The following is a 72089-nucleotide window of genomic DNA, read 5'->3' as shown; positions in this document are numbered from 1 at the left end:
TAGACAGAGGAAAGGGGTGGGCTACAGTCCATGGGGTTGCAAAGAGTCAGACACGACTGAGTGACTAGCACATATGACATACACAGACTAACAGTCTGGCTCATTGAAGGCACTCAAGAAATGATATAAATAGCAGTTAATATTTATTAAACTTACCAGGTACAGAAATCATGCTAATCTCTTCTGAACAGTCTCATTTCATCTCCCTGGAGACAAATGGGATGAGAGTGCTGTCATTCATGTACATCAGAGACAACTGAACGTGGCTGTGTGTGCTCGCCGACATGCACAAGTTAATGAAGAGTGTGGCCCCTCTGATGTGCAAGTTACAGTAAGGTGAGCAGGAGGAGACTGGGCATGGGTAAAATGTTAGGGGGCGACCAGTGTAGCCCAAGAGAAAACTAGGAGAGAGATGGTTCCTGATGAGTTAGGAGAGGGTTGTAGAATAATGTGGGAATGAGCAGAAGGCAAGGGAGATGAGGAGAGAGAAGAGGCTGTAATTAAACTTGGGGATTGCTTCTTGGTTAGCACTTGAACATTTCTGAATCATTTTTAATCTATAGATTTGCCCAATTTTCTTGCTCCTGACAGTGCTCCTGGGGAAATTCCTCTCTTCTATTTCCTGAGGATGCTGTGTGTTATTTCCAATCTGATGGACTCATCCCAGGAAAGTGAATCATGTAGCGAGCAGTCGTGCCTCTAACATGAGCGAGATGGCGCCAGGCACCTGGAGAAGGGAATGGCAACCCCCTCCAGTATTCTTGCCTGGAGAATCCCACGGACAGAGGAGCCTGATGGGCTACAGTCCATGGGGTCACAAAGCGTCGAACACGACTGAGCAACTAACAGCACGTGGATCTCTGGGCCAGGGTGATGTTTTAGGAAGCATGAGAGAATGTCTTTTTTCCCTCATATTTGTGAACTGAAGGTGAGGGGCAAAGTTTATTGAGCTCCAGAAGCTGAATTCTCAAAGCTTCTCATTAAAATTTTTTATTTTTGTAAGCTTGGGGCAATATAACTGCAGGAATATGGGGACTATACTCAAAATGGAAAAAATTGCAGTTATGTCCTCAGGGGTAGATGTTGGAAGAATGTGTCTTCTCCCACTGGGACCATTAAAACCTTTTTTATTATGGAAAATTCACACATAAACAGAAGTGAAGAGTAGTGAAGAGTATAATGAACACTCATCAACTCATCGAAGGGTTTCACAAGTTACTGGCCTGTAACTTGGCCACACTACTCCTGGTCACACGAGATGATTATTTTTAAGCAATTCCCACATATAATATCATTTTACCTATTAATATTTAAGCAACTTCAGCATGTGTCTCTAAAAGAAAAGGACAATTAAAAAACCAGATAACCCCATCACTATTAAAATCTAGTTAGTTCTTGAATTATGAAAAGCAAGAAAAAAATTGATCCCAGATCATAAGATGTATATGTAAATATTTTATTATTCTTTTTTAAAATTAATTTTTATTGGAGTCACTTTACAGTGTGGTGTTAAGTACTGCTGTACAACAAAATGAATTAGCTATGTATATACATATATCCCCTATTTTTTAGATTTCTGTCTCATTTAGGTCCCACAGAGCATCAAGTAGAGTTCCCTATGCTATACAGTAGGTTCTCATTCGTTATCTATTTTATACATAGTGTAGATATGTCTGTCTCAATCTCCCAATTTATCCTCCTTCCTCTGCGCTCTCTCCCCAGTATCCCTATATGTCGGTTCTCTATGTCTGTGTGTCTGTTTCTACTTTCCAAACAAATTCATCTATATCATTTTTCTAGATTCCACATAACAACAATATTATATTTGTTTTTCTCTTTCTGACTTATCTCTCTCTATACGACAGTCTTTAGGTCCATCCACGCCTCTGCAAATGGCACTATTTCATTCCTTTTAATGGCTGAGTTGTATTCCACTATGTGTGTGTGTGTGTGTGTGTGTATACACCACATTTTATTTATCCCTTCTTCTGCTATTTGTATGTAATTTTGAAAGAAAAGCATTTCACTTATTATGAAGACTGTGATGCATTCAGTAGTTGATCCTTTTACCTGAAGTTTCATCAGTGTCATCAAATAACATACACCTGAAAACGACTTTGTTTCATAGTAAGATAAAAAGATTAGCCTGGGTTATCCAGGTTAGTGAAATGTAATAACAAGGTCCTCCAACTACTGAATGAGAATAAGAAAATTGAGGTCAAGGAACATTTAATATGTTATGCTGCTGGTTTTGAAGACTGAGAAAGGACCACGAACCAAGGAAAGTAGGTGGCTACCAGAAGGTCATTTAGGAGGGAAATGCATTCTCTTCTGGAGCATTGAGATGGATCCCAGCACTGCAAGCATGTGGACTTTAGCCCCCTGAGACCCATTCTGGTTTGAGCTTTGGATGCATAGAATTTCAAGTTATTATCTGTCTATCTATTTATATCTATCTATCTATGGATAGAGGTTCATAACATTATATATGAGGTGGTGATCAAAACCATCCCCAAAAAAAGAAATGTAAAAAGGCAAAATGGATATCTGAGGAGGCCTTAAAAATAGCTGAGAATAGAAGAGAAGCTAAAGCAAAAGAGGAAAGGAAAGAAAGATATACCCATCTGAATGCAGAGTTCCAAAGAACAGCAAGGAGAGATAAGAAAGCCTTCCTAAGTGATCAATGAAAAGAAATAGAGGAAAACAATAGAATGGGAAAGACTAGGGATCTCTTTAAGAAAATTAGAGATACTAAGGGAACATTTCATGCAAAAATGGACACAATAAAAGAAACGGTATGGACCTAAAAGAAACAGAAGATGTTAAGAAGAGGTGGCAAGAATACACAGTAGAACTATACAAAAAAGATCTTAATGACCCAGATAACCACGTTGGTGTGATCACTCACCTAGAGCCAGGCATCCTGGAGTGTGAAGTCAAGTGGCCCTTAGGAAGCATCACTACGAACAAAGCTAGTGGAGGTGATGGAATTCCAGTTGAGCTATTTCAAATCCTGAAAGATGATGCTGTGAAAGTGCTGCACTCAGTAAGCCAGCAAATTTGGAAAACTCAGCAGTAGCCACAGGACTGGAAAAGGTCAGTTTTCATTCCAATCCCAAAGAATGTTCAAACTACAGCACAACTGCACTCATCTCGCATGCTAGCAAAGTAATGCTCAAAGTTCTCTAAGCTATGCTTCAACCGTATGTGAACTGAGAACTTCCAGGTGTTCAAGTTGGATTTAGAAAAGGCAGAGGAAGAACCAGAGATCAAATTACCAACATCTGTTGGATCATCGAAAAAGCAAGAGAGTTCCAGAAAAACATCCATTTCTGCTTCATTAACTACACTAAAGCCTTTGATTGTGTGGATCAAAACAAACTGTGTTTCTTAAAGAGATGGGAATACCAGACCACCTTACCTGCCTCTTGAGAAATCTGTATGCAGGTCAGGAAGCGACAGTTAGAGCTGGACCTGGAACAATGGACTGGTTCTAGATTGGGAAAGGAGTACATCAAGGCAGTACACTGTCATCCTGCTTATTTAACTTATATGCAGAGTACATCATGTGAAATGCCGGACTGGATGCGGCACAAACTGGAATCAAGATTGCTGGGAGACATATCAATAACTTCAGATATGCAGATGACACCACCCTTATGGCAGAAAGCAAAGAGGAACTAAAGAGCTTCTTGATGAAAGTGAAAAAGGAGAGTGAAAAAGTTGACTTAAAACTCAACATTCAAAAAACAAAGATCATGGCATCTGATCACATCACTTCAGGGCAAATAGATGGGAAAACAACAGAAACAATGAGAGACTTTATTTTCTTGGGCTCCAAAATACTGGGGATGATGACTGTAGCCATGAAATTAAAAGATGCTTGCTCACTGGAGGGAAAGGTATGACTAATCTAGACAGCATATTAAAAAGCCAAGACATTACCTTGCTGATGAAGGTCTGTCTAGTCAAAGATATGGTTTTTCCAGTAGTTGTGTAGGGATGTGTTGGTTGGACTATAAAGGAAGCTGAGCACTGAAGAATTGATCCTTTTGGAATTATGTGTTGGAGAAGACTCTTGAGAATTCTTTAGACTGCAAGGAGATCCAGCCAGTCAATCCTGAGGTAAATCAATCCTGAATACTCATTGGAAGGACTGATGCTGAAGCTGAAACTCCAATACTTTGGCCACCTGATGTGAAGAACTGACTCATTAGAAAAGACCCTGCTGTTGGAAAAGATTGAAGGCAAGAGGAGAAGGGGATGACAGAGGATGAGATGGTTGGATGGTATCATCACTCAGTGAATATGAGCTTGAGCAAGCTCTGGGAGTTGGAGATGGACAGGGAAGCCTGGCATGCTGCAGTCCATGGGATCACAAAAAGTCAGACATGACTGAGCAACTGAACTGATCTATCCATCTATCTATCTACCTATCCGTCTATTTATCTATCTTTGTATATACACAGCCATATATAACATTTATACGTTGTTATAATGGTATAATTTGTTACAGCAGCATGCACACATGCTTAGTTGTGTCCCATTCTTTGGGACCTCATGGACTGTAGCCTGCTAGGCTTCAGTGTACATGGATTTTCCAGGCAAGAGCACTGGAGTGCATTGCCATTTCCTACTCCAGGGCACCTTCCTGACCCAGCGACTGAACTTGCTCCTCTTGCATCTCTTGCACTGTCAGATGGATTCTTTACCACTCTGACACCTGGGAAGCCCCAGCAAAATACAAATCATATATTCTTATCCAATAAGGTTTTGTTCAAAAACCTGAGTTTAAGCCTCTCAATTTATTCACTTAGGTTCCTACAGGTAGTATTTTCCATCCAAGTAAATCCCAGCTTAATAGAAGAAAATTAGAATCAATTTGGAGATAGTTGGTTCCGTTAACTGACAGAGTGAATCCCACACTGCATGAGTGTAAATATGGTTTTGATTTTGAGACCTTTGAGGTGTTAAGATATAAAAAGTAATTAAAATTATTAAATTAGATCACCCATTCTACCTTAAATCTTTGCGTTTAAATTTCTACTTTCCTTGGACTTCATGTTAACTGTGCAATGTTCATTTTTAAAATTTGTTTACCTTCCAACAGTCTTGTAAGGTTTCTTTTAATAGAATAAATTGGATTATAAATGATTCTGTGTGCATGTACATATGTGTGTGTGTAAGCATGGTTATTTGAAAGAGAAATGTCTACAAATAGAGACACATATGTATTGGGCTTCTCAGGCTGCACCAGCGATAAAGATTCTGCCTGCCAATGCAGGAGACTTGGGTTCTATCATGAGTTGGGAAGATTCCCTGGAGGAGGGCATGCAACCCAGTCCAGTATTCTTGCCTGGAGAATCCCACAGACAGAGGAGCCTAGTGGCTACAGTCCATGAGGTGGCAAAGAGTTGGACACCAATGAGCGACAAACACTTACTTACACATATACACAACTATCTTTTGTGTAGTAATAAATGTTTGATTAATATTTTCCTCATCATATTTAAAGTCAAGTGTTACTCTAAGGCCATGTTATGTAAATCTATTTATTCATTTTTGTCTTTTTGTGTAACTTCCACTTGGAGACATCTATTTTATTATCAATTCTTGCCAGTGTCAGTTGTAAATAGGGAGGACATCAATCTGAATAACAACAGAAATCAAAAGAGTAGAAAATTACCCATGAACAACTATAACAAGGAGTATGCTAAGGTCTGGAGTATTAGGAAAAGCAGTTAACGAAGTGATATATAGAGGAATAACATTCACAAAAGGAAAACAGTTGTCTCAGATTTTTTTTTCTGTTATAAGCTTATGTAAGTAGCTGTGATTGCCAAGAGTATTCCCCCCCCCACCCCCACTGGGGCCTTCCCCCATGGCTCAGCAGTAAAAAAATCCACGTGTGATGCAGGAGACATGGATTCAAGCCCTGGGTTGGGAAGATCCCCTGGAGGTGGTCATGGCAACCCACCCCAGTATTCTTGCTTGGAGAATCCCATGGACAGGGGAACCCGGTGGGCTATAGTCCATAGGGTCCCACAGAGTCGTGCACAACTGAAGCAACTTAGCAGGCACACATATCACCTTATGATAATGGGAAAATTCAAATATCTTAGATCCATGGTTGAAGATAACCTTGGGATAGTAGGATAATGACAAAGGAAAAAAAAACTTTATTAGAATATAGTTGCTTTATGACGTTAATTTATGCTATACTGTAAAGTGAATCAGCTGTATGTATACACATATCCCCTCTTTTGTGGATTTCCTTCCTATTAGGTCACCACAGAGCACTGAGTAGAATTCCCCGTGTTACACAGTAGTTCTCGTTAGTTATTTGTCACTCATGTAGAGATAATAATGGTAAAATCTTCCTAAAACGCAGCTCTTCTTGTGACATAATTTAGCTTAAAAATTTATGATGATTTCCTATGATCAACCTCCTTTGTGTAATATCAAATTTCACGATCCATTCAATTCCCAAACAGTTACTGAGTGCCTATGACATGCTAAGCATTGTGTTGAACTTTGGGGGTATAGTCTCTACCTGAGAAAGTCAGTGATTAATATGTAGTGTTATAAATACTAGTACAGGACACTGTAAGAACATAGAAGAGGAACATTAAAAATCAAATAGTATACCTCCCAATCTTCCACCCAGTGGCAGAAGGCAACCCAAGCCCAGGCTTTCCAAGCCCTCTACGCAGTAGCAGGAGACTGCTGGAGTCTTCAGACCCTCCACCCACTGGCAAAGAGCAACTCTGATGTGATGTATCCTGACCTCTTACCAGTATAAGAGGCACTTTCTTCATGAAAAAGCAAAGACTGAGCAGGAACCACACTAGAATGTTTGACAAAAGAATAGGCCAGGTGAAATGCTCTCCATCCTATGGGTCCACCCTCCTCCATTCACCACCTACCTTGGTCCAGTCAACCTGCAGTCCTGTGAGAAATAATAAACAAATGCTTAACAAAACAAAAAAAAAAAGTAAAAAATAAACGTAGTATCAACAGTGTATATTGTTGGTCCCAATCTTCCAAGAGAATTCTTGAATATAAGAGAGATCGCAAAGTTTCACAAAATGAGTTGCATAAATTGTATAGAGAAGTTGAGATAAAAGAAATGGAAATTCCAAAAAGGAACTGATGAGGCATGTTTTGCTTACTTCCATATCTGATATAAACTGCAATTTCTGGCTCTGAGGCTTTCCTCACGGGCGCTTCTTAAGCCTTAGGACCACATGTCCTTTTAGAGTTGCCCTCCCCAAGAACATTTTCAGAGCCCTCTTGCTGTCTTTGTTCCTCAGACTGTAGATGAAGGGGTTCAGCATGGGTGTGACCACAGTGTACATCACTGAGGCTTTTGCATTTGAATGGGAACTGTGTGTAGCAGCAGAGCTCATATACACTCCTAAGCTCGTACAATAAAATAAGGAGACTACTGAGAGGTGAGATGCACAGGTGGGAAGGGCCTTATACCTTCCCTGAGCTGATGAGATTCCATATATGGAGGACACTCTCTGAGAATATGAGTAAAGGATACTAGTAAGAGAACCAGCACCCAGCAGGACAGCTGCAAAACACATCACCATGTTATTGGGAAAGGTGTCAGAACAAGCAAGTTGTACCATTTGATTGAAAAAGTGAGGGATATGCAAGTCTGTACAGAAGGATAGTTGCAACACCATTAAGCTTTCTAACAAGGAATGCAGAAGAAGACTTATAATCCAGGACACCAGCACTCGCAGTCCCCAGAGCTGGGGGTTCATGATGACTGTGTAGTGCAGAGGGTGACAGACGGCCCCGTACTGATCATAGGCCATCACAGTCAAGAGCAAGATGTCCCATCCTGCAAAGATTACAAAAAAATACATCTGGGTGATGCATCCTTCATAGGTGATGACTTTGCTCTCTGTCCTTATGTTCTGTAGCATCTTTGGGATGGTGGTAGGGATGAAACAGATGTCTACAAAGGACAGGTCGGAGAGGAAGAAGTACATGGGGGTGTGGAAGTGGGAGTCTGAGCACATGGCCGGGATGATGAGCAGGTTTCCAAGCACAGTGATAAGGTACACGGAGAGGAAAAGTCCAAATATGTGGGGCTGCAGTGCTCATTCCTCTGAAAATCCTAGAAGAGGAAGTTCTGAAATTTCTGTATCATTCTGTGGGTTCATGTGGTAGAGGTGACTGTAAGGAAGGGGAAAATAACATGACTAATTTTCACAGAGAAAGGCATTACTCAGATCGTTGAAATAATACAATTCATATTTGGTCATCAAGAAATCAATATTTTATGTATGGTTCTTATCCCCTTCAGAGAATTCCCCATGCCTTCTCTAATAGGTGGCTCAGACAGTAAAGTGTCTGCCTACAATGTGGGAGACCTGGGTTCAATCCCTGAGTTGGGAAGATCCTCTGGAGAAGGAAATGGAAACCCACTCCAGTACTCTTGCCTGGAAAATTCCATGGATGGAGGAGCCTGGTAGGCTACAGTCTATGGCGTTGCAAAGAGTCAGACACGACTTCACTTTCGCCTTCTCCAATAAGCAAACTTGTCCAATTTTTAACTTTTCCCTCATGATGTCATGTATTCACAGTTTTAATGAGAAATTCCTGCACTTGAAAATTGAATTGCAACAATGTTCCCCATATAGTCTATGCAGGGATTGTGATGTGCTGAAAAACAAAAGCTTCTAAAATCCAGATTGGAGAAAGAACATAAGCAAGTTAAAAACTTGTATATCACGTTTAGGGGTCTTTCCTGGTGGCTCAGATGGTAAAGAATCTGCCAGCAGTGCAGGAGAACCATGTTCACTCCCTGGGTTGGGAAGATATCCTGGAGAAGGGAATGGCAACCCACTCCACTATTCTTGCCTGGGAAATCCCATGGACAGAGGAGCCTGGTGGGCTACAGTCCATGGGGTTGCAAAGAGTCAGACACAACTGAGCAACTAAGCACACACACACACACACACACACACACACATGTTAGATGATTACAGGTATTATAACAAGCATGCTAGATGATTACAGGTATTATAAAGAAAAAGGAAGTAGGTGGAAGGAAGAAAGAGAAGGAGATGTGTGTGTGCTAATTTTTATGCATGTTCAGGCCAGACCTGCCAAAAAGGTGATTCTTGAATAGAGAGCCAGTAGTTGAGCATTTGTGGGGAAGTGTGTGGCTGACAAGGGAACAGCCAGTTCACAGGCCTGCACAGCACAAAAGTGTTGGTTTAAGATGTTCAAGTTCAAAAAAAGGAAACCAGTCTGGTGAGGGAAATCAGCAGGATGGAGAAGGAAGAGAGATGATGTCAGAGGATGCTGAGGAACAAGGAAGCTTCCCTGAAGCTGGTGAAACTTCAAGTGACAAGGAGTCCCTTGTCCACCTCTCCAGCACTTTATGAAATTCAATATAAAAAACCCCACAGTCATATGAAACAAAATTTAAGGAAAATCCAAAACCAACTTCTAGAAGAAAAACTATAGACATTATATTTTCATCAAAAATATACAATAGTTATACTTTAATTAAAATTACCATGGTGTGATCACTCAGCTAGAGCCAGACATCCTGGAATGTGAAGTCAAGTGGGCCTTAGAAAGCATCACTATGAACAAAGCTAGTGGAGGTGATGGAATTCCAGTTGAGCTATTTCAAATCCTGAAAGATGATGCTGTGGAAGTGCTGCACTCAATATGCCAGCAAATTTGGAAAACTCAGCAGTGGCCACAGGACTGGAAAAGGTCAGTATTCATTCCAATCCCAAAGAAAGGCAATGCCAAAGAATGCTCAAACTACCGCACAATTGCACTCATCTCACACGCTAGTAAAATAATGTTCAAAATTCTCCAAGCCAGGCTTCAGCAATACGTGAACTATGAACTTCCAGATGTTCAAGCTGGTTTTAGAAAAGGCAGAGGAACCAGAGATCAAATGCCAACATCTGCTGTATCAACAAAAAAGCAAGAGAGTTCCAGAAAAATATCTATTTCTGCTTTATTGATTATGCCAAAGCCTTTGACTGTGTGGATCAAAATAAACTGTGGAAAATTCTGAAAGAGATGGGAATATCAGACCACCTGACCTGCCTCTTGAGAAACCTATATGGAGGTCAGGAAGCAACAGTTAGAAGTAGACATGGAACAACAGACTGGTTCCAAATAGGAAAAGGAGTACATCAAGACTGTATATTGTCACCCTGCTTATTTAACTTCTATGCAGAGTACATCATGAGAAATGCTGGACTGGAAGAAGCACAAGCTGGATTTAAGATTGCTGGGAGAAATATCAATAACCTCAGATATGCAGATGACACCACCCTTATGGCAGAAAGTGAAGAGGAACTAAAAAGCCTCTTGATGTATGGAAATACAAAAAATCTCGAATAGCCAAAGCAATCTTGAGAAAGAAGAATGGAACTGGAGGAATCAACTTGCCTGACTTCAGGCTCTACTACAAAGCCACAGTCATCAAGACAGTATGGTACTGGCACAAAGACAGAAATATAGATCAATGGAACAAAATAGAAAGCCCAGAGATAAATCCACACACCTATGGACACCTTATCTTTGACAAAGGAGGCAAGAATATACAATGGAGTAAAGACAATCTCTTTAACAAGTGGTGCTCGGAAAACTGGTCAACCACTTGTAAAACAATGAAAGTAGATCACTTTCTAACACCGCACACGAAAATAAACTCAAAATGGATTAAACATCTAAATGTAAGACCAGAAACTGTAAAACTCCTAGAGGAGAACATAGGCAAAACACACTCCGACATAAATCACAGCAGGATCCTCTATGATCCACCTCCCAGAATTCTGGAAATAAAAGCAAAAATAAACAAATGGGATCTAATTAAAATTAAAAGCTTCTGCACAACAAAGGAAACTATAAGCAAGGTGAAAAGACAGCCTTCCGAATGGGAGAAAATAATAGCAAATGAAGCAACTGACAAACAACTAATCTCAAAAATATACAAGCAACTTATGCAACTCAATTCCAGAAAAATAAACGACCCAATCAAAATATGGGCCAAAGAACTAAATAGACATTTTTCCAAAGAAGACATACGGATGGCTAACAAACACATGAAAAGATGCTCAACATCACTCATTATTAGAGAAATGCAAATCAAAACCACAATGAGGTACCACTTCACACCAGTCAGAATGGCTGCGATCCAAAAATCTGCAAGCAATAAATGCTGGAGAGGGTGTGGAGAAAAGAGAACCCTCCTACACTGTTGGTGGGAATGCAAACTAGAACAGCCACTATGGAAAACAGTGTGGAAATTCCTTAAAAAATTGCAAATAGAACTGCCATATGACTCAGCAATCCCACTGCTAGGCATACACACTGAGGAAACCAGAATTGAAAGAGACACATGTATCCCAATGTTCATTGCAGCACTGTTTATAATAGCCAGGACATGGAAACAACCTAGATGTCCATCAGCAGATGAATGGATAAGAAAGCTGTGGTACATATACACAATGGAGTATTACTCAGCCGCTAAAAAGAATACATTTTAATCAGTTCTGATGAGATGGATGAAACTGGAGCCGATTATACAGAGTGAAGTAAGCCAGAAAGAAAAACACCAATACAGTATACTAACGCATATATATGGAATTTAGAAAGATGGTAATGATGACCCTGTATGTAAGACAGCAAAAAAGACACAGATGTGTATAGTGGACTTTTGGACTCTGTGCGAGAGGGAGAGGGTGGGATGATTTGGGAGAATGGCATTGAAACATGTATACTATCATGTAAGAATCGAATCACCAGTCTATGTTCAATGCAGGATACAGCATGCTTGGGGCTGGTGCATGGGGATGACCCAGAGGGATGTTGTGGGGAGGGAGATGGGAGGGGGGTTCATGTTTGGGATCGCATGTACACCCATGGTGGATTCATGTCAATGTATGGCAAAACCAATACAGTATTGTAAAGTAAAGTAAAAATAAAAATTTAAAAAATAAATAAATAAAATAAAAAAATAATGAAAAAAAAAGCCTCTTGATGAAAGTGAAAGTGGAGAGTGACAGAGTTGGCTTAAAGCTCAACATTTAGAAAATGAAGATCATGGCATCTGGTCCCATCACTTCATGGGAAATAGATGGGGAAACAGTGGAAACAGTGTCAGACTTTATTTTTTGGGGCTCCAAAATCACTGCAGATGGTGATTGCAGTCATGAAATTAAAAGACACTTACTCCTTGGAAGGAAAGTTATGACCAACCTAGAGAGCATATTAAAAAGCAGAGACATTACTTTGCCAACAAAGGTCCATCTAGTCAAGACTATGGTTTTTCCAGTAGTCATGTATGGATGTGAGAGTTGGACTGTGAAGAAAGCTGAGTGCAGAAGAATTGATGCTTTAGAACTGTGGTGTTGAAGAAGACTCTTGAGAGTCCCTTGGACTGCAAGGAGATCCAACCAGTCCATTCTAAAGGAGATCAGTCCCGGGTGTTCCTTAGAAGGAATGATGCTAAAGCTGAAACTCCAGTACTTTGGCCACCTCATGCGAAGAGTTGATTCATTGGAAAACACTCTGATGCTGGGAGGGATTAGGGGCAGGAGGAGGAGGGGATGACAGAGGAAGAGATGGCTGGATGGCATCACCGACTCAATGGATGTGATTCTGAGTGAACTCTGGGAGTTGGTGATGGACAGGGAGGCCTGGTGTGCTGTGGTTCATGGGGTCGCAAAGAGTCGAACACGACTGAGCAACTGAACTTAAATGAACTGAGTTAAATTTATGAAAAGACACTTTCTCCTTGGAAGGAAAGCTATGGGAAACTAGACAGCATATTAAAAAGCAGAGACATCATTTTATGACAAATGTCTGTCCAGTCAATTCGTACATTACATGTACGAATGTAAGAGTTGGTCCATAAAGAAGGTTGAGTGCTGGAAAATTGATGTTTTCAAATTATGGTACTAGCGAAACTCTTGAGAGTCCCTTGGAATGCAAGGAGATCAAACCACCAATCCATAGGGAAATCAAACATGAATATTCATTGGAAGGACTGATTCTGAAGCTGAAGGTCCAATACTTTGGCCACCTGATGCAAAGAGGTGACTCTCTGGAAAAGTCTCTGAAACTGGGAAGCACTGAAGACAAAAGGAGAAGGGGATGGCAGAGGATGAGATGGTTAGATAGCATCACCAACTCAATAGACTTGAGTTTGAGCAAATTCTGGGAGACACTGATAGTGAAGCCTGACATTCTGCAGTCCATGTGGTCACAGAGTCAGACATGACTTAGCCACTGAACAGCAACATGTTTTAATTATATAAGCTTGGGTTACTGGCTCAATTTTAGGTTACCAAAAACTTGGAAATAAAAGAATACAACAGAAGGTCTTTTAAAATGTAGGGAGGAAGCATTATCTAAATTACAATTTCCTCTTACATAGAAACGTATGGATTCAAATGTGCATATGGAAGATAGAGGTGATTTTAGTCAACTGTAAAGAGAAATGCCTTCCAAATGGTGGCTGAATATGATGTACATTTTAGAAATATGGTGCAACTTTAAGAAATAAAAATGCAATGTCTAATCACAAAGAACAAAAGCAAGTAATAAGGGATGTGAAAAGTAGTTGCAAATATGTATAAAGTGTGATTTATTAGCATCAACCCCTCCCTGGTGACTCAGATGGTGAAGAATCTGTCTGCATTACATGTGACCTGGGTTCAATCTCTGGCTGGGAAGATCCTCTGGAGAAGGGAATGGCAACCCACTCCAGTATTCTTGCCTGGAGAATTCCATGGACAAAGGAATCTGACAGGCTGCAGTCCATGGGATTGTAAAAAGTTGGACACATCTGAGCAACTAATGCAACCACAACAATACAATGCATAAGAGCACTCATTTTCATTTTTGGTGAAAGCAGTGAAGAATGTGTAAGTGACTGCTCTATTCTTTCAGTTAAAAAAATTAAAAAGCAATGAAAAGAACAGAATATAAGTGACTTGTTGAGTTTACTACACAAAATTTATAAACTCTCACACATTCTGCACAAAACTTGTGTACATACATAAAACAACTAAGTGGCAAAGAGCAAAAATGATGAAAAAAAATTTAGTCTTTGAAAGAATATGATCAAAAGCAAAAATCCTGCCAAACTCATGATGCAAAAGCAAAGGAAGTGAACAGACAATTTTCAACTAACTTTCTTATTAATATATAAATATATTCAGCCTCACTGCTAATGAAATAATTGCAAAGTAAGCTCATTAGCATGTCCATTTTTACATATAAATACTCTTTAATTTGAATATTAGCAGGGAGGAGATACTGTGAAATGTATGTCTCATGAACTACTTTTGTAGGGAAATGTTTGCCAGTATTCCTTTGTCTGGATCCCTCTCATTGTAGTCACTTAGGCTCCATCTTATAAAATAAAAGTCCTTACATGTCTGTACAACCCTCCACAGCTAATACTCAGTATCTTTACTTCAATTAATAGCAAAAATCCTTGGACTTCGCTTCTACTTTTACTGGAAGCTTTACACCTCCAACTCATTCTCTTAATTGAGCCTTTATGTCCATCATTTAATGGCCAACACTGACCCTTGCACTTCTCAGTCGCTCATTCATGTCTGACTCTGAGAGACTAAATATGCCTTCACACATGACATAATAATATATTTGTATCAATATATCTAATCACATGATAATGGAAATTCCCTAAATTGTTTAGACCCAATGTTGAGAATAAATTTGAGAGAGTGAGAAAACCATAACGTGGAAAAACTCTTGAAAATGAGAAAGATCACAAATCTTAATCAAGTGAGTGAAATTAAGTTATATGGAGGAATTCAAAGAAATTTAACTTCTAGGAAATAAATAAAAGGAGCATGTCATACTTCTTCAATCTATTGAAAGAATCTGAAAAAAGATCTGCAATTTCTGGCTTTGGGTTTTGAACCCTTCAATCAGATGGCCTTCTTCAGCTGAAGACAAATGGCCTATTTATAGCTGCCTTTCTGAAGAATGCTTGCAGAACCCTCTTTATGTCTTTGTTCCTCAGACTGTAGATGAAAGGGTTCAGCATTGGTGTGACCACAGTGTACATCACCGAGGCAATTTCACTTGAGTGTGAGCTCTGGGTAGCCGAAGAGCTAAGGTACACTCCTAAGCTCGTACAATAAAACAAGAAGACAACTGAGAGATGAGACACACAGGTGGAAAAGCCTTTAAGCTTTCCCTGAGCTGATGAGATTTCACATATGGAGGAAACTATCTTAGAGTAAGAGTAAAGTATCCCAGACAGGGGTGCACCAGCCAGCAGCCCAGCTGCCAAATATATCACTATGTCATTAAGAAAGTTGTCAGAACAGGCAAGTTGGACCATCTGGTTGAGTTCACAGAAATAGTGAGGGATTTCCAGCTCTCCACAGAAGCAGTCTCAACACCATTAAGGTTTGTAACAAGGAATGAAGGACACTGATGGTCCAGCTAACCAGAACCAGAATCCCACAGATTTGGGGGTTCATGATGACTGTGTAGTGCAGGGGGTGGCAGATGGCCACAAAGCGGTCATAGGCCATCACAGTCAGGAGGAAGTCATCCAACCCTGCAAACAGTGTAAAAAAAAACACCTGGGTGATGCAGCCTTCATAGGTGATAACTTGGCTCTGTGTCTGGGTGTTCAACAGCATCTTTGGGATGGTGGTGGAGGTGAAGCAGACGTCTACAAAGGACAGGTTGGAGAGGAAGAAGTACATGGGGGTGTGGAGGTGGGGGTCTGAGCTGACGGCCAGGATGATGAGCAAGTTTCCAAACACAGTGATCAGGTACATGGAGAGGAAAAGTCCAAATATGAAGGGCTGTAATTCTTGTTCCTCTGAGAATCCCAGAAGAAGAAATTCTGAAACTCCTGTGATATTCTTTGGTGCCATGTAGTGGAAGTGACTACAAGTAAAGGGAAAAAAATGTTAGCCATCTGAATGTCTTCTTTGGAGAAATGTCTATTTAGTTCTTTGGCCCATTTTTTGATTGGGTCGTTTATTTTTCTGGAATTGAGCTGCATAAGTTGCTTGTATATTTTTGAGATTAGTTGTTTGTCAGTTGCTTCATTTGCTATTATTTTCTCCCATTCGGAAGGCTGTCTTTTCACCTTGCTTATAGTTTCCTTTGTTGTGCAGAAGCTTTTAATTTTAATTAGATCCCATTTGTTTATTTTTGCTTTTATTTCCAGAATTCTGGGAGGTGGATCATAGAGGATCCTGCTGTGATTTATGTCGGAGAGTGTTTTGCTTATGTTCCCCTCTAGGAGTTTTATAGTTTCTGGTCTTACGTTTAGATCTTTAATCCATTTTGAGTTTATTTTTGTGTGTGGTGTTAGAAAGTGATCTAGTTTCATTCTTTTACAAGTGGTTGACCAGTTTTCCGAGCATCACTTGTTAAAGAGATTGTCTTTACTCCATTGTATATTCTTGCCTCCTTTGTCAAAGATAAGGTGTCCATAGGTGTGTGGATTTATCTCCGGGCTTTCTATTTTGTTCCATTGATCTATATTTCTGTCTTTGTGCCAGTACCACACTGTCTTAATGACTGTGGCTTTGTAGTAGAGCCTGAAGTGTGGGAACCCTCTTACACTGTTGGTGGGAATGCAAACTAGTACAGCCACTATGGAGAACAGTGCGGAGATTCCTTAAAAAACTGGAGGTAGAACTGCCTTATGACCCAGCAATCCCACTTCTGGGCATACACACCAAGGAAACCAGAATAGAAAGAGACACATGTACCCCAATGTTCATCGCAGCACTGTTTATAATAGCCAGGACATGGAAACAACCTAGATGTCCATCAGTAGATGAATGGATAAGAATGCTGTGGTACATAAACACAATGGAGTATTATTCAGCCATTAAAAAGAATACATTTTAATCAGTTCTAATGAGGTGGATGAAACTGGAGCTGATTATACAGAGTGAAGTAAGCCAGAAAGAAAAACACCAATACAGTATACTAACGCATATATATGGAATTTAGAAAGATGGTAATGATGACCCTGTATGCGAGATAGCAAAAGAGACACAGATGTGTAGAGCAGACTTTTGGACTCTGAGGGAGAGGGAGAGGGTGGGGTGATCTGGGAGAATGGCACTGAAGCACGTATACTATCATGTAAGAAATGAATCACCAGTCTATGTTCAATGCAGGATACAGGATGCTTGGGGCTGGTGCACGGGGATGACCCAGAGAGATGTTATGGGGAGGGAGGTGGGAGGGGGGTTCATGTTTGGGAACGCATGTACACCCGTGGTGGATTCATGTCAATGTATGGCAAAACCAATACAGTATTGTAAAGTAAAACAAAGTAAAAAAAAAAGGTGACTAATTTTCATGCAAGTGGACATTACTACCTTATGCATTTTGCAATTAGGAAATTAATGTCAATATTTTGTTCATGCAGTGAGTACAGTGTTTTGGTAATCAAAAGCTCCTGAAATCCAGTCATGGAGAATCAATGTAGCAAATAAAAATATAGTATTTCATATGGTGACACATACTATGAATAAAATGAAAGCAAGTGTAAAGGAAAGAGTAAAGAAGGGATGCTATTTTTATGGGTGTTCAGGTAAGACCACAAATAAGGTGACATTTGAACAGAGACCTCATGGAAGAGAGAACAGGAGCCATGAACTTATCAGGAGAAGTGTGTACCTGGCAGGGAGAACAGCCAGTACAAATGCCCTGGCGAAGGTGCTCGTTTAAGATGTTCTAGTTGAAAAAAGGAAACCGGCGTGGTGAAGGAAAGGAGTAGGAGGGAGGGTGAGGAGAGATGGTGTCAGAGGATGTTGAGGAGCCAGGTGGTTTCCTTGCTGCTGTTGAGACTGCAAGTTACAAGGAGTCCCTCCTCCATATTATATTTCTCTAGCACTTTATGAAATTGCTGCAAAGGGGGCCTGTATTTTTTTTGGGGGGTGGGGAGGGGAGCTCTGTTGAGTCTTCATTGCAGTGTGCAGGCTTCTGTAGTTGTAGGTTCTCTAGTTGTGGTGAATTGGTTTATTTGTCCCGTGGCATGTGGGAACTTAGTTCCCAGACCAGAGATTGAACCTGCATCCCCTGCACTGGGAGGTGGATTCTTAACCCCTGAAACACCAGGGAAGTCCTAGCCTATATGCTTAATTGAATCTCTTCTTCAGTACCTTTTGCTGATTGAGTTCTGGCCTCAGTGTATGAGAATCACTTTGGAATATGCGAGCTCAGTACCCCTGCTCTGAAGACTTCTCATCCTTCACAAGGCAAGAAAACAAAAGACACACAACAAGACCCTGGCTTCCTAGGCTGTGTTATTTCCATGAATTTTTCACCCTTTACAACCACAAATGATTTAGAGTTAGATACAACTCAAGTTGATCAGATAAGATTATGTACAAATGGTATTCAGAAATTCCAGTTTGTAATTTTCCTAGATATCAGTGTAACTTGGTGTTTAATTTTGGTATGACCATTTTATGCCATGTATTGAAGACATATAAATTTTTTTCAGTGTTCAACTATATTATATATTAGTACTGTATCTTTAAATCTGGATGTATATATATATATGGGGCTGCCCTGATAACTCAGTTGGTAAAGAATCTGTTTGTGATGTGGGAGATCTGGGTTTGATTCCTGGGTTGGGAAGATCCCCTGGAGAACAGAAAGGCTACCCACTATTCTGGCCTGGAGAATTCCATGGACTGTATAGAGTTGGACATGACTGAAGATATATATATGTGCCTGCAAGGAGATCAAACCAGCCAATCCTAAAGGAAATCAACCCTGAATATTCATTGGAAGGACTGATACTGAAGCTGATGCTCCAACAATTTGGCCACTTGACGCGAAGAGCTGACTCATTGGGAAAGACCCTGAAGCTGGGAAAGACTGAAAGAAAAGGAGATGGGGGTAGCAAAGAATAATGTGATTATATCACATCACCGATTCAATGGACATGGATTTGAGCAAACTCCGAGAGATAGTGAAGGACAGGGGAGCCTGGTGTGCTGCAGTCCATGGGGTCACAAGGTTTCAGACACGACTTAGCGACTGAACAATAGCCACAACAATATATATTTCTACACATGAGAGAAAGAGAGAAATAGAGAATGGACATGAAAGAGAATACAGGTCTAATAAACTCAAATGGTCCCTGAGAGACTGTGGTAAGAAAATTTCTTTGGTTCTTATAACATGTCACATGCTATTATATTCTCTTGATGCCCAGCAGAAATTATTAAAAAGAAAAAATAAATTTATTCAGAGTACCAGTAACTTGTGGTCTAAAACACTTATGGGTTGTATGACCCAAGAGAAAAATGAGTGAAGGGAACAAAATAGCACTTCATAAAAGGATGCTTACAAAGCACAATGGATAGGAATTGAGCACTGGCCATTTTTAATATCAGGCAGCAGAACTTGTTTTTCCTGTTCTTATTTCATTTCATTTGACTAAGTGTTTTTATATGAAAGCAGAGAAGCAAGCCTCTTTCTTCCCTTTTATATGTGACATCTTGTTTCTTGTTGTTATTCTTGGATTTTAATCTTTTTTTAAATTTTTACATGAGTCCTAAGGGCGCACTCTAGCCCTGGTTCTGATCTTTGCCCAAAAGATCAAAGGTCCATACACAGGTGCTTGGGGCTGGTGCACGGGGATGATCCAGAGAGATAATATGGGGTGGGAGGTGGGAGGGGGGTTCAGGATTGGGAACTCATGTACACCCGTGGCTGATTCATGTCAGTGTATGGCAAAACCAATACAGTATTGTAAAGCAAAATAAATAAAAAATAAAAAATAATAAAAAAAAGAAAACCTGGATACACCATGACAGTTTCAACCTTTTCACCAACATTCTTCATGTTAGTCATCTGGGGACATTGTATTATACACTTATTTCCTTTATTGCACTCTGTCTTCCCAATTAAAATGCTTGATCCATACATGTAGGGACGTCAGCTGTTTTGTTCATCTTTGTATTTTAATTGAGTATGTAAATATATGTGCACTTGTATAAAAATGAATTTCGTTAAATGACAAGTTAGGAAATAAAAAGAATAACAAAGAGAATGAAACCAAGTTAAATAGCATGGTTTCAAAACTGTGGTAAACAGAATTGAATGGAGCACTGAAAACTAATTGAAGAAGAAATGTAATAGCAAACAGTTACGTTACCAATATGGATTAATAAAATTGGCAATGATCGAAATGTAAAATAATATGATATATAATGTTCCTAGAGTAATCTGGCATGTAGCATATGCTCAGTCACTATTTGTTGAATAAATCGGGACTTAGGTCTCCTTATATATGGGCATTTAATATATGTCAAGGTTGCATTTCAGTTTATTTGAAAAGACCGAAATGTTCCTAAAGCTGGCATAAATATCTATCTTGTAAAAAATGATTTCTCGCCTACCTCAAACATTTTACAAATATTAGAGAGATTACATCCTTAGTGTAAGAATAGCCAGCACATTTTAGATGAACACTTTGACATGTAAATATATAATATCAATGAGGGGGTGGAGAATCACCTTAAATAATGCAAAAGACTCAGAAACAAGACAATAGACCTATATAACTAAATAAAATTAAAAAAAATTTAAGGCCAAATATATGCCTCACAAATCAACTGAAAAACAATCTTTTAAAATAATTATTTGAAAGGCTTGTATCTGTAGAAAAATGGGCATATAATATGTGTTGTTGTTCAGTTGCTAATATGTGTACATAATAATAATAATAATTATTGCTTTTGTTGTTTAGTCACTAAGTCATGTCCAATTCTTTTGTGACCCCATGGACTGTAGCCCATCAAGCTCCTCTGTCCATGGGATTTTTCAGGCAAGCATACTGGAGTGGGTTGCCATTTCCTTCCTCAGGGAATTTATCTTCCCGACCCAGGGATGGACCCACGTCACCTGCACTCTGCCAGACAAATTCTAACTTACCACTGAGCCACCACAGAAGCCCACACATAATAATAATAAGCAAATCAAAAAGGTGACCAAGTATGTAAATCTTTGCTCTAGCTTAGTATGTAGTTTAGGAAAGCAACAAGAAATCTCTTTCCTACCATGGCCCTGGGAAAAATCTTGAAGACCGGTCAAATCTGGGCTGAAAACTTCTGGACTAGTAGCAAAGGAGACTCTGATTTCTTTCTGGCAGAAATGTGAAGTGTTATAATGTCTTAGGGAAAAAACTGAAGACAGATATAAACATTCAAAATACAGATATTCTGCATGATACAGGATGCTCGGGGCTGGTGCACTGGGATGACCCAGAGGGATGGTATTGGTAGCGAGGTGGGAGGGGGGTTCAGGATGGGGAAACACGTGCACATCATGGCAGATTCATGTTGATGTATGGCAAAACCAATACAATATTGTAAAGTAGCCTCCAATTAAAATAAATAAATTTATATTAAAAAATAAAATACAGATATTCTTTAATTAAGGGTTCTCCAGTGTTGGCACCATTGACATTCTGAGCCAGATCACTGTTTGTGGTGGCATCTGTCCTATGCATTATAGGATATTTAGAGCATCCCTAACTCTACAGAGCCTTCCATGTGTGACAGACAAAAATGCCTGAGGTATGAAACCATCCATGGTTAGAGTCAGAGTTTGAATTTCACTATCTTAACATATTGTGTAGCTTTGGTATAATAGCAACTTAATGATAAAGGATATGAAAGTGAAAGTGAAAGTCACTCAGTTGTGTCTGACCCTTTGCAACCCCATGGACTATACTGTCCAAGGAATTCTCCAGGCCAGAATACTGGAGTGGGTAGCCTATCCCTTCTCCAGTGGATCTTTCTGACCCAGAAATTGAACAGGAGTCTCCTGTATTGCAGGCAGATTCTTGACCAGCTGAGCTACCAGGGAAGCTCAAACAATATGAAAGACCGTCAAAGTGTTAGTAGTATAGGCACACCATGACCTGTTGCACAGCCATAAAAATGATGAATTCATTATTATACTTGTGATTTGAGGCAGGTCTGTGAGAAATTATTGAGTAAGAAGGAAAATTGAAAAAAAAAGAAGGCAAATGGGATAAAAGGTAGAAACAATGGCTTCACTGGTGGTGCAGTGGTCAAGAATCCACCTGCCGATACAGGAAACATGGGTTCAGTCTCTGGTCCGCGAAGATCCCCTGGAGGAAGAAATAGCGACTCACTCAAGTATTCTTGCTTGGAAAATCCGATGGACAGAACTGCCTCATGGGCTACAGCCCAAGGGGTCGCAGACAGTCAGACGTGATTTAAGAATAAAACAACATCTTAATGACTAGCAAACATCTCCAGTTCTTTGAAAGATTGCACTCAAAGATAGGAATCCTATTCTGATCCTATTATAGAAAAGCAAATGGCTGGCACACATCATTTAAGATAAAGTGAGTGGCTGACAAATCCACGCACATATTCACCCTCAGAGATAATGAGACAATGGCAAGGTAAGCTTATTAGCACTTCCCTGGCAGCACAGTGGCAAAGAAGCCACCTCCCAATGCAGGAGACACTGGTTCAGTCCCTGGTCTGGAAGATTCCCTGGAGGAGGAAATGGCAACCGATTCTAGTATTCTTATCCAGGAAATCCCATGGACAGAGAAGCCTGTAGGCTACAGTCCACAGGGCACAAAGATTTGGACATAAGGTAGCGACCAAACAACAAGCTCATCAGCATACCCCTTTTTACATTTGAATTTTTTTTCACAGAAGATATTGTGAAGTGTATATATCTGGCAAATACTGTTGTGAGGATGTATTCACAAGCATTCTTTGGTGTGCGTATCTGCTTATTTATTTTTGGCGGTGCTAAGTCTTTGTTGCTATGCGGTTTTTCTCTAGCTGTGTTGCATGAGCTTCTCATTACAGTGGCCTCTCTTATTGCAGAACATGGACTCTAGGGTGTGAGGACCTCCGTAGCTGTGGTTCCCGGGCTCTAGAGCACAGGCTCAGTGGTTGTGGTGCGCAGGCTTAGTTTCTCCAAGGCATGTGGGATCTTCCCGACCAGGGATCAAACCCGTGTCTCTTGCACTGGCGGGTGGATTCTTCACCACTGAGCTCCCAGGGAAGCCCAGTGTGTCTTTCTAATGAATACTGAAGCATGGTCAAATATGCTTCCTCAAAAAAATTAGAAGGAAATGACCTAATTATATTTTATATCCTTACATCACTAATATACTATTTATCTACTCAAACTATTAATAAGATACTTGGACATAAGTTCTGCTTTTACTGGAAGCACTTTATGCCTCATGTGTGTTCAGTTGCTCAGCCGTGTCCAACTCTTTGTGACCCCATGGACTGTGACTCGCCAGTTCATGGGATTTACCAGGCAAGAATACTGGAGTGGGTTTCCATACCCTCCTCCAGGGGATCTTCCTGATCCAGGAATTGAACTTGCATCTCCTGTGGCTCCTGCATTGGCAGGTAGATTCTTTACCATTGAGCCACCTGGGAAGCCCCTTATGCTTCTCATCCCTCTCCTAATTGGGCTTCATTTTTATCATTTACTTGGTATCACTGAACATTGCTTTACTGAGTTCAATGTTCAGTTCTCTTTTTAGCATTATAAAAATACATTGATATATTTTAATCATGCAAGCAATTAACCACAGTGTTCTCTGGGCTCTGACCTAGGCTGAGTTGGTTCTCTGGTGGACTCAGGTAAACATTCTTGGATTCCTTGTCTCTAACCTTCTTCTGCAGTGTCTTCCAGACTCTTGAACTCACCTACATGGAAATTCTGAGAGGAAGGTCTCTGTGTGGAAGTCTGATTCTCTTCCTGGATGGCTGATGATGGAGACTGAAGCTCTGTCCCCACACAAGGTAGCACGAAGAGGTCAAGCATTGGTCCTTTACTCAAATTTAGGACTTCAAAAGCAACAACTAGGTCTTGTCCATTCCCAGGTTGTACAAGCTCAGGGATGAAGGAGAGGTGGTTATTTACGGCTCTCTCTGTCTGCTCATTATGTACATTTCCCTCTTGTTACAGTGACGTGTAAGCACCTGAATTCCCTGGGGGACTTCATCTGGACAGAAAGTATTCTTTTTCTTCCTTGTAATTCTCTGTTTCCAGGATACCAGTTATAAGCCAGGTGAATTAAGTTATTAATCCTTTTCCATCATCTCTCTTCCTTTCCAGAAGCCTAAACTCCTAGCACCTCATCTTATCTCTGAATTTAAAATTTTTTCCAACTAGTTAGACTGAGGCAACTGTTTCGAATAGATCCCTTGGGTCAATAAAACATTGACTTGTGATGGCTACACAGCCCATGGAACCCTGTGAAACCTGTTATTCTCCACTTATAAGAGGGACATTATTCCATTAATGAAAAGCATTGGTCAGTGCACTCTTTGGCTTCCTGATGCTCACTAAAACTATTAGGATTTCATACTTGGGGTAGTTCACTAATGGCTCAGTTGGTAAAAAATCTGCCTGCAATGCAGGAGATCGCCCGCAATGCAGGAGACAGGGATTCAATCCCTGGAATCAGGAAGATTCCCATGATCAGTTCATGGGTTGCAAAGAGTCAGATGTGACTGAGCACGCATATGCATACACGTAACAAAGTAGTGAAATTAGTATATTTCTTTCCAAGGGGTATAGAAATGGAACCAGGCAGCATACACTTCATTTTTAAATGACTTTTAAGTGAGTAAAGTTTGTTCTGTGTAACTCTGCTTTAATAACGTTTATTACAATTTAAAAATTGTAGTGTATATGTTAAGGTAAGACCTGGGGCACAGGTAGCTGAGTCAGATCTCATGATGGTGGGAGATATCTCCTCTGCATGGGATAAAGAAAAGTTTCTTAAGTGGACATTAATGTAGTGGAATTAAATTAAGGCAATTAATAATTATTAAACTCATTTTCTCCACAAGCTATTTAGCCTCAGCTCAGCTAAGTTGTGCCTGACTCTTTGTGACCCCATGGACTGTAGCCCAGCAGGCTTCTCTGTCCATGGGATTTCCCAGGCTAGAGTTCTGGAGTGGGTTGCCATTTCCTACTCTATGGGATCTGTTACCAAAGTCTTGGCTCCCTGCCCACTGATGCCAAGTAGACATATGGAGACAGTTTGGAGGAAATAGAAAAAAGTAGTTTTATTATTTTTGCCAGGTGAAAGGGAAACCCAGCAGGCCTGTGTCTCAAGACTTGTGCCCTCCTCTCTAGACAATAGGGAGAGGTTTTATATCCTTATGAAGGTCTTGCATATTTTTCGCTTAAAGTTTCAAAATGGCTACAGCTGGCATCAGACAACTGAGCAATCAAGTGTGGTGTCCCTGAAGTTATTGGTTCAATGACCTTCTTTCTGAAATGCAGAATGCTACAAGAGAGTGCAGGGGAGAAGAATGCCAGGTACAGAGTATAATCTACATGGAGTCAGAGTAATTCACTTTTTTGAAACTTTGTGAAGGACAAGTCTAGCTACAAGTGTTTTTTAGTCATAACAGCTAAAGAATAACCAAGATTTTTTAATTCTTGCAGGCCCGTTTAGCTGGTAAGTGCCAATGACTGTCCACTCATTTCTATTTTTGTTGCAACAGATTTCTTCCAGACAAGGATCAAACCAATGTCGCCTGCATTGGGAAGTGAATTCTTTACCACTGGGCCACCAGGGAAGCCCATATCAAAAGAGTGAAATGTCATAAATTGGTTTAAGTCAAAACAACAGTACAATCATATACAACATTGTGAATGAGCCTTAGAAACACAAGGTAGATTTTCAAGTCTGACTATAGGCTCATGAGAAGCCTATAGCCAACTTCCCATTGGACCACCTCATTTGATAATAGTGATATTATATTAAGCAATTTTATTTTAGGAAATTTGTATGCAACAATAGCTAACTGATTTAATAATTTAATCAGACAGAACTGAGGGCAGTTGTAATAATCTGATTCTACTTGCTCCAGGCATTTGTTTTGATATTTGAAGGTAACATTCATGATTACTTTGTTATTCAAGTTTAGATCATGTAAGGGTGTAAAAACATGTCTCCAGTGAGAATCCTTTGAGGTTACATGAATAGGTTGGAAAGACAGTTATGTTTGTACAACACCTGTGACCCTGAATCTTATAGCTGAGAAGAATCTGAGCTTTCAAGTGAGTCATCCTTTGATAATGAGCATAACCTATAGTGGGTGATGTTGAAATTGTTCATCCTCTACCCTTCTAGAGATTGTGACAAAAGTTTGAATAATGGAAGCTGTTTCATTTAGGGAAATGGAAGGAATCATATTTTCAGAAAGCACTGGAAAATTTCAAACAAAACATGAAAATAATTTAATAAAAAGCCAAAACATGCCACCAGTCCTACAGCTCAGTAAGTACACCTTACAAATTGACACTGTTTTTAGCTTGCACAAAACTACACAAGTTTATTTATTTATATATTCATTTATTTTTTACTGTGGTATAGTTGTTTTACAATGTCATGTTAGTTTCTGCTGTACAACAAAGTGAATCAGCTATCTGTATCCATACAACCCCTCCCTCTCGGACCTCTGTCCCCCCTATTCCATGACAAATGGACACTTTTATATCATATTTCAATGAATAGGTGAATTGTATGAAAAAGACATATTTTCCAAGGTTATGAATATATCATTTAATATTTTGTTTCATCATACTTAAGGTAGGTCTGCTCTAGCACCATATTATATCCATAGTCATTTTCTTCTTTTGATTCTCCTTGAAAACACATATTTTATTATCAGTTTTTGCCAGTGACTATGGTAGATACAAGATAAAGAATCTGCTTGCAACACAGGAGACCCGAGTTCAATCCCTGGGTTGGGAAGATCCTCCGGAAAAGGAAATGGCCACTCACTACAGTATTCTTGACTGGAGAATCCATGGTCAGAGGAGCCTGGCAGGCCACCTTCTGTGGGGTCGCAAAGAGACGGACCCAACTAGTGACTAACAGTACTACTATGGTGGATATAGGAGACACAAGTTACACAGCAGAACAAGATCTGAACGAGTAGAAAATACCCATGATCTGTGATAACAAATAGCATTTTAAAGTTTGGATTATCAAGAAGAGCATAAGGTAGTGATATACAAAGGAATGATGTTTGTGACAAACAGTGGTCACAAGTTTTTCTCTGTCATAAACTTATAAACAGCTGTGGTTGCCAAGAGGAGTTTTCCCTCCATAGGAATGGTATGGCTCTTAACTATTCTTTTAGTCAAACAAACAAACAAATCCTCAGCATGATACGTTTCACTTGAGAAAAATTATTAAGAGACCCCTTGAGATAAATGGGAGTCTTCAAATATTTCACATCCAAGGTTGGGAAAGTATAAAAATGAAAAAGGGAAAAACTCTTGGATACTAGCACTATCACCAAACTTAAAAGTGAGCTATGTAAATTGTATGAAGAAGTTGAAATAGAAACTCCAAGGAAAATAGAAGAGGCATATTCCACTCCCACAGTTGGACCAAATACCAATAATATTTGGCTCAGGATTTGAGCTCTGCTATCATGGGCACTTCTTAAGCCCTAGGATAATAAATTCTTTTATATTATTTCTTTCCACAGAGTATTTTCAGAGCCCTCTTTAAGTCTTTATTTCTCAAGCTATAGATGAAGGGGTTCAGCAAGGAGGTGACCACAGTGTACATCATTGAGGCTGTTGCACTTGAGTGTGAGCTGTGGGTAGTAGCAGAGCTAAGATATAGTCCTGTGCCTGTACAATAAAATAAGGAGACTAGTGAGAGGTGAGATGCACAGGTGGAAAATGCTTTATACTTCCCCCAAGTTGATGAGATTCCACGTATGGAGGAAACTATCTTAGAGTAGGAGTAAAGGATACACATGAGGGAACCACCAGCCAGCAACAGAGGTATAAACTACATTACTGCTTTATCAAGAAAGATGACAGACCTGGCAAGTTGGATCATCTGACTGAGCTCGCAGAAAAAGTGAGGGATTTTGAAGACTGTACAGAAAGTTGCAATACCATTATGCTTTCCAGCAAGGCATGCAGGAGACTGATGATCCAGGACAATAGCACCAGCAGGGCACAGAGCCAGAGGTTCATGATGACGATGTAGTGCAGGGGGTGACAGATAGCCGCAAAGGGGTCATAGGCTATCATGGTCAAGAGAAAGATGTCCAATCCTACAAAAAGTGTGAAAAAATACATCTGGGTGATGCAGATTTCATAGGTGATACCTTTGCTCTGGATCTGGATGTTCCACAGCATCTTTGGGATGGTGGTGCAGGTGAAACAGATGTCTACAAAGGACAGGTTGGAGAGGAAGAAGTACATGGGGGTGTGGAGGTGGGGTCTGAGCTGACAGCCAGGATGATGAGCAGGTTTCCAAACACAGTGATCAGGTACAAGGAGAAGAAAAGTCTGAACATGAGAGGCTGCAATTCTGGATCCTCTGAAAACCCCATGAGAAGAAATTCTGAAACTCCTGTTATGTTCCTTGGTTCCATGTGTTACAATATTGTAAAGTAAAATAAAGTAAAAAAAAAAAATTTTTGAAATCATAAAAAAGATAAGAAAAAAAAGAGAAAATAACAAGGAGAGTGAAACCAGGTTAAGTAATATGGTTTCAAAACAAGTGCTGTAAATTGCATGGAGCACTGAAAATGAATTGAACAAGCATTGAAATAGTAATAAATTATAATATCACTGTGAATCAATTAATTTGCCAGTAATCTAGATATAAAATAGTACACTATATAATGTTCCTAGAATGTTCTCGCACATAGCTTGATCAGTTATTATTCAGAATTGGGACTTAGGTCTTATTATACATGAACATTTAATATATGGCAAGGGTGTATTTCAATTTATTCAGAAAAATTGAACTGTTGATAAAAGCAGGCATAAACATCTGTATTGCAAAAAGTAAAGTTTCTTTCCTCCCTCCAACATTTTTTAAAAAATTAGTGATGACCACCTCAGTGTGAGAGTAATGAACGCATTGAAGATGAGCATCTTTAAATCGACATATAAAAGCTATGGGTTGGACTTCCCTGGTGATCCAGTGGATAAGAATCCACCTGCCAAGTCAGGGGACAAGGGTTCAGTCCATGGTCCGGGAAGATTCCATATGCTACTGAGCGACTAGGCCCGTGTGCCGCAACTACTGAAGCCTGTGCACCGCAGAGGCCCACAAGGAAAGCCACAGCAGTGAGAAGACTGCGCCCGACAACTTGGGAGCAGCCCCCACTGGCCACAGCTGGAGAAAGCCCACACGCAGCAATGAAGACCCAGTGCAGCCAAAAATAAATAAACAAATAGATAAAATTTACAAAACCCTGTGAGTTGGAAAAAACATCTTAAATAAGGCAGAAAGGCGTATAGCAGGATGGACATACACAGCAAAATAAAAATTTAAAATTTTAGGTCTCCTGAGTTCCCAAACTCAACTGAAAAAAATTCACTTGTAAAAATGATTTGAAAGGCTGATAACTGTAGGAAAGTTGGCATATAATACTGGGTGCATAATAACAAATTATCAAAATGGTGACAAAATGTATAAATCTTTGTTTTAACTTGGTACATAGTTAAAAAACAAGAAATCTTTTTCATAGCATACCACTAGGAAAAAACTTAAAGATTTGTTACATTTTGGGACGAGAACTTTTGAACTAGTACTCTCTGAATTTTCTGGCAGATGTGAACTGTTATTTTAGGAAAATATTTGTAGACACTCATACATATTCAAAATACAGTTTTGGTGGCTCAGCGGTCAAGAATCCATCTGCCAATGCAGGAGATGTGGTTCAGTCCCTAGATCAGGAAGATCCTCTGGAGAAGGAAAAGGCAACCGACTCCAGTACTCTTTCCTGGGAAATACATGGACCAAGGAGCCTGGTGGGCTACAGTTCATGGAGTCACAAAAAAGTCGGATACAACTGAGTGACTAAACGATAACAGCAACAGTCTTTAACTCAGGGTTCTGCAGTGTTGGCATGACTGACATTCTGATTCAGATCATTGTGGTGGAGTGTGTCCTTTGAATTGTAGGATGTTTAGAGCACCCCTGAGCTTTACTGAGCTCCCGCATCTGACCACCGTAAAAATCTCTGGACATTGCTAGATGAACCCTGGGGGGACAAAGTCATCCACAGTTTGAGCTTCACTATTGTAAAAAAATTTGTAGCATTGATATAATAGCAATTTAATGAAAAAGAATATAGGAAACCAACAAGGACCTACTGTGTAGGATATGGAACTCTGCTTAATGTGGAAGCCTGGATGAGAGGGAGTTTGGGGAGAATGGATACATGTAGGTGTTTGAATGAGTACCACCTGAAACTATTACACCCTTGTTAATTGGCTATCCTCCAATACAAAATAATAAGTTTAATAAAAAAAGAATATGAGTGACCATTAAAGTTATAACATCATGAAATGTTATATAACCATAAAAATACTGAATCATCCTCATCCTGGTGACTGGAAGCAGGGTTTTGAGTAAGGTGGAATTTTGAGTAAGAAGGAAAATGGGACAGAAGTTAGGAAAAATGATGAAATCAAACATAAACAGCATTTACAATATGTATAGAATTCCATTGTTGCATTTGTATAAAAGTATGTGTATGTATGTGTGCATAATATAGAAAGAATAAACTAAAATAAAATAAACTAAGAACTAATGGGGAAAAAATCAGTGAGAATGAAATTAGGTTAAGTAGATTAGTTTCAAAACAATTTATGTAACAAAATGGAATAAAAATATACAAGTAAATTATATAAGCAGATGAATTAGTAATAATTTAACTAAATCAATAAGTCATGATTTAAAATTAAATTGCTAACAACTTGGAAATAAAAGAAAAAGCAGAGATGCTTTTTATAGCCATTTACATTCTCTATTTTTTTTGAATAAAAAATGATTTATTGTTTTAAATTTATCTTTTTAAATAAATCTTTTCTGAAAGATTTCAATCAAAGACAGGAGTAAAATTTCCCTGATCCTACCATATGAAAGCAAAGGGCTTACTCCTTGAAATTTGATAAGATTTGAAAGGTTCAAATTTGATATATTTGATGATCTTAAATCTTCTCAGCATACACACATGAACACACAATCAGAAACTTGTACAGGCAATGGACATGACAATTAGCTTGATTTGATGATCTTTACAAAATCCATTCATATCAATATATAAAAATATTGTATATACCTCAACCATGTACAATATTTCTTTGTCAAAATTATCTCAAAACAAGTGTTTGAAGGAAGAACTGAGACAACTTAACAAAAAGACAAATAACCCAACTTAAAGCAAAGGACTCATGTAGGTGATTTGAAATAGAGTGTAAATGGGTGACGAACCCACATATGTATTTCGAGTCATGGAAATAATTGCAAAGTAAGATCATTAGTGTACCCTTTTTTAGCTCTAATTTTTTTTTAACATATGTCACAGAAGACACTGTGAAATATATGCCTCTTAGGCTGTGAAGAATGTGTTCTATTGTTGCAAAGTTGAGCTTGTAGGCATTCTTTGGTGTGGATTTTTCTCATCAATATGGAAACTTGGTTAAATATGGCCCATGATAAAAATTAGGAAGAAACATCTTTAATTCATTTTACATCCCACCATAGCTAATACCGTATTTTTCTACTCCAGTTAATTAATAAGATACTTGCACATGTTATATATTTACTGGAAATGCTTTATTTCTCTCATCTCTCTTCTACATGTGTTTCCATGCCTATCATTTAATTGGCATCAATGAATGTTGCTTGACTGAATTCAGTGTTCGTGTCTCTTTACAGCATCATCAAAACACACTGATATTTTAAGCAAGCAAGCAAACAAACATTGTGGTTGCTGGGCTCTTGGCTAGGCTGAGTTGGTTCCCAGGTGACCTCCAGTAAACGTTTTTGGATTTCATTCTCTCTGACTTTTCCCTATAGGGTCTTTTGGGCTCTTGGACTCACCTGCATGGGGACTCTGAGAGGAAGGTCTCCATGTGGAAGTCGGATTCTCTTCCTGATGGTTGATGATGGAGACTGACACTGTCCCCAGACAAGGCAGCAGGAAGGGGTCAGTCATTGGTCCTTTAACCAGACTTAGGACTCCCAAAGCAAAAACCATGTCTCAATCATGCCCAAGTTGTACAAGTTCAGGGATGAAGCAGAGGAGGTATTTACAGCTCTCTATGTCTTCTCATCAGGTACATTCGCTCTTGTTATAATGACCTATAAGCAGAAGAATCCCTATGGCACTTGGTCTGTACAGAAAGAATCTTTTTTCTTCTGATGCTCTGTTCTCAGAGGAGCAGGTGATAAGCCAGGAGAATTCGGTTTTTATTAACCCTTCTCCATTAACTCAGTTGCCTTCCAGAGGTCTAATCTCTCAGCACCTTATACCGACACTATTTCTAAGATTCTCCAACATGTGAAACTGAGGCAATTGTCTTGAATTGGTTCCTTGGATCTCCAAAGCATTGACTCGTGGTAGGGATATAGCCCATGATACCCTTAGAAAGTTACTATTCCCCTCTCTATAATAGGGACAGCTTTGTTCCTTGAATGTAAAACATTGGACAGTACACTCCTTGGCTTCCTGACACTTTTGCTAAAACCTTCAGGAATTTCATATTAGTCACTCAGTCATGTTCAACTCTTCACAAACTCAGACTGTATCTCACCAGGCTCCTCTGTCCCTGGAATTCTCCAGGCAAGAATACTGGAGGGTGTTGCTGTTCCCTTCTTCAGGGGATCTTCACAACCCAGGGATCAAACCTGGGTCTCCCATATTGCAGGCAAATTCTTTACTGTCTGAGCCACCAGGGAAACCCACATATCTGAAGCTGCTGCTGCTGCTAAGTCACTTCAGTCGTGTCTGACTCTGTGCGACCCCATAGACTGCAACCCACCAGGCTCCCCTGTCCCTGGGATTCTCCAGGCAAGAACACTGGAGTGGGTTGCCATTTCCTTCTCCAATGCATGAAAGTGAAAAGTGAAAGTGAAGTTGCTCAGTCATGTCCGACCCTCAGTGATCCCATGGACTGCAGCCTTCCAGGCTCCTCCATCCATGGTATTTTCCAGGCAAGAGTACTGGAGTGAGTTGCCATTGCCTTCTCCGATATCTGAAGCTAAGTGCTATCAATTAGCTTATGGCGGATTTGTGTTGATGTATGGCAAAACCAATACAATATTGTAAAGCAATTAGCTTCCAATTAAATAAATTTAAATTAAAAAAAAAGCATGTAAGCTGTGAGATAGATTTCATCAAGCAACCATAACCTACCTTAGAATCTTATAGGGATGATCTGGTTTAATGTTTAGAGAAGTTCCTTCTGTGACGTAGCACTATTATAACTTCACCCTCCATTTCAGGATTGGGGCTCCGGGGTATTCAGTGTTCTGGTGAAAATTACAAACCAGTTTTGGGACGAGGAGTACAGGTGGCCCCTAGAATGTGATTCAAGAAGGAAAATTTATTCTTCCCTAGAGCATCCAGATAGGTCTCAGTTTTAGCATCTTGAATTCAGTCCAATAAGAGGAATATGGGCTTCTGATAGTTAGAACTTCAATTTTTAAAAGCACAGTGTAGTAATTTGTTACAGCAGAAATACAAGTGCAATCCATACATTTATCCAATAAAATATAGTTATTTTTAAGCTTCTCAATTTAGACATTTAATTTTCCCTTGATAAAGGATTTTGTGTGTAAACCCCACCTTAACAGGAGAAGAAAATTAGAGTCAAAAATATCTGCCTTATTAGTTAGTGGATCGAATTCTGTTTTCCATAAATATAAATGTGTTTCTGATTTTGAGGCCTTATGACAAGTTACTTATATCAAAAGCAAGGTCACACAATCAACTTTAAATCTTTTTGTCTAAATTTCTACACTCCTTGAATTTCATGTTGATTCAAACATTCATTATTTTTGTTTCTTTATTGTCCAACTTTTAATAAAATATTCTTTCAATAAAATAAATGGGATTATAAATGACTCTGCATGCATGTACTTATGTGTGTGTGAATGTGTTTGAGAGGAAAATATATACAAATAATGCTCATTTCACACATGTACCTCTTATACCTGAATGTTTCCTTTTAGCTATAAATTTTTTTTTACAGAGTTCTTTTTTACAGCATACTTCAGAAATTATGTTTATTATTATACATTATTATTATGTTCATATTATATATTATTATTACTTGTTACCAACAGAAGTGAAGAAACAGAGACCAGTGAGATTACATTTATAACAATATATAGCAGTGCAAAATATAGTGTTGGATCATAGAAAAAGCAAGAGCGTTCCAGAAAAAATCTACTTCTGCTTTATTGACTATGCCAAAGCCCTTGACTGTGTGCATCACAACAAACTGTGGAAAATTCTTCAAGAGATGGGACTACCAGACCACCTTACTTGCCTCCTGAGAAATCTGTATGCAGGTCAAGAAGCAACAGTTAGAACTGGACATGGAACAATGGACTGGTTCCAAACTGGGTAAGGAGTACATCAAGGCTGTATATTGTCACCCTGCTTACTTAACTTATATGCAGAGTACATTATGAGAAATGCTGGACTGGATGAATCACAAGCTGGAGTCAAGGTTGCCAGGAGAAATCAATAACCTCCAATATGCAGATGACACCACCCTTATGGCAGAAAGTGAAAGAGAACTAAAGAGCCTCTTGATGAAAGTGAAAGAAGAGAGTGAAAAAATTGGCTTAAAATTCAACATCTGAAAAACTAAGATCATGGCATCCAGTTCCAGCACTTCATGGCAAATAGATGGGGAAACAATGGAAACCGTGGCAGACTTTATTTTCTTGGGCTCCAAAATCACTGCAGACAGTGACTGTACCCATGAAATTAAATGACGCTTGCTTCTGGGAGGAAAAGCTGTGACTACCCTAGACAACATATTAGCAAACAAAGACATTACCTTGCCAACAAAGCTATGGTTTTTCTAGTAGTCAAGTATGGATGTGACAGTTGGATCATAAAGAAAGCTGAGCACTGAAGAACTGATGTTTTTGAACTGTGGTGTTGGAGAAGACTCTTGAGAGTCCCTTGGACTGCAAAGAGATCAAATCAGTCAGTCCTAAAGGAAATCAGTCCTGAATTCATTGGAAGGACTGATGCTGAGACTGAAATCCAATACTTTGGCCCCCTGATGTGAAGAATTAACTCATTGGAAAAGATCTTGATGCTGGAAAAGATTGAAGGCAGGAGGAGATGGGGACATACAGAGGATGAGATGGCTGGATGGCATCACCGACTTGATGGACATGAGTTTGAGCAAGCTCTGGGAACTGATGAAGGACAGGGAGGCCTGGTGTGCTTCAGTCCATGGGGTCGCAAAGAGTCAGACATGACTGAGTGACTGAACTGAACTGAACTGATAGTTCAGATAGCAATGCAGTAAATGTTTTATTCTTTCTCAAGATGTATAGAAATAGAACCAGGCAGTGTATACTTTTAAGTTTTTAATGACTTTTAAATGGGTACAGCTTATTGCATGGAGCCATGCTTGAAAATATTTATTAGTATTTATCAGTTCCAGTGTGCATGCAGGCATAGGATCTGGAGCACAGGTAGCTGAGTCACAGCTCACAGGGGAAGGAAATGTTTCTCTAATTGGGAAAAAGAAAATTTTCATAAGTGGATATTAAAGTAGTGGAATTAAATTAAAGCAATTCACAATTATTAAGCTCATTTCCCTGCAAGTATTTAGCCTACATGTTTAAAAAAGTCAAATGACAAAAATTAGTTGAAGATGGAAGAACAGTATAGCCACACACAGCATCATGGATGAGCCTTAGAAGCACAAGATATAGATTCATGCCTGACTGCAGACTCATGAGAAGCTCTGCAGAGATCAGAATAACTCTTCACTGGACCACCTCATTTGATAACAAAGATGTTCTATTAAGCAGTTTTATTGTAGGAAAGTTTGTATCCAGTGGCAGCTAACTGGTGCAGTACACAAATTGGACTGAACTGAGGGCTGTTGCAAAAATCTGATTCTACTGGTTCCAGACATTTGTTCTGACATTTGTTCATGACTTCTCAGTTACTCAAGTTTAATTTGCATAACTGTATGAAAAAGTGACCCCATTGAGGTTCTTTTCAGGTCACATGGGGAGGTTGGTAGGACATAGATGTTTTTACAACACCTGTGACCTTGAATCACATACCTGAACAAGAATCTGAGGTTTGAAGTGAGTCATCCTTAAGTATGAGAGTGAGACATAATTCATGATATTGATATTGTTCATTCTCTGCCCCTTTAGTGTTTGTGATGAAACTTTGAAGAGTGGGAGATACTGCATTTAGAAAAATTGGAAGGAATGATATTTCCTGGAAGCACTGGAAAGTTTTGAACAGAAAGATGAGAGTAACTAATAAAAACAAAATATGCCTCCAGTCCTTCAACTCAATGAATACATCTTATAAATGGACACTGACAGTCCTTATTTCAATGAGAAGATGAACTGCCAGAAAAGACTCGAATTGCATAGTAGTAAATGTATGATTTGATGTTTTGCTTCATTATACTTAAGGTCAACTCTGTCATAGAGAGCTTCTTTGGTGGTTCAGATGGTAAAGAATCTGCCTACAATGCAGGAGATCTGGGTTTGATTCCTGGGTCCGAAAGATCCCCTGAAGAAGGGAATGGCAATCCATTCCAGTATTCTTGCCTGGAGAGTTCCAGGGACAAAGGAGTCTGGTGTACTTTTTCATACTTGTCTTTCTGTGTAGATTGTACTTGAAGACATTTAGTTTAACATCAGTTTTTGCCAGCAAGTATGGTAGACACAGTGGACACAGGTGGTACAGCAGAATAAGATTGTGGAGAATAGAAAAATATCATATAATCAGTGATAACAACCAATATGGCAAAGTTTGGGTTATCATAAAAGCAATTAAGGTAGTGATAGGCAAAGAAATATCATTCACAAAAGTGAAAAATAGTGATCTCAGATTTTCCTCTGTTATAAACTCATAAATAGCTATGATTATCAAGAGTCATTTTTTAAAATCATAGGAGTAGGGAAGATCCCCTGGAGTAGGAAATGGCAATCTGCTCCAGTGTTCTGCCTGGAAAATTCTATGGACAGAAGAGCCTGGTGGGCTACAGTCCATGGGATGCAGAGTTGGACATGACTGAGCAGCTGAGCACACACAGTAAATTCATGACTGTTTGTTTTTTAAGTCAAATGAAAGAAAAAATACACAAAATGATATATTATATTTGACAAGAAATTATTCCTAGGAAATTCATGTAGTCCCTTTAGATAAATAGGAACTTTCAAATATTCCAAACCCAAGTTTGGTAACAAAATTGGGAGAGTATGAAAATGACAAAGGAAAAAACTTCTAGGTATCAGAGATATCATAAAACTGAGTGAGTTACGTAAATTGTATAGAGTCAAAACCAAAGCAGAGAGTTGAAGAGGCATGTTCTAATTCCACAGTCTGCTCAAAGACTAGCAGCATTGGGCTCAGGCTTTGAACTCTACTGTGGTAGGCATTTCTTTAGCCCTAGAACAATAGGCTCTGCAAGGAGATCCAACCAGTCCATTCTGAAGGAGATCAACCTTGGGATTTCTTTGGAAGGAATGATGCTAAAGCTGAGGCTCCAGTACTTTGGCCACCTCATGTGAAGAGTTGACTCATTGGAAAAGACTCTGATGCTGGGAGGGATTGGGGGCAGGAGGAGAAGGGGACGACCAAGGATGAGATGGCTGGATGGCATCATGGACTCGATGGACGTGAGTCTGAGTGAACTCCGGGAGATGGTGATGGACAGGGAGGCCTGGAGTGCCGCGATTCACGGGGTCGCAAAGAGTCGGACACGACTGAGCGACTGAACTGAACTGATAGTTTCCTTCCCGAAGAGTATTTTCAGACTCCTCTTTAACTCGTTATTTCTCAGACTATAGATGAAAGGGTTCAGCATGGGTGTGACCACGGTGTACATCACTGAGGCTGTTGCACTCGAGTGTGAGCTGTGGGAAGCACCAGAGCTAAGGTACACTCCTATGCCAGTACAATAAAATGAGACCACGGAGAGGTGAGATGCACAGGTGGAAAATGCCTTATACTTCCCCTGAGCTGATGAGATTCTGTGTATAGAGGAAGCTATCTTAGAGTAAGTGTAAAAGATACCAGAAAAAGGAGCACCTCCCAGGAGCACAGCTACAATATATATCACTACTTTATTGGGATACATGTCAGAACAGGCAAGCTGGATCATCTGATTAAGTTCACAGAAAAAGTGGGGGATTTCTAAAACTTGACAGAAAGAGAATTGTAATACCATTAAGCTTTCTAACAAGAAATGTAGAGAACTCATGATCCAGGACACTAGCACCAGCAGTCCACAGAGCCAGGGGTTCATGATGACTGTGTAGTGCAGAGGACGGCAGATGGCCACAAAATGGTCATAGGCCATCACAGTCAGGAGGAAGATGTCCAATCCTATAAAGAGTGTGAAAAATGCATCTGGATGATGCAGCCTTCATAAGTTATACCTTTGCTCTCTGTCTGTATATTCACCAGCGTCTTTGGGATGCTGGTGGAAGTGAAGCAGATGTCTACAAAGGACAGGTTGGAGAGGAAGAAGTACATGGGGGTGTGGAGGTGGGGGTCTGAGCTGACGGCCAGGATGATGAGCAGGTTTCCAAACACAGTGATCAGGTACATGGAGAGAAAAAGCCCAAAGATGAGGGGCTGCAATTCTGGTTCTTCTGAAAATCCCATAAGAAGAAATTGTGAAACTCCTGTTACGTTCCTTGGTTCCATTTTGTGGAAGTGACTATCAGGAAAGGAGACAATAGCATGACTGCATTTCTTGGAAATGGCCATTATCACATTGTTGAAATATAACTATTCTATATTTTGCCAACAAGAAATTAATTTCAATATTTTGTTCATGGATTTGGTCCCCTTTCGAGAATCCCCTGTGTCATCTATAATTAGCAAACTTCTCTTACTCTCATTTCCAACTCTCAACAATTAAAAAAAAGCAATAAAAATAATCTTTATTTATTGTTTAAAGAGAAATTCTTTTATGCATTTGAAAAACACAAATCGAATTTCAACATTATTCCAGCTACTACCTATGCAGGGAGTGTAGGGGTGCTGAAAAACAAAAGCTCCTAAAATTCAATTATGGAGAAAATGCATAAGCAAATAAAAATCATATAGCATGTCAGATAGTTACATGTGTTATGAAGAAAAAGAAAGACTTCCCTTGGTCCAGTGGTTAAGAATATGCCCGCCAATGCAGGGGACGTGGCTTTGATTTCTTGTCTGAGAAGATCACATTTGTGTTTGAGAAGCTAAGCCTGTGTGCCACAACTTCTGAACTCATGTGCTGCAATGACTGAAGCCCATGCACCTAGAGCTTGTGCTCTGCAATAAGAAAAGCCACCACAGTGAGAAGTCCGTGCCCCACAATAAGGAGTAGCCTGCAAGCAGAGAAAGCCTGCTCGCTGCAAGTAGAGAAAGCCCACATGCAGCAACAGAGACCCAGAGCAGCCCAAATAAACAAATAAGATATTAAAAAAAAAAGAAAAAGAAAATGAGTTATAAAGGAGAGAGTGAAAAGGGAGTACTAATTGTAATCCATATTTATTTATTTTTTATTTTTTCATTAAATAAATTTTTAAAAATAATTTAACTCCAAATACAACTGTTGGATTTGCATTGAATTATAAATACAATCCATGTTCTAACTGAAATGTCTATGGTTAAAAACTGAATTGTTACAAAACAATGAACTGTTTTTCAGGTTTAAATGGTTAGTTGTCTTAGGTGCCTGCCCAGTTTCTCAGTTGTGTCTGACTCTTTGTGACCCCATGGACTGTAGCTGGCCAGGCTCCTCTGTCCATGGGATTTTCCAGGCCAGAATACTGGGAGTGGGTGCTATTTCTTTCTCTAGAGGATCTTCCTGACTTAGGGATCAAACAGTCATCGCCCTCATCTCCTGCATTGGCAGGTGGATTCTTTACCACTGAGTCACTTGGGTAGCCTGGTCAGATGTCTTACAGCTCAACAACTAACCATGAAATATACTTATCTATGTGAAACTCCAAACTCATAAGTATAAGACTGTTTTCAAAACCCACTGCAAATCATTCTTGAAACCTCAATCAACATCTGAGATGAACAATGACATGTTAATTAAAAAAAAAAAGACCTTCATAGGTCACTTTCATTCCAATACCAAAGAAAGGCAATGCCAAAGAATGCTCAAACTACCACACAATTGCACTCATCTCACACACTAGTAAAGTAATGCTCAAAATTCTACAAGCCAGGATTCAACAGTAGTGAACTGTGAATTCCAGATGTTCAAGCTGGGTTTAGAAAAGGCAGAGAAACCAGAGATCAAATTGCCAACATCCGCTGGATCATCGAAAAGGCAAGAGAGTTCCAGAAAAATATCTACTTCTGCTTTATTGACTATGCCAAAGCCTTTGACTGTGTGGATCACAATAAACTGGAAAATTCTGAAAGAGACCATCTGACCTGCCTCTGTATGCAGGTCAGGAAGCAACAGTTAGAACTGGACATGGAACAACAGACTGGTTCCAAATAGGAAAAGGAGTATGTCAAGGCTGTATATTGTCACCCTGCTTATTTAACTTGTATGCAGAGTACCTCATGAGAAACGTTGGGCTGGAAGAAACACAAACTGGAATTAAGATTGCTGGGAGAAATATCAATAACCTCAGATATGCGGATGACACCACCCTTATGGCAGAGAATGAAGATGAACTAAAAAGCCTCTTGATGAAAGTGAAGGGGAAAAGTGAAAAAATTGGCTTAAAGCTCAACATTTAGAAAATTAAGATCATGGCAACTGGTCCCATCACTTCATGGCAAGCAGATGGGGAAACAGTGTCATGCTTTATTTTTTAGGGCTCCAATATCACTCCATATGGTGACTACAGCCAGGAAAGTAAAAGACGCTTAGTCCTTGGAAGAAAAGCTAAGACCAAACTAGACAGCATATTAAAAAACAGAGATGTTACTTTGCCAACAAAGGTACGTCTAGACAAGGCTATGGTTTTTCCAGTAGTCATGTCTGGATGTGAGAGTTGGACTATAAAGAAAGCTGAGTGCTGAAGAATTGATGCTTTTGAACTGTGGTGTTGGAGAAGACTCTTGAGAGTCCCTTGGACTGCAAGGAGATCCAACCAGTCCATCCTAAAGGAGATCAGTCTTGAATATTCATTGGAAGGACTATGTTGAAGCTGAAACTCCAATACTTTGGCCACCTAATGTGAAGAGCTGACTCATTTGAAAAGACCCTGATGCTGGGACAGATAGAAAGTAGGACGAGAAGGGGACGACAGAGGATGAGATGGTTGGATGGCATCACCGACTCTATGGATGTGAGTTTGAGTTAACTCCAGGAGTTGGTGATAGACAGGGAGGCCTGGCATGCTGTGATTCACGGGGTCCCAAAGAGTTGGACATGATTGAGTGACTGAATTGAACTGAACTGAACTGAACTGAATATTTAACATTTGAATGGCTAAGGAGCCAAGCTTACCTGAATGTAACACAAGACCCAGGAGAAGAACAAGATCAGTTCAGTTCAGTTGCTAAGTCATGTCTGACTCTTTGCAACCCCATGAATCGCAGCACGCCAGGGCTCCCTGTCCATCACCAACACCTGGAGTTCACTCAAACTCATGTCCATTGAGTTGGTGATGCCATCCAGCCATCTCATCCTCTGTCATCCCCTTTTCCTCCTGCCTCCAATCTCTCTCAGCATCAGGGTCTTTACCAATGAGTCAACACTTCGCATGTGGTGGCCAAAGTATTGGAGTTTCAGCTTTAGCATCAGTCCTTCCAATGATCATCCAGGACTGATTTCCTTTAGGATGGACTGGTTGGACCTCCTTGTAGTCCAAGGGACTCTCAAGAGTCTTCTCCAACACCACAGTTCTAAAGCATCAATTCTTCAGTGCTCAGCTTTCTTCACAGTACAACTCTCACATCCATACATGACCACTGGAAAAACCATAGCCTTGACTAGACGGACCTTTGTTGGCAAAGTAATGTTTTTGCTTTCGAATATGCTATCTAGGTTGGTCATAACTTTCCTTCCAAGGAGTAAGCATCTTTTAATTTCATGGCTGCAATCTCCATCTACAGCGATTTTGGAGCTCAGGAAAATAAAGTCTGACACTGTTTCCCCAGTTTCCCCATCTATTTCCCATGAAGTGATGGGACCAGATGCCATGATCTTCATTTTCTGAATGTTGAGCTTTAAGCCAACTTTTTCACTCTCCTCTTTCACTTTCATCAAGAGGCTGATGTCCTCTTGATGATTAGTTCATCTTCACTTTCTGCCATAAGAGTGGTGTCATCTGCGTATCTGAGGTTATTGATAATTCTCCTGGCAATCCTGATTCCAGCTTGTGCTTCTTCCAGCCCAGCGTTTCTCATGATGTACTCTGCATATAAATTAAATTATCAGGGTGACAATATACAGCCTTGATGTACTCCTTTTCCTATTTGGAACCAGTCTGTTGTTCCATGTCCAGTTCTAACGGTTGCCTTCTGACCTGCATATAGGTTTCTCAAGAGGCAGGTCAGGTGGTCTGGTATTCCCATCTCTTTCATATTTTCCACAGTTTATTGTGATCCAACAGTCAAAGGCTTTGGCATAGTCAATAAAGCAGAAAGAGATGTTTTTCTGGAACTCTCTTGCTTTTTCGATGATCCAGCAGATTTTGGCAATTTGATCTCTGGTTCCTCTGCCTTTTCTAAAGCCAGCTTGAACATCAGGAAGTTCACGGTTCATGTATTGCTGAAGCTTGGCTTGGAGAATTTTGAGCATTGCTTTACTAGTGTATGAGATGAGTGCAATTGTGCGGTAGTTTGAGCATTCTTTGGCATTGCCTTTCTTTGGGATTGGAATGAAAACTGACCTTGCCTTGAGAATCCCATTTAAAATATAAAAAGGCAAAATGATAAGATACTTAAAGAGGAACTCCCCGGGTCGGTAGGTGCCCAATATGCTACTGGAGATCAGTTGAGAAATAACTCCAGAAAGAATGAAGAGATGGAGCCAAAGCAAAAACCATACCCAGTTGTGGATGTGACTGATGATAGAAGCAAGGTCCAATGCTGTAAAGAGCAATATTGCATAGGAATCTGGATGTCAGGTCCATGAATCAAGGCAAATTGGAAGTGGTCAAACAGGAGATGGCAAGAGTAAATGTCGACATTCTAGGAATCAGCGAACTAAAATGGACTGGAATGGGTGAATTTAACTCAGATGACCATTATATCTACTACTGCGGGCAGGAATCCCTTAGAAGAAATGAAGTAGCCATCATGGTCAACAAAAGAGTCCAAAATGCAGTACTTGGATGCAATCTCAAAAACGACAGAATGATCTCTGTTCGTTTCCAAGGCAAACCATTTAATATCACAGTGATCCAAGTCTATTCCCCAACCAGTAACACTGAAGAAGCTGAAGTTGAATGGTTTTATGAAGACCTACGAGACTTTCTAGAACTAACACCCAAAAAAGACGTCCTTTTCTTTATAGGGGACTGGAATGCAAAAGTAGGAAGTCAAGAAACACCTGGAGTAACAGGCAAATTTGGCCTTAGAGTATGGAATGAAGCAGGGCAAAGGCTAATAGAGTTTTACCAAGAGAACTCACTGGTCATAGCAAACACCCTCTTCCAACAACACAAGAGAAGGCTCTACACGTGGACATCACCAGATGGTCAACACCGAAATCAGATTGATTATATTCTTTGTAGCCAAAGATGGAGAAGCTCTATACAGTCAGCAAAAACAAGACCAGGAGCTGACTCTGGCTCAGATCAGGAACTCCTTATTGTCAAATTCAGACTTGAAGAAAGTAGGGAAAACTACTAGACCATTCAGGTATGACCTAAATCAAATCCCTTATGATTATACAGTGGAAGTGAGAAATAGATTTAAGGGCCTAGATCTGATAGATAGAGTGCCTGATGAACTATGGACGGAGGTTCATGACCTTGTACAGGAGACAGGGATCAAGACTATCTCCATGGGAAGGAAATGCAAAAAAGCAAAATGGATGTCTGAGGAGGCCTTACAAATAGCTGTGAAAAGAAGAGAAGCAAAAAGCAAAGGAGAAAAGGAAAGATATAAGCATCTGAATGCAGAGTTCCAAAGAATAGCAAGAAGAGATAAGAAAGCCTTCCTCAGCGATCAATGCAAAGAAATAGAGGAAAACAACAGAATGGGAAAGACTAGAGATCTCTTCAAGAAAATTAGAGATACCAAGGGAACATTTCATGCAAAGATGGGCTCAATAAAGGACAGAAATGGTATGATGAACAAGATACTACAAAACAGAAAAACAAGCAAAAAAAAAAAAAAAACCAATGGTAACACACAAAATAACATGTTCATATTCATAGATGTAGGCAATATCTCCCCAGGAGAAGCTCTGAAACAAACAGCAGACATCTTTAGGCAATATTTCTTTACCTAGGAAAGCAAACTTCAGTAGTTTTATCACAGAAAAAAGTGATGGCATCTGTAGCCAGCAAAGTCAACAGTTCAGTCCTAATTCTACAAACCAAAGAAAAACTCATCAAAGCACCTTTCAATAGATTAAGGAAGATTTTATGAAATACCTTTGATCAGAAGCTAGCTTGTTTTGTATCAATTAAACAAAATGAAAGACATCAGTTACCATCTTATCACAGCTTGAAAGTGAAAGTTGCTCAGTCATGTCCAGCTCTTTGGGACCCCATGGACTATACAGTTCATGGAATTCTCCTGGCCAGAATACTGGAGTGGGCAGCCTTTCCCTTCTCCAGGGCATCTTCCCAACCCATGGATCAAACCCAGGTCTCCTGCATTTTGGGCGGGTTCTTTACCAGCTGAGGTACAAGGGAAGCCCAAGAATACCGGGTAGCCTATCCTTTCTTCAGTGGATCTTCCTGACCCAGCAACCGAACTGGGTTTTCCTGCATTGCACGTGGATTTTTACCAACTTATCTATTTTACCAACTGACAGGGAAGCCATATTACAGTTTAAAAGAACCAAAAAAAAAAAAAAAAAAAAAAGGTTGCAACACAGAACAAAATAACTTAGAAAATGCTGCCTTTGTATAAAAGCAAAAAAAGATGAAAGACAAAACAAAACCTTACACATTAAGGGTAAAAAAAAGTACATCTCCATACTATAACATTTTTAAGACATGTTAGAAAACTTTTCACTTATCTAGTTGCTCATCTGATCAGCACATAAAATAGTGACACAAGTCATCAACTTTTATCCACTATTATTTTGTGTGCCAAGAAATTTAATCTTCCTGTTCTTAACCTTTGAGTTTAAGCTTGCTGTTTAAGTTTGTTGTATTAACATCCCAACAAATATATTCGTTCAAGCTGAGCTATATTTATACCAGATAAAATACCAACAGTTAGAGCACATGAGGGATTCCACATTTCTGGGTATCTTTGATGTTTTGTCACTAAATATGCAGTGATGTGTGGAAATACTAATCAGGCAGCTAAATCAGTTATTAATATCTTTATGGTAAAAAAGCCCCACCTTATTATCTGGCATGAACACTTCTAAAACCCAAATTTTTAGGTATTTTTTCCTGCCTTCTATCTTGTCATGTTGCTGTTTAGTCACTAAGTAGTATCTGATCCTTTTGTAACCCCATGGATTGTAGCCTGCCAGGTTCCTCTGTCCATGGGGATTCTCCAGGCAAGAATACTGGGTTGGATTTCCATTTCCTTCTCCAGAGGATCTTCCCTGACCCAGGGCTCGAACACGTGTCTCCTACCTTGGCAGGCAGATTCTTTTTCACTGAACCACCTGGGAAGCCCATATCTTGCATACCTGTCATATTATTTAACTTATTTTTCTTGTCGGTATAGCAACCCACAATGCAAAACTGCAGAATCTTTATAGATGTTTTTAATATGTAATCTTATTTGCCATAAATTGATATTAAATATGGAATTCTAACAAACAGAATCATTCTGAGGAATTAGAGGTTTCAAAAAGCAAACACTGCACTAACAAATGCTTCTATTTCAGCTGCTAAAATCCTACTTATTGAAACATTGACTTTTCTGCATGGTTAAGTTTACGTGATAAAATTTGTTTCAATAAAATTGGTTAGAAAATAAAAGGAATGCAGATTGAGAAGAAGTAAAGCTATCGCTGATTGCACATTACTGATTACACATTACTGATTGTGTATACTGCACACAGAAAATCTTAAAGATGCCTCCAGAAAACTACTAGGGCTAATGCATGACTTTGGTAAAGTTGCAGGATACAAAACTAATACACAAACATCTTACATTCCTGTACACTAACAGCAAAAGATCAGAAAGAGAAATTAAGGAAACAATCTCATTTACCAAGGCAACAAAAGGAATAAAATATCAAGGAAGAAACCATATCCAAGGAGGCAAAATATCTATACTCAGAAAACTCTAAGACAATGATGAAAGAAATCAAAGGTGATAGAAACAGATAGAGAGAATAACCTTGTACTTGGATTGAAAGAGTATTACTTAATATTGTGAAAACAACTAGACCACCTAAATCTACAGATGCAGTGTAATCCTTATCAAATTACCGATGGCATTTTTCACAGAATTAGACCAGAAAATTTTACAAATTGTAGGGAAACGCAAAAGACTGAATAGTCAGAGCAATCTTGAGAAAGAAAAATGGAGCTAGAGGAATAAGGCTCCTTCACTTCAGACTATACTGCAAAGCTCTGCTACAGTAATCAAGCAATATGGCACTGGCACAAAGACAGACATATAGGTCAATGGAACAGGATAGCAAGCTTAGAGAGAAACCTAAGTACCTATGGTCATCTATTCTCTGGCAAAGGAGGCAAGAATATACAATGGGGAAAAGACAGTCCCTTCAATAAGTGGTGCTGGGAAAACTGGATAGCAACAAGTACAAGAATGAAATGAGAACATTCCCTAACATCACACACAAAAAGAAGCTCAAAATGGATTAAAGATGTAAATGTGAGGCTGGACAGTCTAAAGCTCTTAGTGGAGAACAGGCAAAACACTATTTGACAGAAGTCACCCAGGATCTTTTTTGACCCACCTCCTGGAGTAATGAAAATAAAACAAAAATAAAGAAATGAGACCTAATTAAACTTGAAAATTTGCACAGTGAAGGAAACCCTAAGCGAGATGAAAAGACAACCCTCACAATGGAAGGAAGTATTTGCACATGCAGCATATGTCCTACTTTTACTGGGAGCACTTTAACCTCTCTTTGCTCTTCTAACTGTGCTTGATTTCCTATCATTTAATTGGCATCACTGAACACTGCCTTACTGCTTTCAGTGTTTCCTTCACTTTAAGCATTATTCAAGTACATTGATATTTAATCAAGCAAGCAAGCAAACAAACAAACAAACAGTTTTCTGGGTTTTGGGTTAGGCTGAATTGATTTTCAAGTGACCTCATGCAGACATGCTTTCTTTCTTTCTCTCTGATTCTTCCCAGCAGTGTCTTTTGGGCTCTTGGACTAACCTGCATGGGAACTCTGAGAGGAAGTTCTCTGTGTGGAAGTCTGAAATCTCTTAGCGGATGGTTGGTGATAGAGACTGAAGCTCTGTCCTGAGACAAGAGAGCAAAAAGAGATTATGCATTGTCTGTTAGCCCGATTTAGGACTCCACAATAAAACCTGTATCTCATCCATGCCCAGGTGTTAGAAGCTCAGTGATACAGTAGACAAAATAGTTATAGTTCTCTATGTTTTCTCCTGGGGTACATTTCCCTTATATTACAATTACCTATGCGTACATGATTTCCCCGTGGGACTTGGTCTGGACAAGATAGGATTTTTTTTTCCTGCTGAGTCTTTGTTCTCAGGATGTCAGGTTATAAGCCAGGGAAATTCAGTGTTTGAAAAAGATTGATTGATTGATTTTCGGTCGTGCTGGGTCTTCGTTGCCGCACACTGGCTTTCTCTAGTTGTGGTGCATGGGCTTCTCACTGCAGTGGCCTCTCTTGTTGGGGAGCGCAGGCTCCAGGCGCAGGGCCTTCAGTAGTTGCGGCTCCCTGGCCTGGGTGCAGGCTCAGTAGTTGTGGCACATGGGCTTAGTTGCTCCAGGGCATGTGGGATCTTTCTGGACCGGGAATGGAATCCATGTCCTCTGCACTAGCAGGTAGATTCTTTACCACTAGACCTCCAGGGAAGCCCCAAGAATTCAGTTTTTATTAATCCTTCTCCATTAACTCCCTTGCCTGCCAGAGATCTAAACTGCTAGCACCTTATCCCAACCATGAGTTTAGCTTTCTGCAACATGTGAGGCTGGGGCAATAGGCTCCTTGGGTCTCAAAATGTTAACCTGTGGTGGGAACACTGTTTGTGATACCCTTAGAAAATTATTTCCCTCTTTGTGAGAGGGCAACTTTGTTCCTATAATGTAATTCACTGGGCAATGCAGTCCTTGGTTTCCTGATTCTTTTGCTGAAATCGTTAAGAATTTCAAATTATATCTGAAGTTGGATCTATCAATTAGCACCTAATTAAATATCTTTGTAAGTTATGAGACATATTTAGATTTTGTCAAGCACCATAACCTACCTTAGCACATTATAGGGATGATCTGGTTTAATGCTTAGAGAACATTCTGTGAGATAGCACTATGATAATTCCATCTTCCATTTTAGAAGTGAGGTTTAAAGTGGTTTAATGTTCTGATGAAAATTACAAGCCACTTTTAGATGGAGTCTTGACTGAATCCAATTAGGTTGCTTCCTGTTCTCAAACTCTGGGTTGTGGTTCTCAACCAGAGGTGGTTTTTCTCCTGGGGATATTTGGCAATGTCAGAAAGGATGCTGCTAAACAGCCATAACACAAAGGACAGCACTCAGCACAGATAATTATCCTGCCCCAAATGTTAACAGCAAGAACACGAGAAAACACATTTTACATCAACACTACTTTTACTTCACTGTGGATACAAATCACTAGGGATTTTAATTCAAGTGCAAATTCTGAGTGAGTATGTCTTCCAGTGGGCCCAAGCACTCTGCATTTCTAGCACTCCTAGAGGTGTGACACTGCAGGTCCTGATCTGTGGGTCCCCCCCCCCCTTTTTTTTTTTAAAAATTGCTTCTGTTTTATGTTTTGGGTTTTTTGGCCTTGAGGCATGTGGTATCTTAGCTCCCTGACTAGGGAAAGAACCTGCACTACTTGTATTGGAAGGTGAAGTCTTAACCACTGGACAGCCAGGGAAGTCCTGTGGATCACTTTTTAACAAGGCTATGGTCTTGTGCTAGAGTTACTTATTGGTAAGGTTAGATCTATACCAAAATTCATTTTTTGTGCAATTTTTGTAAGAAAAATATTTTACTCACTGCAGAAGCCCTAATAAATTCTGTATTCGATTCTATAAGGGCTCTTGAATGACATCAAATAATATATATCAGAAAAAGACTTTGAGTAGGCAAGATAAAGATCTCAAAAAGATGTCTACATCATAATCTTAAGAACTTTTGAATATGTTAGCTGACACAAAGGGGGATAAAGCTAGAAGATAAAATAAATTTGCTAAACATTGCCCTTAAGATGAGAAGATTACCATGGATTATCCAGGTTGGTATAAATAATGGCAGTGGTCCCCTAAATGTGGTGGAGAGAGGAGAAGTGTTGGAGTCAGAGAGATGCTACTGCCTTTGAAGATGAGGAATGACCATGAGACAAGCCATGCGGGTAACCCCCAGGAAGTGATCTAGGAAGGCAATGCATTTCTTCCCTGGAGTGTCCTGATGGATCACTTTTACAGCCATCTTATATTTAGCCCAAAGAAATGACTTTTGACTTCTGATCTCTACATTAGTTTTTTTAAGCCACTAATATGCATGCTCAGTGCTCAGTTGTGTCCCATACTTTGTGACCCCATGGACTGCTGGGCTCCTCTGTCCATAGGATTTTCCAGGCAAGAATACTGGGGTGGACCTGGGCTTTTGTTTGCTGGAAGATTTCTGATTACAGTTTCAATTTCTGCGCTTGTGATGGGTCTGTTAAGATTTTCTATTTCTTCCTGGTTCAGTTTTGGAAAGTTGTACTTTTCTAAGAATTTGTCCATTTCTTCCACGTTGTCCATTTTATTGGCATATAACTGCTGATAGTAGTCTCTTATGATCCTTTGTATTTCTGTGTTGTCTGTTGTGATCTCTCCATTTTCATTTCTAATTTTATTGATTTGATTTTTCTCTCTTTGTTTCTTGATGAGTCTGGCTAATGGTTTGTCAATTTTATTTATCCTTTCAAAGAACCAGCTTTTGGCTTTGTTGATTTTTGCTATGGTCTCTTTTGTTTCTTTTGCATTTATTTCTGCCCTACTTTTTAAGATTTCTTTCCTTCTACTAACTCTGGGGTTCTCCATTTCTTCCTTTTCTAGTTGCTTTAGGTGTAGAGTTAGGTTATTTATTTGACTTTTTTCTTGTTTCTTGAGGTAAGCCTGTGTTGCTATGAACTTTCCTCTTAACACTGCTTTTATAGTGTCCCACAGGTTTTGGGTTGTTGTGTTTTCATTTTCATTTGTTTCTATGCATATTTTGATTCCTTTTTTGATTTCTTCTGTGATTTGTTGGTTATTCAGAAGCGTGTTGTTCAGCGTCCATATGCTGGAATTTTTAATAGTTTTTCTCCTGTAATTGAGATCTAATCTTAATGCATTATGGTCAGAAAAGATGCTTGGAAGATTTTGATTTTTTTGAATTTATCAAGGTTAGATTTATGGCCCAGGATGTGATCTATCCTGGAGAAGGTTCCATGAGCACTTGAGAAAAAGGTGAAATTCCATTGTTTTGGGGTGAAATGTCCTATAGATATCAATTAGGTCTAACTGGTCTATTGTATCATTTATTTATTTTTTTCCTATTGTATCATTTAAAGTTTGCATTTCTTTGTTAATTTTCTGTTTAGTTGATCTGTCTATAGGTGTGAGTGGGGTATTAAAGTCTCCCACTATTATTGTGTTATTGTTAATTTCCCCTTTCATACTTGTTAGCATTTGTCTTACATATTGCAGTGCTCCTATATTGGGTGCATATATATTTATAATTGCTATAGCTTCTTCTTGGATTAGCTGAATTCAACCAAAAATTTCGAGAACAGCTAACACCTATCCTACTCAAACTCTTCCAGAAAATTTCAAAGGAAGGTAAACTTCCAAACTCATTCTATGAGGCCACCATCACCCTAATACCAAAACCTGACAAAGATGCCACAAAAAAAGAAAACTACGGGCCAATATCACTGATGAACATAGATGCAAAAATCCTCAACAAAATTCTAGCAATCAGAATCCAACAACACATTAAAAAGATCATACACCATGACCAAGTGGGCTTTATCCCAGGGATGCAAAGATTCTTCAATATCTGCAAATCAATCAATGTAATTCGCCACATTAACAAACTGAAAAATAAAAGCCATATGATGATCTCAATAGATGCAGAGAAAGCCTTTGACAAAATTCAACATCCATTTATGATAAAAACTCTCCAGAAAGCAGGAATAGAAGGAACATACCTCAACATAATAAAAGCTATATATGACAAACCCACAGCAAACATTATCCTCAATGGTGAAAAATTGAAAGCATTTCCCCTAAAGTCAGGAACAAGACAAGGGTGCCCACTTTCACTGGTACTTTTCAACATAGTTCTGGAAGTTTTGGCCACAGCAATCAGAGCAGAGAAAGAAATACAAGGAATCCAAATTGGAAAAGAAGAAGTAAAACTCTCACTGTTTGCAGATGACATGATCCTCTACAGGGAAAACCCTAAAGACTCCACCAGAAAACTACTAGAGCTAATCATTGAATATAATAAAGTTGCAGGATATAAAATCAACACACAGAAATCCCTTGCATTCCTATACATGAATAATGAGAAAGTAGAAAAAGAAATTAAGGAAACAATTCCATTCACCATTGCAAAGAAAAGAATAAAATACTTAGGGATATTTCTACCTAAAGAAACTAAAGACCTATATATAGAAAACTATAAAACACTGATGAAAGAAATCAAAGAGAACACTAATAGATGGAGAAATATACCATGTTTATGGATCGGAAGAATCAATATAGTGAAAATGAGTATACTACCCAAAGCAATCTACAGATTCAATGCAATCCCTATCAAGCTACCAGCGATATTTTTCACAGAACTAGAACAAATAATTTCAAGATTTGTATGGAAATACAAAAAACCTTGAATAGCCAAAGTAATCTTGAGAAAGAAGAATAGAACTGGAGGAATCAACTTGCCTGACTTCAGGCTCTACTACAAAGCCACAGTCATCAAGACAGTATGGTACTGCCACAAAGACAGAAATATAGATCAATGGAACAAAATAGAAAGCCCAGAGATAAATCCACACACATATGGACCCCTCATCTTTGACAAAAGAGGGAAGAATATACAATGGAGTAAAGACAATCTCTTTAACAAGTAGTGCTGGGAAAACTGGTCAACCACTTGTAAAAGAATGAAACTAGATCACTTTCTAACACCACACACAAAAATAAACTCAAAATGGATTAAAGATCTAAATGTAAGACCAGAAACTATACAACTCCTAGAGGAGAAAATAGGCAAAACACTCTCCGACATAAATCACAGCAGGATCCTCTATGATCCACCCCCCAGTATTCTAGAAGTAAAAGCAAAAATAAACAAATGGGATCTAATTAAAATTAAAAGCTTCTGCACAACAAAGGAAAATATAAGCAAGGTGAAAAGACAGCCTTTTGAATGGGAGAAAATAATAGCAACTGAAGCAACTGACAAACAACTAATCTCAAAAATATACAAGCAACTTATGCAACTCAATTCCAGAAAAATAAACGACCCAATCAAAAAATGGGCCAAAGAACTAAATAGACATTTCTCCAAAGAAGACATACGGATGGCTAACAAACACCTGAAAAGATGCTTAACATCACTCATTATTAGAGAAATGCAAATCAAAATCACAATGAGGTACCACTTCACACCAGTCAGGATGGCTGCGATCCAAAAGTCTGCAAGCAATAAATGCTGGAGAGGGTGTGGAGGAAAGTGAACCCTCCTACACTGTTGGTGGGAATGCAAACTAGTACAGCCACTATGGAGAATAGTGTGGAGATTCCTTTAAAAAGTGCAAATTGAACTGCCTTATGACCCAGCATCCCACTGCTGGGCATACACACCAAGGAAACCAGAATTGAAAGAGACAGATGTACCCCAATGTTCATCGCAGCACTGTTTATAATAGCCAGGACATGGAAACAACCTAGATGTCCATCAGCAGATGAATGGATAAGAAAGCTATGGTACATACACACAATGGAGTATTACTCAGCCATTAAAAAGAATACATTTGAATCAGTTCTAATAAGACGGATGAAACTGGAGCTGATTATTACAGAGTGAAGTAAGCCAGAAAGAAAACATCAATACAGTATAGTAACACATATATATGGAATTTAGAAAGATGGTAATGATTACCCTGTATGCAAGACAGCAAATAGACACAGATGTGTAGAGCGAACTTTTGGACTCAGAAGTAGAGGGAGAGGGTGGGATGATCTGGGAGAATGGCATTGAAACATGTATACTATCATGTAAGAAACGAAACGCCAGTCTATGTTCAATGCAGGATACAGCATGCTTGGGGCTGGTGCACGGGGATGACCCAGAGAGATGTGGGGAGGGAGGAGGGAGGGGGTTCATGTTTGGGAATGCATGTACACCAGTGGTGGATTCATGTCAATGTATGGCAAACCAATACAGTATTGTAAAGTAAAATAAAGCAAAAAAAAAAAAAAGAATACTGGGGTGGGTTGCCATTTCCTACTCCATGTAGGAAATGTTTACTCCAAATGTAAACAAGTTGGGGATCTTCACAACTTGGAGATCGAATATGTGTCTCCTATGTTGGCAAGAAGACTCTTTACCCCTGTGCCACCTGGAAAGCCACAACCACTAATATAGTAATTTGTTAAAGCAGCATAGGAATGTAATGCTCACATTTCATCCAATAAAATATGGTTCACAGGAACTGATTTTAACTTTCTCAATATAGTCATTTAGTTTCCCCTGGATTCAGTTCAGTTCAGTTGCTCAGTCGTGTCCGACTCTTTGCTACCCCATGAATCGCAGCATGCCAGGCCTCCCTGTCCATCACCAACTCCTGGAGTTTACTCAAACTCATGTCCATTCAGTCGGTGATGCCATCCAGACATCTCATCCTCTGTCGTCCCCTTCTCCTCCTGCCTTCTATCTGTCCCAGCATCAGGGTCTTTTCAAATGAGTCAGCTCTTCACATCAGGTGGCCAACGTATTGGAGTTTCAGCTTCAACATCAGTCCTTCCAATGAATATTCAGAACTGATCTCCTTTAGGATGAACTGGTTGGATCTCCTTGCAGTCCAAGGGTCTCTGAAGAGTCTTCTCCAACACCACATCAATTCTTCGGCGCTCAGCTTTCTTTATAGTCCAACTCTCACATCCATACATGACCACAGGAAAAACCATAGCCTTGACTAGATGGACTTTTGTTGGCAAAGTAATGTCTCTGCTTTTGAATATGCTATCTAGGTTGGTTATAACTTTTCTTCCAAGGAGTAAGCGTCTTTTAATTTCATGGCTGCAATCACCATATGAAGTGATTTTGGAGCCCCCCAAAATAAAGTCTGCCACTATTTCCACTGTTTCTCCACCCATTTACCATGAAGTGATTGGACCAGATGTCACGATCTTCGTTTTCTGAATGTTGAGCTTTAAGCCAACTTTTTCACTCTCCTCTTTTACTTTCATCAAGAGGCACTTTAGTTCTTCTTTGCTTTCTGCTGTAAGAGTGGTGTCATCTGCATATCTGAGGTTATTGATATTTCTCCGGAAAACTTGATTATAGCTTGTGCTTCATCCAGCCCAGTATTTCTCATGATGTACTCTGCATATAAGTTAAATAAGCAGGGTGACAATATATAGCCTTGACGTACTCCTTTTCCTATTTGGAACCAGTCCATTGTTCCATGTCCAGTTCTAACTGTTGCTTCCTGACCTGCATATAGGTTTCTCAAGAGGCAGGTCAGGTGGTCCGGTATTTCCATCTCTTTAAGAATTTTCCACAGTCTGTGGTGATCCACACAGTCAAAGACTTTGGCATAGTCAATAAAGCAGAAGTAGATGTTTTCTGGAACTCTCTTGCTTTTTCGATGATCCAGCAGATTTTGGCAATTTTATCTCTGGTTACTTTGCCTTTTCTAAATTCAGCTTGAACATCTGGCAATTCACAGTTCACGTATTGTTGAAGCCTGGCTTGGAGAATTTTGAGCATTACTCTACCAGTGTGTGAGATGAGTGCAATTGTGTGGTAGTTTGAGCATTCTTTGGCATTGCCTCTCTTTGGGATTGAAATGAAAACTGACCTTTTCCAGTCCTGTGGCCACTGCTGAGTTTTCCAAATTTGCTGCCATATTGAGTGCAGCACTTTCATAGCATCATCTTTTAGGATTTGAAATAGCTCTACTGGAATTCTATCACCTCCACTAGCTTTGTTTATTGTTGAAACCTCACATTAGTAGAAGAAGAAAATTAGTCAGATTGGAGATGTTTTCCCCATTATCTAATTTAATTAGATAGTATTAATTTCTTTAATACTTCCATCTTAATACCTCAAAGTCAGAACCACACCTATATTCTATATTTATGGAATAGGGAATTCATTGCATTAGATAATGGGGAAAACATCTCCAAACTGACTAATTTTCTTCTTCTACTGATGTGAGGTTTCAACAATAAACAAAAAGTAATATGACACATTCATGATTTTTATGTCTTTTTGTATTAAGTTCTACAATCCTTGAATTTCATTGTAATTCAAACATTCAATATTTTCATTTACTTACCCTCCAAATTTCTGTAGTGGTTTCTTTAATATAATAGGTAGAATTATAAATGAAGCTGTTTGTATTTACGTATATGTGTATGAGTGTGTTTGTTTGAGAGAAATATGTAAACAAGCAATGCCCAGACATACATATTCCTTGCCCTTGACTGTGTTCTTTGGACTGCACAAATACTTTTACAGATTTCATTTTTTCTCTCAACATCTCTCAGAAGTTATGTTTGTTATTCCATATTATCTCCATAATTAAGGAGAAAAAGGCCAGGGGGATTAAATTTTTAGTAAGTACATAACACAGCGGTGAAAACTTAATTATATAAAACTTATTATATACCTTCTTTAACTGTGTATATAGAAGCAGGTAGTTCAGTTCAGTTCAGTCACTCAGTCTTGTCCGACTCTTTGCTACCCCATGAATCACAGCATGCCAGGCCTCCCTGTTCATCACCAACTCCCGGAGTTTGCTCAGACTCACGTCCATCAAGTCCGAGATACCATCCAGCCATCTCATCCTCGGTTGTCCCCTTCTCCTCCTGCCCCTAATCCCTCCCAACATCTCTCTTTTCCAAAGAGTCAACTCTTCGCATGAGGTGGCCAAAGTACTGGAGCTTCAGCTTTAGCATCATGCCTTCCAAAGAAATCCCAGGGCTGATCTCCTTCAGAATGGACTGGTTGGATCTCCTTGCAGTCCAAGGGACTCTCAAGAGTCTTCTCTAACACAACAGTTTAAAAGCATCAATTCTTTGGCGCTCAGCCCTCTTCACAGTCCAACTCTCACATCCATACATGACTACTGGAAAAACCATAGCCTTGACTAGATAGACCTTAGTTAGCAAAGTAATGTCTCTGCTTTTGAATATACTATTTAGGTTGGTCATAACTTTTCTTCCAAGGAGTAAGCATCTTTTAATTTCATGGCTGCAGTCACCATCTTCAGTGATTTTGGAGCCCCAGAAAATAAAGTCTGCCACTGTTTCCACTGTTTCCCCATCTATTTCCCATGAAGTGATGGGACCGGATGCCATGATCTTCGTTTTCTGAATGTTCAGCTTTAAGCCAACTTTTTCGCTCTCCTCTTTCACTTTCATCAAGAAGCAGGTAGTATATAGTCTTAATTAGCAAATAACATTTAAATTTCTTCAATTTGTACACATTAAGTGAGTACAGAATATGGCATGTAGTTATACTTTAATAAATTTATCATGATTAAAGATTTCTAGTGTGCATTCCAGGGTCAAGTCTGGAGCATAGTCACATTTGACAGAGACAAGAGACATCTTTCCTAACTGGAAAAAAGAAAGTTTCATATGTGGATATTAAAGTAGGAATTAAGTTAAGGCAGTTCATGTTTTATCCCTTGGATTTAAAAACTTTGTTTTTCTTTTATTTATTTAAAAAAATTTTATTGGAGTATGGCTGCTTTATAATGTTATGTTAGTGTCTACTCTACAGCAAACATGTGTCCCCTCTTTTTGGGATTTCCTTCTCATTTAGGTCACCACAAAGCACTGAGTAGGGTTCTCTGTACTATACAGTAGATCCTTATTAATTATCTATTTTATGGATAGTATGTATGTCAATCCCAGTCTCCCAATTTATCCCTCTCATTCATTTCCCCCTTGGTAACCATAGGTTTGTTCTGTGGCTCTATTTTATGGCTGAGTAATATTCCATTGTATACATGTACCACATCTTCTTTATCCATTCTTCCTTTGATGGACATTTAGGTTGCTGCCATGTCCTGGTTATTGTAAATAGTGCTGCAAAGAGCACTGGGATGCATGTATATTTTCAAATGATATATATATATGTTAAAAAAATGAATGGATACAAATTTCAATACAGTAGGTTAACATAATACATGAGCTCAACCTGGTTACATATCATTTCATCACCTATAAATGTTTCAGGGAGGTCTTTTTATTTTTTATTAATTATTTATTTACTTATCCATTTTCAAGTATTTAGGTATAAACTTTATTGTTATTATTATTATTTTTAATTAGAACCTGGTTGCTTCCCAATCTTGTGCTAGTTTCTGCTGTAGAACAGAGTAAATCAGCTGTATGTAGACATATATTCCCTCCCTCTTGGACCTCCCTCCCATTCCACCCCCTAGGTCATCATGGAGCACCAAGCTGAGCCCCATGTTATACAGCAGCTTCCTGTTAGCTATCTATATCACACATGGTAGTGTGTATAGGCAATCCCAATTCACCCCACACTCCCTCCCCTGTCCTGCATTCACATGTTTGTTCTCTATGTCTGCATCTCTATTCCTGCCCAGCAAATAGGTTCATCTGTACCATTTTCCTAGATTCCACAAGCATGCATTAATGTAATACTTGTTTTTCTCTTTCTGACTTAATTCACTCTGTCTGAAGCATTTTTAAAGACAGTGTGAGAAGAAACTCACAGGATGTGTGATCAGCTTGTGCAAAATTATCATGATTGGTTGTTGGTGAGGTAGCAGGGTGATCTTTTTGGGAACCTCAGTCATCAATCTTTTGGTTAGATCTGAAGTCTATGTGCTGAAGTCTATGTGGTCAGCATGTAGTTAATATTTTCCCACCGAGTGGGAATTTTAGTATCTGCAAAACAATGCAAGGATATCATTTAGTATATGAGCTATAGACCTAGAGGAGGAACTAAATGTCCTTGACTTTGTCTTATGGTTAAACTATAATTTTTTCCGTTTGACTGTTCTCTGTTTCTAAATGTTCTCACTTCTCTGATTAAATTTGCTGCTTGGAACTTGGGGAAAATCTAAGAAACTAAAGGTTTTCTATGAACAAGAGATATGGACACAGGGTGTGTGTGTCTACCCCTGGGAAACCCCACAAGTTTCTGTTCGGTTTCACAATAACTGAAACAATAATTGCTTGGGAAATCCTATAATTGGGCTTCTCCGATGGCGCAGTGGTAAAGATTCTGCTAGCCAGAGACCTGGGTTTGATTCCTGGTTCAGGTAAATCCCCTGGAGAAGGAAATGGCTATCCACCCCGGTATTCTGGCCTGGGAAATCCCATGGACAGAGAAGCCTGGCAGGCTACAGTCTGTGAGGTCACAAAGAGTCAGACATGATCTAGTGACTGAGATGAGCATACATGAAACAATAATCAAATCAGACAGAACTGAGGGCATTTGTAGTAATCTGATTCTGTTTGTTCCAGACATTATTTCTCCTGGAATTTGAAGATAACATTCATGATTGTTCAAGTTTACTTCATACAAGTATACAAAAAAGTGACTCCATTGGTGTTCCTTTGAGGTCACATGGAGGGGTTGGAAGGGCATGGATGTTTGCACAACATCTTTGCTCATGAATCACATACCTGAACAGGAATCCAAGCTTTCTAATGAGTCATCCTTTGATTATGAAGATGATACGCAGTGAATGATATTGATATTGATCATTCATGATCCTGTTAATGGTTGTGACAATTTTAAAGAGTGGGCAACATTTCATTTAGAGAAATGGAAGGAATCATATTTTGTGGAAGCAATTTCAATTTTTAAAGAGAAACAATAAAATGATTTAATAGAAAACCAAAATATGATTCCAGTCCTTCAGCTCAATGAGTAGACCTTACAAATGATACTGATAGTGCATATTTCAATTAATCAATGAACTGTCTGAAAAAATATTTGCATAGTAATAAATGTAGTAAATGGACCATAAGGAAGGGCTGAGCACCAAAGAACTGATGCTTTTGAAATGTGATGCTGGAGAAGACTCTTTACAGTCCCTTGGACTGCAAGGAGATCAAACCAGTCAATCATAAAGGAGATCAGTCCTGAATATTCATTGGAGGGACTGATGCTGAGGCTGAAGCTCCAATACTTTGGCCACCTGATGCAAAGAACTGACTCATTGGAAGAGACCTTGATGCTGGGAAAGATTGAAGGCAGGAGGAGAAGAGGATGACAGAGGATAAGATGGTGGGATGACATCATCAACTCAATGGACATGAGTTTGGGCAAGCTATAGCAGATGGTGAAGGACAGGGAAACCTGGCGTGCTGCAGTCCATGGGGTTGCAAAGAGTTGGACACGTCTGAGTGACTGAACAACAACAACAAAATGAATGATTTAGTATTTTGCTTCATTTTATTTAAAGTCAAATCTATTCTAAGGTCATATTATATCAATCTATTTTTTATACTTGTCTTTCTGTATAGACTCTACTTGGAGACACGTACCTTAGTATCACTTTTGTCAATGAGTATGATAGACGCAGTGTGATTCTACTCAGCCTGCGATGGCTTGAAGTGGGTCTTGGGCTCTTAGGCAGGGATCAAGCCCAGGTTGCAGTGGTGAGAGCAACTAGTAGTCAGAGACAAGGGCCCTGGCCCTTCAGTTATGCAGTAAAAAAAATTTTAAAAAGAAAAGTAAGAGGGGGAAAAAAGCACTTTTTAAGGAGGAAAAGTATTTTTTAAGAATATTTTTATTTATTAAGAGAGAGAAAAAGAGAGTACAATACCTGTGGATAGACACATGTCTAGACTCAGAGAGTCTCTGAGTTGCACCCTTGTGGTAATTTGAATGTCTTTTATGAAGCATTTCTTCCTGGTTTTCTTTGGCCAATCATTTTGATTTACCTGGTTCACAGTCCATATATGGTATATCCCAGAATCCTCCCATGTGTGCACATGCATTTCTTAGCCAAGATGGATTCTACCAAAGAGGCCTGTGGGTAGACATCACTTCCCTTTGACTTCCAAGGAGCCTTTCTACACGTGTGTGATTGGGGACATCTCTTCACTTCAGGAATCAGAAATATGTGGTCTGAACAAGGTCCAGCCTCCTCTCTTGTTTTCTGTTATTCTCGTCTTAGAGTTTCGGTGTACAAGGCATTAATCTCCAATTGCTTTACCCTGGGTGGGGGATGGACATTTACCTCCTGCCTCAAGCGGACACAAGCTATGTAGTAGAATAAGATCCTAATGAATAGAAAAGTAACCTTCATCAGTGATACAAATCCATGTGTTAAGGTTTGGATAATCAAGAAGACCAATTAAGGCAGTGATGTGCAAAGAATGATGTTAACAAAAGTGAAAAAGAGTGGTCTCAGATTTTCCTCTGTTATAAATTTATAAATAGGTGTTTATAGAGAAGTTTTCTGGTTCATAGGATTTTTACAGCTCATGTCTACTCTTTTAGACAAACCACAAGCAAAAATACTCGGTATGATATATTTCATTTGAGAAGAAATTATTCTTAAGAAATCCCTTGCAATAAATGGGAATTTTCAAATATTTCACCTCCAAGGTTGGGAATACAATTGAGTACAAAAATAAAAAAGGGAAAACTCTTGGATATCAGAGATACCATAAATACTAAAAGTGAGCCGATTATACAGAGTGAAGTAAGCCAGAAAGAAAAACACCAATACAGTATACTAACACATATATATGGAATTTAGAAAGATGGCAATGATGACCCTGTATGTAAGACAGCAAAAAAGACACAGATGTGTATAGTGGACTTTTGGACGCAGAGGGAGGGGAGAGGGTGGGATGATTTGGGAGAATGGCATTGAAACATGTATACTATCATGTAAGAATTGAATCGCCGGTCTATGTCCGATGCAGGATACAGCATGCTTGGGGCTGGTGCACAGCGATGACCCAGAGAGATGTTATGGGGAGGGAGGTGGGAGGGGGGTTCATGTTTGGGAACGCATATACACCCATGGTGGATTCATGTCAATGTATGGCAAAACCAATACAATATTGTAAAGTAAAATAAAGCAAAAATAAAAATTAAAAAAAAAGTGAGTTAAATAAATTGTATAGAGAGGTTGAAATATAAACTCCAAGAAAAACAGAAGAGGCGTGTTCTACTTTCATAATCTGATCAAAGACTGGCAATATTTGGCTCAGGTTTTGAGCTCTGCTATCACTGGCACTTCTCAAGCCGTAGGACAATAGACACTTTTATATTTTCCTTTCCAAAGAGCATTTTCAGACCCCTCTTTAAGTCTTTATTTCTCAGACTATAGATGAAGGGGTTCAGCATAGGTGTGACCACAGTGTACATCACTGAGGCTGTTACACTTGAGTGTGAGCTGTGGGTAGCAGCAGAGCTAAGGTACACTCCTAAACCTGTACAATGAAATAAGGAGACAACTGAGAGGTGAGATGCACAGGTGGAAAATGCTTTATACTTCCCCTGAGCTGATGAGATTTCATGTATGCAGAACACTATCTTAGAATATGAATAAATGATACCAAAGAGGGAACCACCAGCCAGGAACACAGCTACAAAATACATCACCATGTTATTGAGAAAAGTGTCAGAATTGGCAAGTTGGATCATTTGATTGAGTTCACAGAAAAAGTGAGGGATTTCTAAGATTGTACAGAAAGACAGCTGCAGCACCATTAAACTTTCTAACAAGGAATGCAGGAGACTGATGATCCAGGACATCAGCACCAGCAGTGCACAGAGCCGGGGGTTCATGATGACTGTGTAGAGCAGGGGGTGACAGATGACCACGAAGCGGTCATAGGCCATCACAGTCAGGAGGAAGATGTCCAATCCTATAAAGAGTGTGAAAAAATGCATCTGGAAGACGCAGTCTTCATAGGTGATAACTTGGCTCTGGGTGTGGATGTTCCATAGCATCTTTGGGATGGTGGTGGAGGTGAAACCGATATCTACAAAGGATAAGTTGGAGAGGAAGAAGTACATGGGGGTGTGGAGGTGGGAGTCAGAGATGGTGGCCAGGATGATGAGCAGGTTTCCAAAGACTGTGATCAGGTACATAGAGAGGAAAAGCCAAAATATGAGAGGCTGCAGTTCTGGATCCTCTGAAAATCCCAGGAGAAGAAATTCTGAAACTTTTGTTTGATTCCCTTGTGCCATGTGGTGGAGGTAACTAACAGAAAAGGGGAAAATGACATGACTAATTTTCACACACATGTACATTAGTCACATTGCAAGTGCTTCCATTTCAAGTTTCCCATTAGGAAATTAATTTCAATATTTGTTCATGGATTTGGTCCACTTTAGAGAAACTCCTGTGTCGTCTCTAAGAAGCAAACTTGTGCTTTTCTTTTTTTCGAAGATGTCACACATTCGCAGTTTTAGTGAGAAATTCTTTCATGCATTTGAAAAATATAAACTGGTTTGGGACAATGTCCCAGGTAATATCTGTGGAGGGAGTGTAGGGTGTCAAAAAACAGAAGCTAGCAAAAGCCTGTTATGGAGGCCATATGTAAGCAAATGAAAATCATATAGCTTGCCAGATGGTGAGAAGTGTTATAAAGAAAACAAAAACATGTATAAGGGAGAGAGTTTAAAGGGAGTGCTACTTTTTAATGCATGTTTAAGCAAGACCTGAAAAAAAGGCGATCAAGGAAGAAAGAGACAGTGGATGAGCATACCAGGCAAGTGTGTGCCTGGCAAGGGGAAATCAAAGTGAAGGCCGAGGAGGGTGCTTGTTTAAGATGTTCCAGTCTAAAAAAGAAGCCAGGGGATGAGAGGGATGAGCAGGAGGAAGAGTGAGGAGAGACGGTGTCAGAAAATATTGAGGAGCAATGTGGTCTCCCTGCTGCTGCTGAAACTTCAAGTCTCAAGGGGTCCTTTGTTGCTTCAGCACTTTATGAAGTTAAATATTAAAAACACCATACAAAAGATAGTTGAAGGAAAATTAAAACTAAAATTCTAAAAGAAAATATACAGTACTTATAACTTAATAATGACTTCAATTTTGGATTACAAAGATATGGTAATAAAATAATTTAACAGTTTTTAAAATATGAGATGGGAGCACTATCTGTGTATAATTTCCTTTTAGATAGACATATATGTATTCGATTCTGCATATGGAAGAAAATTGACAAAGGTAAAGAGGAACCCCAACATGATGCAACTTTTAGAGATAGTTCTAAATTTAAAAGATTGAAATAAGAATAAGGAATAAAGATGAGGAGAGTAGTTGAAAGCGTGCATAAAGTGTGGCTTATTAGCATTGAGTATGAAGAGGAACATTCATTTTCATTTTTGATTAAGGTAAGGATTTGCAAGTGAAGAATATTTAGGTCAACACTAATTGCTTCAGTTAAAAAAAATCAATAATGGAGAGAACATAAAATTGACAGAGATTTTACCACAGAAGTGTACAAACTTTCACACTTTCTGCAAGAATAATTGTATATGCACATAAAGTATCTAAATGGGTTTCCCAGGTGGTGCTACAGGTAAAGTCCCTGCCAGCAAATGCAGGAGACCTAAGAGACTTGGGTTTGATCCCTGAGTGGGGAAGCTCCCCTGGAGGAGGGCATGGCAACCCACTCCAGTATCCTTTTCTGGAGAATCCCATGGACAGAAGAGCCTGGCCTGTCAGTCCATGGAGTTGCACAGAGTCAAACACTACTGAAGCAACTTAGCAGGCAGGCACACAAAATATCTAAATGGGAAACAACAAATTGATGATAAAATTCAATTCTTAGTTTGAAAGAATACACTAAAAAAAAAAAAAAAAAGAAGAAACAAAAAAACAGGAATAAAAAGCATGCTGGGTCACATGGCAGTTCTATGTTTAATTTTTTTTTTTTAAAGAAAACTCTATATTGTTTTCCATGGTGGCTACATCAATTTACATTCCCGCCAACAATGCAAGAGGGTTCCCATTCCTCCCCACCCTCTCCAGCATTTATGGTTTGTAGATTTTCAATGAAGGCCAATTCCTCATTGTAGTTTTGATTTGCGTTTCTCTAGCAATTAGTGATGGTGAGCATCTTTTCATAAGCTGCTCTGTGGTGACCTAAATGGGAAGGAAATCTAAAAAAGAGGGGATATATGTGTGCATATAACTGATTTACTTTGCTGTACAGCAGAAACTAATGCAACATTGTGAAACAAGTATACTTCAACGAAAGGTAAAAACGAAACAAAAACAACTTCCCAAACATGCTGAAATTCACTATACAGAACAAAGGACCCGAACAGGCAATTTTCCTTTACTTTTCGTATGATCACATTTATATGAAATGTCCAGAATAAGCTAATCTATAGAGAAGGTAGATTAGTGGTTGCTGGGGGCCAGGAAGAAAAAGAGACAGAGAGTGTGAATCTAATGATGTGAGGTTCCTTTGGGAAGTGATCAAAATGTTGTAGAGTTAGACAGCAGTGATCAATATGCAACTTTGTAAATGTTAAAAGCCCCTTAAACATACACATTAAAATAGTGAGTTATGTAATGTCATATCCGACTCTTTGTGACCCCATGGACCGCCAGGTTCCTCTCTCCTTGGAATTCTTGGAATACTGGGTAGTCATTCCCTTCTCCAGGGGATCTCCAGGGGATCCCTGACTCAGGGATCGAATTTGGGTCTCCTGCATTGCAGGCAGATTCTTTACTATCTGAGTCACCAGGGAAGCTCCCATTATGTAAACTATGTTCCAGCAAAGCTGTTATTGAAAAAAAAGAAGACAAAGTTTTAAAAATAATTTTTATCTGAAATTTACCCCCAATATTAACATTTTTGGTGGAGCAGATGAAGTAAAGTTGTGTTAAACTTCTTACATCTTCATATTTCCCTTATGATTTTGACACTTGGAAGAATAAAGAAAGCTTTGGTAAAACATAAAGACAAAAAGAAGATTAAAGTAAAAAGAAAAAGAAGATAACAAGACAGTATAGAAAACTAACACCCCACACAAAAATAAACACAAAATGGATTAAAGATCTAAATGTAAGACCAGAAACTATAAAACTCCTAGAGGAGAACATAGGCAAAACCAATTATTTTTGCATATACAATTAAAAACAACTAGCTTGTTAAAGGAGAAGGCAATGGCACCCCACTCCAGTACTCTTGCCTGGCAAATCTCATGGATGGAGGAGCCTGGTAGGCTGCAGTCCTTGGGTTCACTAGGAGTCAGACACGACTGGGTGACTTCACTTTCACTTTTCACTTTTATGCACTGGAGAAGGAAATGGCAACCCGTTCCAGTGTTCTTGCCTGGAGAATCCCAGAGACGGCAGAGCCTGGTGGGCTGCCATCTATGGGGTCACACAGAGTCGGACACGACTGAAGCAACTTAGCAGCAGCAGCAGCTTGTTAAAAGGCCTACCTAGGAGAAAGCTTGAAGTTAACCCTTTCCACGTCTTTGAAATACACAGCCAACTTTGCCTGAGACCTCAGCCTTGGGCAAATTAGAACTTCAAGCAAAGAAAAAGAAAAAAGGGGTGAAAGAGATATTTTAAATCTCAAACAGAAAATTATAACATCTCTGTCAATCTGTCTGTCTGGATTTATGTATGTCTCAGTGTATGCCTTTTGTTTTTTTCTGATAATATTGTTGAAGTTGTAAATGAGTTCCAATTTAATTGGCCTAAAAGAAAAGTAAGCGCTTACAAGTCAAACAATTCTAAATACAAGAAAAATTAACCTAAATAAATTTCAGATTCATGTAAACTGGGAATATTCAATATTAAATATCTAGTATTAATGCTTGTTTGCTAAACTAATAAGGAAGTAGGCATGATTTTAATAAAAAAGGTATAAAAAATAAAATTACATTTTATGAAGGGAAAAAAAGTAGGTCTGACTTACAGGTGGCTGCTACAAAAAGTGATTAGAAGGTTTGTGGAAACTGCCCTGAAAAAAAAATTGTGCATGGTTAGGACTGACCAAGTTTAAAATAAATTTAAAGTTGGAGAAGACTCTTGAGAGTCCCTTGGACTGCAAGGAGATCCAACCAGTCCATTCTGAAGGAGATCAACCCTGGGATTTCTTTGGAAGGAATGATGCTAAAGCTGAAGCTCCAGTACTTTGGCCACCCCATGCGAAGAGTTGACTTATTGGAAAAAACTCTGATGCTGGGAGGGATTGGGGGCAGGAGGAGAAGGGGACGACTGAGGATGAGATGGCTGGATGGCATCACGGACTCGATGGATGTGAGTCTGAGTGAACTCCAGGAGTTGGTGATGGACAGGGAGTCCTGGCGTGCTGCCATTCATGGGGTCGCAAAGAGTCGGACACGACTGAGCGACTGAACTGAACTGAACTGAAATGAGCTTAAAGTAAACTGGCGCAAAACTTGAATCCAGCATTTCTCTCTGTTAAGAGGACATAATTTCTTCAGATGTTGAACTGCTTTTAATAATAGGTTTAAGTTCCTTTACCTCTTAATTGATCTGTTCTATATATATATTTTTCCTCAACTGTTTATTATTATTATTAATATATATATATATTTACTTTATAATACTGTATTGGTTTTGCCATACATTGACATGAATCCGCCACAGGTGTGTACATATCTTTTGTTAAATTTGGCTAAGTAAATAACTATTATTTCACAGTAACTTACCTACCCGATTGTTATAAATCCTTTTGATATTTATCAACAAAACTTCCTAAATAATTTGACTTCTAGCTAACTTTGGGATGCTTCAGAGGGCCCCTGAGACAGGTAACTTAATAGTTACCTGGGTTCACTGGATATGTTAAAATTACATGGGAAGTACTGTTAAAGGGGTGATAAATGTTTTCAGGTTACACTGTATGGTTGATGTTACTAAATAGATGTCTTAAAATTGTATGAAATTCATATAGATCTGATATGCCCTGATAAAATATGGTCAATTATAATTCTAATTATCATATTAAAGTGTTATGACCAGGTTTCTTTGTCAATTGCAATAGAATCAGATTTCAAACATGCCTTCTATGGTTTTACTCTCATACCTTTAGAAGAATACTGCTAATTCTTCAAGATTTATGGAAAACACTTTCTAAGATTAAAGAGATAAACAAATTATATTATTAATAGTAAGCTGGTACAAGACTAGAATTTGGTCTTCTCTCTGTTTAGAAAGCAAAGTTTTCTTAGAATGCAGCTTTTGATAACAGATTATAAATTTTTTAAAGTGATTTATAGTTGTTTTTAAAATCTTTTGTTACTTTGGTAAAGTAAATAAACATTATTTAAGATTATGGTACATGTAGACTAAGCTCATTTTGCTTCTACAAAACATAACCCCTCATGATTAGACTTTTGCTATCCTGATATTCTTATTCTAATGACAATAGTCTGCTCCTAAATCTGGAAATTAAAAATGGATAAACAACAGCTGAAAATCAAAGATCCATTTCTCCAAAAAAGACATACAGATGGCTAACAAACACATGAAAAGATGCTCAACATCACTCATTATCAGAGAAATGCAAATCAAAACCACAATGAGGTACCATTTCACACCAGTCAGAATGGCTGTGATCTAAAAGTCTACAAGCAATAAATGCTGAAGAGGGTTTGAGAGAGGGAACCCTCTTACACTGTTGGTGGGAATGCAAACTAGTACAGCCACTATGGAGAACAGTATGGAGATTCCTTGAAAAACTGGAAATAGAACTACCTTATGACCCAGCAATCCCACTTCTGGGCATACACACCGAGGAAACCAGAACTGAAAGAGACACATGTACCCCAATGTTCATCGCAGCACTGTTTATAATAGCCAGGACATGGAAGCAACCTAGATGTCCATCAGCAGATGGATGGATAAGAAAGCTGTGGTACATATACACAATGGAGTATTACTCAGCCATTAAAAAGAATACATTTGAATCCGTTCTAATGAGGTGGATGAAACTGGAGCCTATTATACAGAGTGAAGTAAGCCAGAAAGGAAAACACCAATACAGTATACTAATGCATATGGAAGAACTGTGCAAAAAAGATCTTCACAACCCGGATAATCATGATGATGTGATCACTAATCTAGAGCCAGACATCTTGGAATGTGAAGTCAAGCAGGCCTTAGAAAGCATCACTACGAACAAAGCTAGTGGAGGTGATGGAATTCCAGTTGAGCTGTTTCAAATCCTGAAAGATGATGCTGTGAAAGTGCTACACTCAATATGCCAGCAAGTTTGGAAAACTCAGCATGGCCACAGGACTGGAAAAGGTCAGTTTTCATTCCAATCCCAAAGAAAGGCAATGCCAAAGAATGCTCAAACTACCACACAATTGCACTCATCTCACATGCTAGTAAAGTAATGCTCAAAATTCTCCAAGCTAGGCTTCAGCAGTACGTGAACCATGAACTCCCTGATGTTCAAGCTGGTTTTAGAAAAGGCAGAGGAACCAGAGATCAAATTGCCAATTTCTGCTGGATCATGGAAAAAGCAAGAGAGTTCCAGAAAACATCTATTTCTGCTTTATTGACTATGCCAAAGCCTTTGACTGTGTGGATCACAATCAACTGTGGAAAATTCTGAAAGAGATGGGAATACCAGACCACCTAACCTGCCTCTTGAGAAATCTGTATGCAGGTCAGGAAGCAACAGTCAGAACTGGACATGGAACAACAGACTGGTTCCAAATAGGAAAGGGAGTACATCAAGGCTGTATATTGTCACCCTGCTTATTTAACTTATATGCAGAGTACATCATGAGAAACGCTGGACTGGAAGAAACACAAGCTGGAATCAAGATTGCTGAGAGAAATATCAATAACCTCAGATATGCAGATGACACCACCCTTATGGCAGAAAGTGAAGAGGAACTAAAAAGCCTCTTGATGAAAGTGAAAGAGGAGGGTGAAAAAGTTGGCTTCAAGCTCAACATTCAGAAAACGAAGATCATGGCATCTGGTCCCATCGCTTCATGGGAAATAGATGGGAAAACAGTGGAAAAAGTGTCAGACTTTACTTTGGGGGGCTCCAAAATCACTGCAGATGACTGCAGCCATGAAATTAAAAGATGCTTACTCCTTGGCAGAAAAGTTATGACCAACCTAGATAGTATATTCAAAAGCAGAGACATTACTTTTCCAACAAAGGTCCGTCTAGTCAAGGCTATGGTTTTTCCAGTAGTCATGTATGGATGTGAGAGTTGGACTGTGAAGAAGGCTGAGCACCGAAGAATTGATGCTTAAGAACTGTGGTGTTGGAGAAGACTCTTGAGAGTCCCCTGGACTCCAAGGAGATCCAACCAGTCCGTTTGAAGGAGATCAGCCCTGGGATTTCTTTGGAAGGAATGATGCTAAAGCTGAAACTCCAATACTTTGGCCACCTCATGTGAAGAGTTGACTGATTGGAAAAGACTCTGATGCTGGGAGGGATTTGGGGCAGGAGGAGAAGGGGACAACAGAGGATGAGATGGCTGGATGGCATCATGGACTCAATGGACGTGAGTCTGAGTGAACCCCGGGAGGTGGTGATGGACAGGGAGTCCTGGCGTCCTGCGATTCATAGGGTCGCAAAGAGTCGGACACGACTGAGCGACTGAACTGAACTTAGAAAGATGGTAACGATAACCCTGTATGTGAGACAGCAAAAGAGACACAGATGTATAGAACAGTCTTTTGGACTCTGTGGAAAAGGGAGAGGTTGGGATGAATTGGGAGAATGTCATTGAAACATGTATAATATCATATATGAAACGAATTGCCAGTCCAGGTTTGATGCATGATACTTGATGCTTGGGGCTGGTGCACCGGGACGACCCAGAGGGATGGTTCGGGGAAGGAGGAGGGAGGGGGGTTTCAGGATGGGGAACACGTGTATACCTGTGGCGGATTCATGTTGATGTACGGCAAAACCAATACAATATTGTAAAGTAGTTAACCTCCAATTAAAATAAATAAATTTATATTAAAACAACAACAACAACAACAACAACAACAACAAAAGAACCACTTGATCAGAATACACATGCCTACTAGAAAGTGATCTAGGAACGTTTTCTTCCCTGGAGCATCCAGGTGGATCCCAGTTCTCACAGACACCTTGTATTCAGCCCATTGAGGTGAAACTAGAGTTCTGATTCTTAGGACTTCAATTTTTAAGGCTCTAGTGCAATAATTTGTTACACAGCAGTAGGAATGAAATGTGTCATTTAGCCAATAAAATACGGTTCACAGGAACTGAGTTTAAGCTTCTTAATTCAGTCATTTAGTTTCCTCTGGATTAAGGTATTTTGTATGAGTGACCCACTCTAATAGGCGATAAAAATGAAAGTCAGTTTGGATATGTTTGCCCTATTAGTTGGTGCATTGAGTTCCCATTCCATAAATATAAGTGTGGGTCTCATTGTGAGGACTGAATTAAGATGTCATTTTTATCAAAAGTAAGATCACACTGTTTTTGTTTAGTCACTAAGTTGTGTTTGACTCTTTGCAATTCAACAGACTTTAGCCTGTCAGGCTCCTCTGTCCATGGGATTTCCCAGGCAAGAATATTGGAGTGGTTTGCCAATTCTTTGTCCAGGGGATCTTCCCAACCCAGGGACTGAACCCGTGTCTCCTGCATTGGCAGGAGGATTCTTTGCCACTGAGCCACAAGGGAAGCCCATTTTAACTTTAAGTATTTTGCCTAAACTTTTATATTCCTTGAATTTCATGTTAATTCAGACAGTCATTATTTTTATTTCTTTAATTAAAAAATTTTATTTCTTAATTTTTTTTTTTTTGCCATACATTCACATGAATCAGCCATGGGTGTACATGTGTTCCCCATTCTGACCCTCCCTTCCACCTGCCTCCCCATCCCATCTCTCAGGGTCATCCCAGTGCACCAGCCCAGAGCACCCTGCCTCATGCATTGAACCTGGACTGGTGATCTATTTCATGTACATTAATATACATGTTTCAATGCTATTCTCTCAAATCATCCCACCCTCACCTTCTCCCAGAGTCAACAGTCTGTTCTTTACATCTGTGTCTCTTTTGCTGTCTCACATATAGGGTCATCATTACTATCTTTCTAAATTCCATATGTATGTGTTAATATACTGTATTGGTGTTTTTCTTTCTGACTTATTTTGCTCTGTATAATAAGCTTCAGTTTCATCTACCTCATTAGAACTGATTCAAATCCATTCTTTTTAATACCTGAGTAATGTTCCATTGTGTATACATACCACAACCTTCTTATCCATTCTTCTGCTGATGGACATCTAGGTTGCTTCCATGTCCTGGCTATTATAAACAGTGCTGTGATGAACATTGGGGTACACGTGTCTCTTTCAGTTCTGGTTTCCTTGGTGTGTATGCCCAGGAGTGGGATTGCTGGGTCATAAGGCAGTTCTATGTCCAGCTTTTTAAGGAATCTCCACACTGTTCTCCTTAGTAGCTGTACTAGTTCGCATTCTTACCAACAGTGTAAGAGGGTTCTTTTTCTCCTCACCTTCTC

General features: G+C 39.3%; 1 protein-coding gene and 4 pseudogenes across 1 annotated transcript; all 5 read right to left on the bottom strand.

The window, feature by feature from the left end:
• On the bottom strand, nt 7218-8180 carry LOC102191690 (annotated as a pseudogene).
• LOC102168339 lies at nt 14975-15926 on the bottom strand (annotated as a pseudogene).
• Nucleotides 27557-28478, bottom strand: LOC102168621 (annotated as a pseudogene).
• On the bottom strand, nt 30045-38786 carry LOC102168902 (annotated as a pseudogene).
• Nucleotides 61834-62802, bottom strand: LOC102169174 (olfactory receptor 7A17-like). The gene has a single exon (XM_005682245.1). It carries the CDS (start codon nt 62800-62802, stop codon nt 61834-61836), a length of 969 nt encoding a protein of 322 aa, XP_005682302.1.

Source organism: Capra hircus, chromosome 7 (genome assembly GCF_001704415.2).
Source record: "Capra hircus breed San Clemente chromosome 7, ASM170441v1, whole genome shotgun sequence".
In the NCBI taxonomy this organism is placed as follows: domain Eukaryota; kingdom Metazoa; phylum Chordata; class Mammalia; order Artiodactyla; family Bovidae; genus Capra; species Capra hircus.
This window is presented reverse-complemented; position numbering and strand designations above follow the sequence as displayed.

Coding starts and splice junctions, on each gene's coding strand:
- LOC102169174 (XM_005682245.1), bottom strand. CDS start 62,802: ATGGCACAAGGGAATCAAACAAAAGTTTCAGAATTTCTTCTCCTGGGA.